The sequence below is a fragment of the Euleptes europaea genome, chromosome 12 (assembly GCF_029931775.1).
Source record: "Euleptes europaea isolate rEulEur1 chromosome 12, rEulEur1.hap1, whole genome shotgun sequence".
Lineage (NCBI taxonomy): Eukaryota > Metazoa > Chordata > Lepidosauria > Squamata > Sphaerodactylidae > Euleptes > Euleptes europaea.
Window position 1 is genome coordinate 27,249,625 of NC_079323.1, and position 60,948 is coordinate 27,310,572.

At 45.4% G+C, this 60,948-nt stretch overlaps 2 protein-coding genes across 2 annotated transcripts; both read left to right on the forward strand.

The window, feature by feature from the left end:
* Nucleotides 1-26,442: 26,442 nt before the first annotated feature.
* On the forward strand, nucleotides 26,443-26,903 carry SERTM1 (serine rich and transmembrane domain containing 1). The gene has a single exon (XM_056858667.1). The coding sequence runs from the start codon at nucleotides 26,532-26,534 to the stop codon at nucleotides 26,853-26,855; it is 324 nt and encodes a 107-aa protein (XP_056714645.1). The 5' UTR covers nucleotides 26,443-26,531; the 3' UTR covers nucleotides 26,856-26,903.
* Nucleotides 26,904-53,227: 26,324 nt separating this feature from the next.
* RFXAP (regulatory factor X associated protein) lies at nucleotides 53,228-58,779 on the forward strand. The gene is made up of 3 exons (XM_056858748.1): nucleotides 53,228-53,722; nucleotides 57,730-57,837; nucleotides 58,596-58,779. The coding sequence occupies exons 1-3, from the start codon at nucleotides 53,228-53,230 to the stop codon at nucleotides 58,704-58,706; spliced, it is 714 nt and encodes a 237-aa protein (XP_056714726.1). The 3' UTR covers nucleotides 58,707-58,779.
* The last annotated feature ends 2,169 nt before the right edge of the window (nucleotides 58,780-60,948 follow it).

Genomic DNA, 60,948 nt, shown 5'->3' on the forward strand with positions numbered 1-60,948 from the left:
AGGAGCTGGCTCAAGGTTGACTCATCCTTCTGAGGTCGGTAAAATGAGTACCCAGCTTGCTGTGGGTAAAGTGTAGATGGCTGGGGAAGGCAATGGCAAACCACTCCATAGTCTGCCTAGTAAACGTCATGGTGCGATGTCATCCTGTGGGTCAGTAACGACCCGATGCTTGCACAAAGGATTACCTTTACCTTTTAACCTTTCTCCAAATCTATGCACTTATTTAAAATATCTATATCCTACCATTCCTCCCATACATGTCTCAAATTAATATTAAAAAGTTCTCTCTCTCTCACTGGAGACTCCTCCAGACACTGCTACCAGTTTTCATCTGGCATCCTCTAAAATATAATTACAACAAATTACAATTCGTTATCCTGATTCATTTTCCTACGATCAGCAGCAAGCTTCTTTTCTGGCAAATGTATTATGGGCAATACTTTCAGATGCTCATGGCTCCCCTGAGAGATGTTACATTTGACAAAGATATATAGATTGGCTGCAGAGATGTTGCAACAGTCACTGAAATTGTGCACAAAACAGAATATTGAGGTCTTATTTTCGTTTCTCTCCCACCTCTGTTATTTTACAGGACTCACACCATGAACTAGCGTGCATTCGAATTCATCTTCCTGGAAACAAGTGCCACTTCACACTGTGCATCACAACTATGTTTGATATAGCTATAGTAGTGCTGAGAGGGAAGGTGGTGTGGTATACCCCGGTGTCATCAGATCTTGGCCGCTAAGCAGGGTTGGTACATGGAAGGGAGACCACTAAGAAAGACTGCAGAAGAAGGCAAGGGTAAACCGCCTCTGCTTCTCACTTGCCTTGAAAGCCCCATGCTGAGGTCACCATAAGTCGGGTGCAACTTGACGGCACTTTATACGCGCACACAGCGGTGTTACAGGGTGTTCTCTGCAGCAAAGAGGTAAAGTGTGAACACCAGCAGGACTATGCAAAGGATCCATCTGAACTCCCTCACTGATGCCCCCACACAGAGAAACTAGCAGAAAATAGCATCATTCATTTATTGTTACTGAGCAGAATTAGGGTGTGAGGTCTAATGCCCACAGTGTTCATCAAATGCTACCACTAGAAGTTTAATGTCAGGGTCCAGGGATGCTGGGGTTGGCAGCAGAACTTGGGAAAGAAGATTCTGGGAGCCTAGGTCTCAATGTGGGCCCTTGGATCTAGGCAAGGTGCTGTTGCAGAATAGTAGCAGCATGTATGTATTCTAATCATGTATGTATTCTAATCAAACATCCTGTCTGTGTTCTTCTTGGGGTGGGGGGATGATGTTAAGAGAGTCTCAGCAGGAAACCTTGTCTAGGGGCCCTTCATGGATCTCAGCAGCCCCAGCATGGATTGGATCAGTGCATAATTGCCCCTTTTCCTTCTGCTGAAGCATGTAGAAGTAGTACTAAAAAAAAGACAGTGATATAGCAGTTAGTGCATTATTCTCATGGCAAGCTTAGAACTGTTTACAAAGGTAAACAGGTAAACAAAGTCAGGAATAATTCTAATTGAAATAAATGAAGGGAGGGGAGGCTTAAGTTTTATTTGTGTAGGCCAGTCAGTCAGTCAGTTTATTGAAACGGTCCATGACCAGTCAAAATATCCGTCACATGTATTTGTGTAGGAAATTTGTATGCTGCCTCTCCTGACCTGCTGGAGATGGCTCACAACAATAAAACAAAACCCTAATCAGTACAATAAAGCAATTCAGTAAAACAAGTCACCCAAGCCAGTAGTGTGTAGTGGTTAAGAGCAGTGGTTTGGAGCAGTGGAGTCTGATCTGGAGAACCGGATTTCATTCCCCACTCCAACACATGAGTGGCGGACTCTAATCTGGTAAACTGGATTTGTTTCCCCACTCCGACACATGAAGCCAGCTGGGTGACCTTGGGCTAGATACACTCTCTCAGCTCCACCTACCTCACAGGGTGTCTGTTGTGGGAAGGGGAAGGGAAGGTGATTGTAAGCTGGTTTGATTCTTCCTTAAGTGGTAGAGAAAGTCGTAGAGAAATATAAAAGAGAAATATAAAAACCAACTCTTCTTCTACAACAAAAGCAAGACAATATAACAGCCAACCCAGATGAATGAATGAATGAATGAATGAATGAATGAATGAATGAATGAATGAATGAATGAATACAGATAAATACAAATGTGCCCCCTCCAAAAAAGCTGGCTCTAGTCCTAATATGGAAGCCTGTAGGTACGGAGTAAATGTCATTTAGAATTTGCAAGTTGGGTTTGTGAGCAAACAATAACAAGACTGAAAGTCAGCCTCTAATCCCTTCACTCAGTGTTTCAAAGTAACTATGTAAAATTTACAATTTGTATGCACCTTGTTATACTAGGTATGTACATTGTATGTTGAGGGAAACCTTTTGTCTATCCACCTACAAAATAAGTAGCATCCACCCACTATATTCACTATGTTAATCCTATAGAATATAATGTTGAAAGGAGCTTTCCCTCATTGGAGGTCTTTGAGCAGAGGCAGGAGAGCCATCTGTGTTGGGGATACTCTAAGCTTAATATCTTGCATTAAGCAGTGGAGTTGGACTAGAAGGTCCATAAGACACCCTTTCAACTCTAAAAAATGCCACGTTGTCTTGTTGCTATAAGATTCACAGAGATCAGAATCTGCATGGCTAACAATCCAATAGGAATACAATTTTGTACTTCCCCAAGTAGTACAAAAATCCCCGAACAGCTGCTCCTGGGTTTGTTTCCTTGTGAAGAGAGAGGAGTGGAGACTTATGGTGTTTTTGTAACATCTGTTTATTTACAAATGTGCAGCTGGACATAAAGAAAAGGCACCCAGACCAGGCTCATCTGTCAGCATTAGTTCCCTCAAAGCAAAAAACCTTCCCCAGCCAGCTGCAAAAACTCAGACTTCTGTCTCCTTTGCTGGCTCTATTCCAATTTCAGAATGGTTTCTCCCCAGCCTGCAGCCAAGAAAAGGGGGCTTGATATAGATCGCAAGAACCATCCAATTAGAGATGATTAGACAGGCACCTTCCGCTAGCTCTACATACCTCATGATTGTCACTGCCCATTATCAGGCTATCCAAAAATACAAATGCTCTCTTCACTTGGCACAAAACGACGTTTCCTTTTTTTAAACCCTCTCTTGTTGCTTTGTGAGGCTTATATGACAAGGAAATCTGAGAGTTCAGGTACATACAAGCAAGTGCCACAAAAGCGGCGATTACCACTAGCTTAGTTTATTTTTTAATACGAGTTCAATAAATCATTGGAGCTTTCAAGAGTTATTCCTTAGCTCTGTAATTACTCCTCCCGGTAGCGACCTATTGAGTGCTCATTAGTAGATAGGGATGCCAGTGTCCAGGTGGGACCTGGGGATCCCCCAGAATTATAGCTCATCTCCAGACTACAGAGATCATTTTGGATGTTTTGGAGGGTGGCCTCTATGGCATTGTACCCCACTGAGTTCCTTGTCCTCCCCAGGCTCCACCCCCAAACCTCCAGGAGCTTCCCAACCTGGATCTGGCCACCCCTACCCCTCACCACCCCCAGAGGGGGTGAGCTCCCCCTCACTGGCAGTCTTTAAGCAGAGGCTGGACAAGCACTTGTCAGGGATGCTCTAGGCTGATCCTGCATCGAGCAGAGGGTTGGACTAGATAGCCTGTGTGGCCCCTTCCAACTTTATGACTCTATGATCCCCCACTGGTGGCCGGGGAGGACCTGGCAGCCCTATTACTAGGGCTGGGGCCACACAGACAAGACACTTCCATACACTCGAGAGTCCTCAGGTATACAGAAAATTCAATTACATTTAAATCATTTTTTTAAAGTAGAAACTATTCCCCTCATGACCTGATTCATATTGAGAAGTCATGACTCCCCCCAGAGGCACAGAATGATGAAACAAGTTGTGTATCATTTAAAAAGGAGGAATATAAAGGGTCAGGAAATTTGCTTCCTTGATCCCTAAAAAGTCAGCATGCTGGAGGTTGTGAGGTATGCATCCCTCCCATAAAAAGTTTCCCTTAGTGCTTAGGGAAAGAGTAATTGTTTCAGTCAGGTTCAGGGCTGGTTCATGCTCCCATAGACCCTAACATGAGGAGGAGGAGGAGGAAGAAGAGTTGGTTTTTATACCCTGCTTTTCTCTACCTTTAAGGAGTCTCAAAGCGGCTTACAATCACCTTCCCTTCCCCTCTTCGCAATAAACCACATGTGAGGTACATGGGGCTGAGAGAGTTCAGAGAGAACTGTGAATAGCCCAAGGTCACCCAGCAGGATTCATGTGGAAGAACAAACCCAGTTCACCAGATTAGAGTCCACCACTCATATGGAAGAGAAGGGAATCAAACCCGGTTCTCCAGATTAGAGTCCACCGCTCTTAGCCATTACACCACTCTGGCTCTCTTTATAGAACAAATGCCCCACAGCTCGGCAGTCACAGGCCATGGAATTGCCTAACTGTTGATTACTTCCCCCCTTCCCAGATCCTTGCAGGCCCCCTCTAACTTATTCCCTCCAATAACAAAGTTGATGGCTGAGTGACTATCAGAAAGGGATCAAACCAGGGCTGCTCATAGATAAGGGGAACATCTCAGGTATGTAGGAACAATAAAAAGACCCTTCTTCCCAAATATATGACCATGACTCCCCAGTGGGCATACAGCACATTCAGCCTCATCTGGGAGGCACTGAATATCAAGGGCAATTGAGCACCATTTAAAAGAAAAACATAAGCAAAAGGGGGGAATCGGTCTGACAGAGCCCATAACATCTGAAAGTATCCTTAAGGGTGAGATTAGGGACAGGTGATGTGAAGTGTGCATTTCCTAGCTCTATTTTAGTACCACCCCCAGTCTAAGCTCTAATAAACTTTTAGGTTGTTTTTTTTTTAAATAAGATGACAACTATAAAGAGTTGTGATGGGATGAATAATTATGATAGGAGGAAAAGGAGTCTTCTCGTCCTAAATAATTGGACCCTACAAGGATTCTTGAATCTGCAAAGGGGTAGAACCCCAATCAATTTATAGTGCCCTGGCATAGGAGTAAAAGTAGGTCTGGGGGTGTATGCACAATGCCTGACCCTGATTCTCACCCTTCCCCAATTGTCCCAGGCAACATGAGAAAAAAGGTAAAGGTAGTCCCCCTGTGCAAGCACCGGGTCATTACTGACCCAGGGGGTGACATCACATCATGGCATTTACTAGGCAGATGTTTATGTGGTGGTCTGCCATTGCCTTCCCCAGTCATCTACACCAGTGGTTCTCAACCTTTGGCCCCCTTCCAACCTTGTTTCCTTCCTGTGGCCCCCTGTCCTACTGGTAGAAAGGTAGCTATTTAAATGTTTTGTTTGTAAATAGCCAAGGAACAAAGAAGCATAAACAGCCACACAAAGTGCACACAGCAATTTTCGCCTGTGGCCCCCTTGGAATATCCTGCCCCCCCCCCGGGGGGCCATATGGCCCCAAGTTGAGAACCACTGGTCTACACTTTACTCCCAGCGAGCTGGGTACTCCTTTTACCAACCTCGAAAGGATGGAAGGCTGAGTCAACCTTGAGCCAACTACCTACAACCGACTTCTGTCAAGATCAAACTCAGGTTGTGAGCAGCGCTTTGACTGCAGTACTGTAGCTTTCCACTCTGTGCCACAGGTGAAAGAGAAGCAAAAATATTCCCATTCTACTGCTCAGTAGCCAAGCCAACTGTGCTAGATTTCTGAGGCTCAGGCCAGGGCTTGGCAAGTAGGAAGCTTCTCATCTAGCCCTAGAGCTCAGCAAAAACCAGGCTTTTGTGACATTGACTGCTTAGCCCATCCTTGGTTGCTCCTAGACCCCAACTTGCTATCTTTTATAGCTAAATGGAAGCAATATATCTGAGTCCCAAATGGAGAAGAAACCTTATGAACTGTTCATGAATTTCCAGGGGCATTTGGTATTAGAAACAGAGCAGTGGACTACAACAGCAGTCTTCAGCCCATGTGTTAGGACGTTGCGTTGAGTCATGGTGTCCCTCCTGTTGGGGTACACACTCCTATAGAGCTGTCATTTTTCCAGTGTCTTTGGAAGGACCTGCTTGTAGAGGGAAAACCAGGCTTCCTGCCTCTCTTTGTACGTATGATGAGAAAAGCAGCAGGACAAGATGTGGTGGCTTAGTGGCGAGGGGAGTCCATGGATGTGACCTTTGGCTTATTCCTCAGTACAAGACACCTCCTGGTGCCTGGTTTGTATTTCCTGTCCCCAGATTCAATCCCTGACATTTCCAGCTAAAAGGATCAGGTATTAGGTGATGTGAGAGAGGTCGCCACCTGAGACCCTGGACAACAACTGCCAGTCTGAGTAGATAATATTGACTTTGATGGACCAATGGCCTGATTCAGTAGAAGCCAGCTTCATGTGTTCATATTCAAGTCAAGCATCTTCTGGTATGTGTTTGTAGCTCAGTGGATCCCATCACTGGGTTAGACGGACCCTGGTCTGAGCAAGCAAGGAAGTCCTCAGTCACACCAATTAAAACTGGCCCTCATCCAATAATCAAGTACAGCTTTAGTTGTTCAGTCTACCCACTAAAACGTGCAGCTCTACTGGCATTGAGTTACTGAACAGTTTCCAGCCTCACTAGGGGAAGGGGGATGAAATCTGCACAAAGGAGAATCCTGAAATGTCCTTGCATGATGTGTGGTGTGTGATTATACTCTGCAGAGTACTCAAAAGACACATAAAAGGGGGGAGGGGGAATAACAGAAGGGAAAATAACAGAAGGAACATACCCAGAGCCATTTTCTGCAGGGTTCTGGTGCATTCATCTATTACAAGCTCTGTATGAGGAACTGACATGTTGACCAGGCTTGACAGAGAGAGGCATTCTCTTCCTAACAGCTCTTCCTCCACCGTGATGGTTTGTATCACTGAGGATTTCAGAGCCAATAAGCAGCTTATACAAAATCAGCCGCATGGCAACAGTGATGCACTCCAGTGTGTGTGTGTGGGGGGGGAGTGGGGTGATGATTTCAGGGGATAATTATCTCATAAACAGTGGCATCTTTTAGGGCGCAGCCTTGGAATGTGTTTTCAGTGCTGAGGCTCAGTCTCAGAGCACATCAAGTAACAACGAAGAACACCCCCTCTGAGAATGTGCAGAGTATCTTTCACTCACCTGTGAGTTTTCACATGTCTGGGATAAGGTGGAGGTGACAGGTGTGGGATTCTGGCTGGTTAAGCATGGTTACTTTTAGAAACTAGCCATTACTTTAGTAAGATCTTCGGACGCCTTTTTCTTTGAGTAAAAAAGGGTACATTTCAGATTTACAGTAAGATGTCCTTTCAGAGGGATGTGTTATATATTCTCCTGGCACAACCCTAACTCTTTCACTAAATAAAATCATTTCAGCCTTAGAGACACTAGAAAACAGTTCCAAGTAAAGTTGTTCCATATGGCATACTTAATAACAGCTGTGCTGGATCAGACCAAAAGTCCATTATCCTATTTCTTGCACTAGATAGTCAGACGTCTCTACAAAGCCCTCAAATAGGACATGAAGAGAACAATCTTCCCCTTTGCCCCAGTGTCCAGAACATACTGTCTACCCCAGAGCCATTAACTTCCATTTCACTGTCAGGGCTAGTAATCGTGATAGACCTTTCCATAAATGTGTTTAAGGCCCACTGAAAGCCATCTAAGCCAGGAAGCCTCACTACATCTTGTGGCCGCGAGTTCCACAAACAAATTACACACTGTATGGAGTACTTTTGACAATTTAACCTGAATCAAGTTCTGTATAAGTGTACAATTTAAAATATGAAAAATTCTTCCCACGTGCTCCAAACTCAATTGTGAATAATTGGCTTCAGAGAAATGTCATCACTCTCAGTAGATCATGATGGGCAGTTGTGTTAGTCTATCTGTAGCAGTAGAAAAGAGCAAGAGTCCAGTAGCACCTTAAAGACTAACAAAATTACTGGCAGGGTATGAGCTTTGTGAGGCACAGCTCACTTCTTCAGATACAATACTTCAGATACTATCTGAAGAAGTGAACTCTGACTCACGAAAGCTCATACCCTGCCAGAAATTTTGTTAGTCTTTGAGGTGCTACTGGACTCGTGCTCTTTTCAATCACTCTCAGTAGGGATTACTTCTCTAGGAAGTGATCTGAGGAATTCAATAAGAGAATGGTAACATTTGTACGCCAGACCAGAGATTTTTAATATGAAAAACAGAGCTTCTCTGACCATACACTCCGAACTGGTTTTTTATATTTTCACCTGGAATTCTGTTCTTCCTTCCAGAAGGCCCAAAGGTACAACCTGGTTCCAGCGCCACCCTGTACCATTCAAACCAGCCTGGCATTCTACATGGAATGCAGACCAGAGGCCTTAAGATCACAGCTGTAAACATAGTTTTCCCCCATTCTCCCACCCTCCTTTCAACATCCAGGCTGATGAAGTGTTTTGGAGACTGAAAAATTTGCACATTGTGTTATGCTATTTTGGTTGGTCATAGTAAAAGGTATTACGTGACTTTTGTTTTTGAATTTTGCTTAGAACTAATGTGGCTATCAGAAACCTCTTTCCTTCATCACTGGCCTAGAGATGCAGCACAATGAGATGGTAATGATAGAGCCAGTGTGGTGTAGTGGTTAAAAGCGGTGGTTTGGAGCAGTGGACTCTGATCTGGAGAACTGGGTTTGATCCCCCACTCCTCCACATGAGTGGCGGAGGCTAATCTGGTGAACTGGATTTGTTTCCCTACTCCTACAAACAAAGCCAGCTGGGTGACCTTGGGCAAGTTATAGTCAAACTGCCCTGTAGAATCCCCCTTTGCTGCCGTGCTTTATCAGCAGCCACACCAGGGAAATCATGTAAGCATGTGCCCATGTCCATCCTACAATTACAATTAAATGGCATGGCACAACTAACTTATGGCAGCCTGCCATGGGGTTTTCAAGGCCAGAGATGAGCAGAGGTGGTTTGCCATTGACTTTCTCTGCATAGCAACTGCAGTCTCCATTGGTAGTCTCCCAGTCCCATCCAAATGCTGACCATGGCCTACCCTGCCTGCGCTCCTGTGATTTCAGAACCATAGCGCCTAGGACCAAGTCCTGGCAACTCTTTCTTTCTGAAATCAACCCAAACTCCTGTTGCCCTTTACAAACCAACCTTTCCTGCCCCCACATAAGACAATGGAGCCACAAGTTGCCTAGAATCTACTTGTTGTCAGATGCATGAAGAGTTAGTCGGGACAGGGTAAAAGCCGGATCGATCTGGAATGGTCCGGAACGGGCATTAAACAAATAATCATTCTGCAAAAAACAGTGGAATGCCTTAAAGACACTCCAAAACAGTTTTTTAGAAACCATAACGCAGAAAGCGTGAGCATTTATTAACCCTTTCTGGGCCAAAATGCCTCCAGAACACCATGGAAAGGCCCGGAATGGGCATTACACAAATAATAGTTCCACAAAAAATAGTGGTATGCCTTAAAGACACTCTAGAACAGTATTTTAGAAATCAAAATGCGGAAAGAGCATGTATTTATCAACTCTTTCCAGGCCAAATTGCTGTTCCGGCTTTTACCCTGTCCCAGGTTAGGCTTAGTAGGCGAGTACCATCCAGAAAGTAGATTTATTTGAAATGTGGTGTTGGAGGAGAGTGTTATGGATACCGTGGACTGCCAAAAAACAATAACAATCCACAAATCAGTGGGTTATAGATCAAATCAAGCCTGAACTGACCCTAGAAGCTAAAATGACTAAACTGAAGCTATTGTATTTTGGTCACATTGTGAGAAGACAACAGTCACTGGAAAAGAGTCATGCTAGGAAAAGTTGAGGGCAGCAGGAAAAGAGGAAGACCCAACAAGAGATGGACTGACTCTATAAAGGAAGCCACAGCCCTCAATTTGCAAGATCCGAGCAAGGCAGTATAAGCTAAAAAAGCTATAGTTTAGGGCACCACTCTCTTGGGGGCCCCAAAAAAATTTAAAGAAAAAAAATACATATTTTGTTATGTCCATAAATTACCATGTAGCATAGATGCACACAAAAAACAGCGACAAGGACAGCTGAACATATAAAGGGCCCCATTACCTTCAATAGCTTAGGGCCTCATCAAACCTGAATCTGTTGAAGTTCTGGAACTGACTTCTTCATCTGCTACCATTCAGAGGGATAGGATCGTTGGTTATGGCTTATTGAAAGTAAGGACGAGCCACGCGCACACACAAAAGAGACAAAGTCGATTGCCTTCGTAAAAACCAATCTTTACTGACTATAATCAAGGGATGGGTTCACCGGGAGGTAAAACAAATAATCCTTTCTACTCGGCTAAGTTTCCTAACCTTGCCAGAAGCTGGCAGGGACTAAGTTTACACACGTGGAAAGGACAAAATCCGGCCCTGAGGCTGCCGAAGACAGGACATTTCGGAGGCCTTTGATGCATAGGGTCGCCCCGAGTCGGAAGCGCCTGGAGGGCCCTCGAAGCAGCACGCACCCCGTCCTCCAGCCACGAGGAAACGGGATGCTCGCAAGCAGCGGGTCCAAACAAGGGCGCAACAGCAGCGGGGCCACCGACGGCGCGCGAGACTCCAGCGGAGGGACCCCGGGGCCTGGGGGGGGGCGGCGGGGGGGGTCTCTTTCCAATTAGGGCTGGAGGCGCTCGGTGATTGGGCGGCGGCGGCCTCGCCCATCCCCGGGCAGGGAGGGCGGCCCGGCCACGCCCTGCAGGCTATTGGCAGCTGCCGGCCGAGGCGCGCGGTGCAGCTCCGGCGGCGCTCGGGGAAGAGCTGGGAGCCGGCTTTCCCCGCCTCGTCCCTTCCGAGGTCGCTTTTCCCGGAGGAAGCGGGACCTCCGATCAGGTCAGTGAGCTCGCCGCCGCCTCCCTCGGCTGGATCCCCCTTCCCTCTCGCTCCGGAGCCTCCTGGCTTGCTCGCTGCTGCCCGAGGCGGGTTGGAAGTCTCCCCAGAAGGAGAGATACTTCGATCAAATTCAGGCTTGTTGAAGTAGATCTGGGTGATTTATTCTAAAGGATTAGACAATAAAGGCAAAGAGAGTCGCAATGGCAATAAAGAGACAGAGGAGGGGAGAGGGGAAGTTAAAGGGACATAGATTAGGTAGGATAAGAAAACGTTGTTAGATTATATAATTGGTTAATGGACAAATGTAATTAAATATGGATGGATTTGAAAAAAATTAAATTTTTATTTATTTATTTATTTATTTAAAGGAAGGCTCCCTAGAAAGCCCCGGGAACGGCTCTCGGCTCGGCGGCATCCTCGCCCCGACCGCTAAAGCTGAACCCCAGTCCAAAAGGACTCTGTGCCAGCCTCGGTCCCAAAGCCCGTTTGTGCAGAAGGAAGCGCCCTTCCAACTTGCCCTGCGCGGCTTCGGGTTTGTAGCCGCGTGTGTTTTCCTCGGAAGGGGCTCGACGGGGTTGGCTCCCGAGTAACGTGGCCGGAAGGTCTGCGCCATCGGCCCCTGGGTTTGTTTCCAAAAAGTGACTGCCGTGGCTCCCTGCGTGTAACGAGGCAGGGTCTTCATGCCACGGGAAGGCTTCGGCGCTGCATGTTTGAGGCAGGTTGCAAATGCTGTCGCCGTCTGCCTTCGAAAACCACCAACCTCGGCCGCTTGTGCGTGAGAGGTTTTGCCTTGGATCTGCCCCTCTCTAGATGCCCAGTTTCCCCATCCGAATTCTCAACGCTCAAAGATAAGCCCCAGCGCAGAGTTTTGAGAAGTCAGATGGGGAAATATGTGCATCTAGAGAGCAGCGAATCCAATGCAAAACCTCCCGTGCATAAGTCGCCCTCCTCACTGTTATTGACCCGGGTTGTAATGGAATCATGTGTCGTTCTGGAACCCAAGGGCATCCTCCTGTTGAAGAGCAAAGCTCTTCACAGTCATATAGTTTGCCCTCTGGCTGGTGTCTAGAGGGCGAAGGGTTCTGGGCGGCTGGTAGGTGCTTGCACCAGCCATATCAGGCACAGGTTAGCAAGTTGTGCAGATCTGTCTGTCTCTCCCCTTCTCCTGCACCAACACAGAATGAACCAGATCCTGACACATGCAAACGGGAACATAAGGGGGTGGGGGAGATCTTGTTAGTCTAGCATGTATACTCTCCCTCAGCATGAATTAGCCATTATAATGAATTAGATTGGGCAGCAGAGCTGTTAATAGTATGATAGAAGCATGCATTTCAAAACATTGTCTGGAATGCTAGAAGATTAGTGCAGGTTGGTTTTCCTGAAGTTCTCATTTTATGCAGGGGTGATGTGAGATGAAAGGCTACATGGATATGTTGCTGGTAGAGTCCCTCCTAATTTCCTAAAGCAAGTTTAAAGGCTGGCTCACACATGCAACCTGCACTGACTACACATATGCCTATGTGTCTCTCTGGGTAGTGTGTAGCCATCTTTGTGTGCAAATTGCATCCAGGTAAAAAAAAGTATTGTATTTGAGGGTAGGAAAACAATCTGCTCTGCTTAATCTGTGAGAGTGTTTCCCACAGCCAAATGATCCTTTCTGCTGCAGATACCAGGTGCTGAACACATATGTGTGAACGCAGCCCAAGTGTGGCTTCCCTTCAACTATTGTAAGTGGTAGAGAAGTTCCCTTTGTAGAAACAAAATGCAACAGAGAAGATTGTTCTTAATGTGAAAAATATCTTACTAGTTTTTATTTGCAGTTGTCTCCTCTCATCAAAAGAATTTGACTTAGAGAGGGCCTCTGAAGTAGAACATTTGGCAGCTCCTGATGGTTATTTTGTTCCTTCCTTGATTTATTTTGGAAAATGCTTCCTATCTGTATTTGCGTATACAAAATTTTACTTAAAATGAAAAACAAAACTCTCTTTGAGCATTTGAACCCAGATCTGCTTTAACTTTATATATTTAACTTTATATAATGGCAGGGGCTGTGGCTCAGTGGTAGAGCATCTGCTTGGCATGCAGAAGGTCCCAGGTTCAGTCCCCGGCATCTCCTGTTAAAGGGACTAGGCAAGTAGGTGATTTGAAAGACCTCTACCTGAGACCTGGAGAGCTCTGCCAGTCTGATCAGACAATACAGACTTTGATGGACCAAGGGTCTGATTCAGTAGAAGGCAGCTTCATGTGATAGTGAAGATTGGTGTTCAGAAGAACAGGACTGGGTAATATTTACAGTGGAATATGTTTACTCAAAATAATGCAAGGTTTTCTACCCTGTTCCATGAAAACAGTCCTTGGGGTTTCATTGATGACCTCAATTGTCTACATTCTGTTAAGGTCAGATCGCTGCTGGCAATTATCTACATTCTTTCACTTGTTGCCAGTGTATCACTGGGGCATAAGGCCAGTTTTTGAACAAATTGTATTTGCAGTTGCAACATACTTTCGTAAAGCTTGACATCGACAAAGGGAATTCACCAGATATATTCTGATCTAGTGTAGTAAAAGAGCAAGACTAATGATGCATACCAAAGATGACTATTTCCTTTTTTGTTGATACTGAGGATAAGAATGCAACTTTTGTGTTCAGAATTGGCTTATTCTTAAATAATCAAGAGCTGTGAAAGAACATATCTCTTTTTTTATTATTGTTTAGAAGAAACAGATTTTTCCCCTTTAAGCAGAAAAGAGATTTCTTAAAAAAAAAAAAAAAACCAGGAAAAGAAGCATTCATGCATTTATTTTTTAAAGATGACACACATACAATGTATCTAGCCGTATACATTTCTGCTTGTTAAGTTCCCTGCTGGATCAGACCACTGGTCCATCTATTCCATCATCCTATTTCACACAACAGCCAACCAATGGCCTTGGGGGGTCAAACAAACAGACCATAAAGATCAAAGTCCTTCCTTAATCTTGCCTCCTAGCATTGGTATTGCAGGTTTGCTGTGTCTGTAGATGAAGACTCCCTTCAGTCTCCATGGGTAGTAGCCATTAGTAGACCTCTTTTCCATTAACCGCTTTCAAAGGCTATTATGGGGAAGGGCCATAGCTCAGTGGTAGAGCATCTGCTTAGCATGCAGAATGTCCCAGGTTCAATCCCCCAGCATCTCCAGTTAAAGGGACTAGGCAAGTAGGTGATGTGAAAGACCTCAACCTGAGACCCTGGAGAGCCGCTGCCGGTCTGAGTAGACGATACTGACTTTGATGGACCAAGGGTCTGATTCAGTATAAGGCAGCTTCATGTGTTCATGTGTATGCTCATGGCCATCACCACTTCTACTTGCAGTGAATTCCCTCTGCTTAATTATTCATTGAGTAAAGAACTATTTCCTTTTGTCTGTCCTGAACCTATTTCCCTACAATGTAATGAAGTTCTGGTATTGTAAAAAAAGGTAAAGGTCCCCTGTCAAGCACCGGGTCATTCCATGGGGTGATGTCACATCCCAATGTTTACTAGGCAGACTTTGTTTACAGGGTGATTTGCCTCCCCAAGTCATCTCCCCTTTACCCTCAGCAAGCTGGGTACTCATTTTACCGACCTCGGAAGGATGGAAGGCTGAGTCAACCTTGAGCCGGCTACCTGAAACTGACTCCCGTCAGGATCAAACTCGGGTCATGAGCAGAGCTTGGACTGCAGTACTGCAGCTTACCACTCTGCGCCACGGGGCTCTGGTATTGTAGGAGAGGGAGAAAAAGCACCCTCTATCTACTATCTCTACCCCATACATAATTTTCTAAACCTCTATCATGTCTCCCCTTAGCCATCTTTTTTCCTAGACTGAAGAATTCTAGACTCTCCAGCGTTTCCTCACCGGAAAGATGCTCCAGCCCTCTTGGTTTGCCCTTCTTTGTGTTTGTTAGTGTTGTTTGGAGTAACTCAGCAGCATTCTGTTGTAGGATACTCTAGTAGATATTTTGAAAGTACAATGACAGTATAATAAGGTGGCCTCAGAATTTCTATCCCCCTATTATTACTTTTGTGGAAAAAAAACCAAGATTTGGTCAGTTTTATTTGAAATGAATGGTCAGCTTTCAGAAGCTGTAGCTTAGCGGCAGGACACGTGATGCTTTGCATGCAGAAAGTTCCAAATTCAATTCCTAGCATCATTGGTTTGAAAGGATCTTAGGCGACAGACCTGGGAAAGACTTTTGCATGTGTCTTTGGAGAGACCCTAGCAATCAGAGAAGACAAGAAAGCTTGATACAGCAATGGTCTGTTTTCGGCACCTTGATATGTTTATGGCTACGTGTATTGGGTGCAATGCAGTGGTGAAAAATCCCACTTTTCTCAGTAGTTGCAGACAGTTTTTATTACATTTCCCCCCACCTTCCTTGAAAGAGTTTAGAGTGGCATACATGACTTCCCCTTGCAACCACCCTGTGAGGTTAGTTAGAGGGATTGTGATTGACCCAGGGTCATCTGTGAACTTTGTGGTTGAATGAGGATTTAAAGCTCTGTCTCCCCAGTCTAGGGCCAGAATCATGACTACTACACCTCTCTCTCCCTCTCTCTCCCTCCTCCTCCCTCTCTCTCCAGATAGCACATGCTGTGACATCCATGACACAATACATTTAAACTCACTCCTCAAATTAGAAGGCTGTAAAATAAGTTGCCCACTAACCCTGATTTCTGAAACAGTATGCAATTTGCCAGTGGAAACTAACAACTTGCATTAAAAATTAACTCATCTATGTTCTGTTATATTAGAGCATTCATCTGTGGTGCCAGCATGGTGCAGTGGTTAGCATGACCGACTAGATGCATTTACCAAAATCATTCCCTGCTACCTCTGCTAACTTCGCAGTAAAAAGTAGTTACAAAAGGAAGTCTCCCACTTAAGAAGATAGCCAAAATATAATTGGTAGCTTTCCTGAGTTCTTATCCAAGAAGACAACTGTTGTTTTTTTTAGATAGCCACTCACAAGGGCATGATCTAACATTATGATTTGTTTGGCAGTATACTGGACAACCAGTATAGTGTAACAGTCAGGGTGCTGCATAGGACCTGGAAGGCCCATGATCAAATCCATACTCAGCAGGGCAGTTTACTGCATGATCCTACATAAGGTTGCCAACTGCCTGGAGGAAAAAAAAGGTCCTGTCCCTTAAAAGGGGCTTAATGGGACATCAGAGGTTGTTATTTATTTACCTCCATGTCACGAAAAGTTTCAGCTTCCTATCTCCCCAGATTAAGCCACTATCAAAGGGACAGGCCATTTTTTTCCCCCAGGCCTTCTGGCAACCCTATAATCTCTCTTTTGGCCTGATTTACCTCCCAGGGTTGTTTTGGAGATAAATGGGAGGGAATCCATGCATACCACTCTTGGAGGTAGGGTGGGAAAAAATGGGTAAATTGGTACATAATTTGTAAGTATACTGAAGAAAGCAACTTCATTTATTTAAAGGAAGATATCAGGCTATCCTAGACCCAGAATATTATATGGTGGGAAATCTGACCTGGATGGCCCAGACTAGCCCGATCTCATCACATCTTGGCTGCTAAGCAGGGTCTGCCCTGGTTAGTACTTGGATGGGAGACCACCAACGAAGCCCAGGATTGCTATGCAGAGGCAGGCAATGGCAACCTATCTCTGTTTGACTTTTGCCTTGAAAACCCTACAAGGTTGCCATAAATCAGCTGCAACTTGATAGCACTTTCTACCACCATCAGGAAATCTTTGAACACAGGATTTTTAACAATTATCAGTCAGTCTAATCTTATCCAAAACTTTGGCTGGGGCAATTTCCAGCTGTTCTAACCTGTGGGTAGGATCCTCTATCACAGATCTCCAGAGTTTATGTTTGAGAAAAAATGGTCACTTGCTTAGAAGGAAAGGTAGAATCCTCCATTCTGATGGGATTATTAATAAATGTAAGCATTTGTCCAGATTCAGTAACCCCAGTAGCAGCTAAACTAAGTTATATTTTGCTTTATAAGGTCAAGAGCGTTTGATAGAACCATAAATGCAGCATACGAACACTGACACTTGGATCTTCAGATATTTATGCAGAAGGTGGTTAAAGATATAACAAAAGGCAAGTGAAACAGTTTGTGTGAAAGCCAACTTGTTTGTCTACCAAATATATCATTCAGGAACAACCCATGAGTCTAATGTACCTAGTGAATGTAAACCTTTTCAGTGGCAGGAGTCCATAAAACTCATCTTCTATGGTCATTTATGTATGGGTACTTTCACTCACTTTTGCCCCCAGTCTGACACGGTTGTTCCTTGGAGTTATGCATGAGTTTTCCGTCCATTAGAGATAACCTTGCGACCAGCCCTCGCAAAACCTGGGTCTTCCCATTGCTGTTTTAACCCGATTCTTCAATCTTCCCTGAGATCAGCCTGGGTGAATCCATGCATAAGCCAAAGTATGGGACATGGAAGCTTGTGGGGGGGGGGGACATTTTTCTCCCAGTAAGCACCACAGTCAATTACAATGCTGTATGTCAAGGGATGGGGACTCAAATGCTTCCAGCTTCCTGTTTTCTCAGAGTTCTTTCTGACCAGAAGAAAGGATTTTAAAAATGAGGGCTGAGTTTCTCCCTCCCCTCCTGTTCCTTTTAGAGAGCTCTGTTTTGTTTTTAAAATGCTTTTTAACACGGCACTTGGGTTTCTGGGGGGGGGGCTGGACGTTTCTCTCACAGTAAGCACTACAGTCAATTACAAAGCAACATTTAATGGGGCGGGGAGACTCTTCCAGATTTGATCTTAGGGAATTCACAAGGGGAAAGTGTGGGTCAAGCGAGCATGGAACCCCAGGTAAAACTCCCATGCATAAACGACCTATGAGTTCATTAAAAAAAAAAGTTATCACAAGATCTTCTGCCCTTTTCCTGAGGCTGTGGTGCTGGGGCTCAGAAGGTGGCAACCTTTCAGATCTCATGCAGAACTTTTAAAAGGCTCTTGAAGCTGTGAGATTTTCCTCTGCCTTCTGAATGGTTCCAAGGCTCCCTCAGATAGAGTTGAGCCCACAGCCAGAGCCAATTCAAGGTATTTTGATGCCCCAAACAAGATATACCCACCCTCTCCTGGGTCTGTATCACTGCCAGCCAGGTTCAAACCAAGGTTTGGACCTGGCCTGGTGGGGGGAGCCCAGGAGGGTCTACCAGCCACCTCCTCTGCTGCTGGTGGCTGGGAGCAAGCTGAGCCTCTGTGGAGCTTTGTCACCTTCCTTTTTGTGCTACCCCACCCTGTCACTTGGGGGCACGTAGTAAGCTGAGTGACACTCTTTGACGTCAGCATATCCCCAAAGGGGTTTCTTCATTGTAACAAACAAGATGCCATAAATCTCCAGTAATCCCTGCAAGTAGGGTTTCCATGTCCCTCTTCAGCACCGGTGGGAGGTTTTTGGGGCGGTGCCTGAGGAGGGCAGGGTTTGGGGAGGGGAGGGACTTCAATGCCATAGAGTCCAAATGCCAAAGCGGCCATTTTCTCCAGGTGAACTGATCTCTATTGGTTGGAGATCAGTTGTAATAGCAGGAGATCTTCATCTAGTACCTGGAGGTTGGCAACCCTATCTGCAGTGAAGGGTAGTAGAAGAAGAAGAGTTGGTTTCTATATGCCGACATTCTCTACCACTTATGGAAGAATCAAACCAGCTTACAATCACCTTCCCCTCCCCACAACAGACACCCTGTGAGGTAGGCTGAGAGAGTGTGACTAGCCCAAGGTCATCCAGCTGGCTTCATGTGTAAGAGTGGGGAAACAAATCCAGTTCACCAGATTAGCATCCGCTGCTCATGCAGAGGAGTGGGAAATCAAACCCAGTTCTCCAGACTTCACTACCCCAAACCACCACTCTTAACCACTACACCACTCTGGCTGTCCTTCCTCCTTCTTGTACACACCGGAATCAGACCATCTCCAGGATCTCAGGTCTTTCACATCACCCCCTGCCTGGTCCTTTTAACTGGAGATACTGGGGATTGAACCTGGGACTTTCTGCATGTCAAACAGATGTTCTTCCACAGAGCCATAGCCCCTCCCTCTTAGAGAAGAGAAAGTGCTGAACAATGATATGGCCATTTATGCATGGGAGGTTTTGTCTTGGATTTGCTGCTCTCTAGATGAACAGTTTACCCATCCGAATTCTCAAAACTCAAAAATAAGCCCCCATGCAGAGCTTTGAGAATTCAGATGGGGAAAATGGGCATCTAGAGAGCAGCAAATCAAAGGCAAAACCTCCCCTGCATAAATGGCAACAGAGTTTCCCTGCCCATTTTACTGCATTTAAGTTTCCACTGCTGCGAATTCTTACAGAAAAGGATAGTTGCATGCCAATGAAGTCTGTTTCCATAGAGTTCTCTGTTATGCTTCCTACGAGAAATAAGAGTTGATTTAGAGGTCCATAGAAATAACAGGAGACAAACGGAATGTGTGTCCTTTATGAATAACCCATACTTATTAAAACTGCAGGACTGGGGCTGGAACTGAGTGGAGCGCAGATCCACAAGAGAGTCAGTCTGGAGGCAAAGACAGTTGCAAACAGAGACCTGAACTAAGATGTATATTGTGATGGGGTGCGAGTGGAGGTCAGCAGATAGACAAACCTGTGAACAAAAAGTTAAAATATATAGCTGTTAACACAAATAATAAAAAGGAGTCCTGTGGCGCAGAGTGGTAAGCTGACTCAACCTTCCATCCTTCCGAGGTCAGTAAAATGAGTACCCAGCTTACTGGGGGTAAAGTGTAGATGACTGGGGAAGGCAATGACAAACCACCCTGTAAACATAGTCTGCCTAGTAAGTGTCGGGATGCGACGTCGCCCCTTGGGTCAGGAATGACCTGGTGCTTGCATCTTTACCTTTTTTTTAGACACGAATAATGTCTTTAAAATATCTTTACAATCAGTATTGTAAAGATTGGTGCTTCACATGTGTGTAGGATTGCCAACCTCCAGGTGGCACCTACAGATCTCCTGCTATTACAGTTGATCTCCAGACGACCAAGATCAGTTCACCTGGAGAAAATGACTGCTCTGTAGGGCATTTACATTTACATTTATGTAAAATGTGAGTGTGATAGCCATGTTTGCAAGCATGTGTATGGATGCACTCATCAGGGAGCTGTGATTGGCTGCAGCCCCTCCCTCAATGGCAGCTCCCTGTTGATTGTGTTCTTTAGTGTAGTGTGTGAGATAGCCCTTAGTGGGTTACTTCCCAGAGCCCTATTCTCAACGCGTGCTACGGTCAGCGCATTCAGACAAGAAGTTCTATGCCAGGAGAAGTCTTTACATTTTCACCTTACAGATGCAGTGTTTAGTTGCTTTAGGATTCTGTAGGAATTCTCACCTCAGCTGTGATTGAGAACAGTCTGGGGAAGAAATAATCAAATGCAGTGTAGTGTGTGAAAAGAATTCGCTAAAGGATCTCCTAGGGCAATGAGGAAGGATCAGAGCAGACGTGAAATTGTTGATATTTGTCTCCTCTGAAGAAACGGCACACACCCGTATTCATCCTTTACAGAGATGTTTTCCAGATAATAGTAGGATCGATAGAAAATCAGCTGGGACATTGCCCTGTTGTGTATGGGGAGCAGGCTGTGTATTGAGAAGCTTGCTCTACTTCTTATAACTTTCATATTAATTTGGTTTCTGGAATGATATTCCTGTGTGTAATCAACTCAGTTCCTCAAGAGAGGGTGTGGTTCATTTCCATTATCCCCATTCTTTTTTTTTTGGCACTGAAAGCTAGAGTAATGAATGTAATCACAATACTTGGATGTTAACACTGTACTTGAGAGCAGTGTTAGTTGCATTACATAATTTTCTGTATTGCATTTAGATAGATTTCAAGGATGAGTGATTCTGTGATAGAAGGGATGAAAGCAACACAACAAGGGATTCACACCCAATGCGGCAGAACTATTTAACTAATATAGTTCAATCTAAGTAAACTCAAAAGTGGAGAAATTAAGTATATAGAGGCTGTATCATGTCTGTCTTTTGAGAAGAGACATTTTGTAAGCAGATTTTGTTCTTTAACAAGCATTGTCTGGAACTCCTGTCTATCTTCAGCCATTCCACCCGTGCAAGAGATCAAAGTATGGTTGCCAACCTCCAGGTGGCGGCTGGAGATCTCCCACTATTACAATGTATCTCCAGACGATAGAGATCAATTCACCTGGAGGAAGTGGCTGCTTTGGCAATTGGACTCTGTGACATTGAAGTCCCTCCCCTCTCCAACCCCTGCCCTCCTCAGGCTCTGCCCTCAAAATCACCAGGTATTTCCCAACCCAGAGTGGGCAACCCTAGTTCAAAGCCACTCCACACTTTACATAATAACGAAGTTGGATTTGCAATTAAGGTCTCACCCTAACTAGAGTTACAGCTTTCTAAGTCTACTGAAGGCAATGGGCTTAGAAGGATGTTACTGCTTAAGTATACGGTAAGTATTCTACATATTTTGTTCACCTTCTTACTCCTTATAACCCAACTATGATAACTCAAAGGTGCACTTCCAATGATTGTGTACCTTCAAAACAATCAGCCAAAGTTAGTCTAATTCTCTCTGGAAAAACATCTGTTGGGTTCCTCAACACAGAGGTCCAGCAATTCTGGTGGATATTGGTATATCTGAAAGGTCTTCCTAAAGTTAACAGCTATGCTGTTGGGTAGGTAGAACTATAAACCACCAATTGATTCTATTTATTACTAGAATGGGCTGGCATATTGAAGTGAATCCCAGGATGATGGAGTTAACTGAGATGTTGATGAAGACTAGCAGAGAAAGAAATGGTGGCTCCCTGCAGTTGGACCTATCACTGAAGCATGCTCTGGAGGTTCAGGGATGAGAGACTTTGCAAAGAGACATTACAGTTATACTCAGCCCTCAAGGTCACAGGAATGATTGTCATCCATAGACCCTGTCTATGGACTATAGGGTTCATGTACAGCAAAGTGCTGAGGCCGTAAACCTCTGTATAGTGTTGCTAGGGGGCAACATCAGCAAAGGCCTTGTTCTCTGTATCTTGTTTGTTGGCCCTCCAGGGCAAATGGTTGGCCACCATGTAAAACACACTGCTGGACTAGATGGATCACTGGTCTGATCCAGCAGGGCTCTTCTTAGATTATGTTATAATCTGTCTCATGCAGAATTTACATTATCTAAGAGATGCCTTATGAATATGTTGCTCTTCCTTTCTCAGCTGAAGGAACAGGAATTGTTGCTATAGATATTGTGCCTAGTTTTAAATGACTTGCATTTAATTTAGACATTTTATTTATGCCTGAGCAAGTTAAAGGTGACTAAGAGAAATGTCTGTTCGGAAGCTGTTTTGAATTTATTTCTATCTGTTTTATTTAAAGCCTTTCTATTCTCCCTTTCTATCCGAACAGGCTCCGCAAAGCGGCGAACATCAAAACATTGAAACATTTCAGCATTAAAAGATTTAAGACATTAAAACAGGGTTTAAAAGAGAGTATATATAAAATATTTAAACAATTCAATAAAAACATATAAACACATAACACACTTAGCACAATCAGGGAGGAGGGCCAGTAACAATTATTGGGGGTGTGCCAAAGGAAACACAAAAAGTCTTCACCCACTGAGAGGAGACAACACTAGAGGGAGACAGACTAATCTCCCTGGGAAGGAGTTCCAAAGTTTCAGCACCATGACCAAGAAAGCCCTTTCTCAGGTTGCCACCCATCTAGCTTCATCCAGTGGAGCACCCAAAGCAGAACCTCTGAAGATGACCTGAGTGGGCAGGTAAGTTCATATGGGAGAAGGAGGTTAGCTTGTGTTGCTGCTTGGTATCCAGCTTAGAACACCAAAGGCAAAACCACACTTTAAAATGCCTTGCTGAGCCAGTCTTGTGTTTGCTTTTTTACAAATGGCTTTGTTCATTGTTTTCCTCCAACGGGCTCAGGAATGGATACATGGTTTTCCACTTCCCCTCTATCCTTATAACATCCTAGTGCAGTAGGATATAGTGTGTGTGACTAGCACCACATGAGCATTCTGGCAGAGCTGTGAAATTAGCGGTGCAATCCTAAACAGAATTATACTTTCCTAAATTTGTTGAGCCCTGACCTGAATAGCCCAGGCTGATCTGATCTCATCACATCTCAGAAGCTGTGCAGGGTTGGCCCAGGTGAGTATTTGGATGGGAGACCACCAAGGAAGTCCAGGGTTGCAATGCAGAGGCAGGCAATGGCAAACCACCTCTGAACATTTCTTGACTTGAAGACCCCACAGGGTCACCATAAGTCGGTTGTGAAATGACAGCAAAAGAAGAATTGTTGACTTCTGCAGACTTAGGCAGTGTAACTTTTTAGGATTGCGCTGATACAGTGATTTGCCTAGTGGTTAAACTGATTCGGATTTTGAGGTGTTTCAGGTTCTCATTCCATTCCATTTATATCTTATATTCTGCTAGTGAACTCAGGGTTGATTACATTGTTTTCTCATCCACCAAATCATGGTGAAATCTGATTTGGTTTGGAGGGAATCTTCGCAGGGTTACTTTACCATAGCTCATTCCACAATGACTTCTTCCTGTAAAACATGGCTATGTTAACTTCCAGTTTGATTTTTTTTAATGAAGATATAGCTGATGCTGGAATTTGGTCCAGAAGGATTAATTTTGTGCATTTTGACTGTGGATGTTAGATGAATGTGGCACACTGCCTTTATATATGCAAATAAACTCTGGCTCTATTTATTTCACAGAAACAGTAAATGTTACAAAGACTCTGCATAGTGGTAGTAGATTTATTATCCAGCTCCTTGCAAATGAGCCTTGCTTATGGCTTACAGGCTTATCACTTGAAAGGGAATTTTTCATTTCTTCCTTAGATTTTGTCTAAAATCAAAGGGCATGTTAAGTTCTACCCTAACGGGTATATTAATCATTGTTCCCCAAAACCTGCATTTTGAAGGAATTCCTGAATTGGAAGGGGCTTTGCTGGATGCTCAGTACCAAGGTTGAACAAGACCCAGCCAGGAAGAGCGACGGAGTCAAACTAAACATGATGAAGTTCTGAAACTAGAGCTCTCAATGTGTTTTTGGATCCTCAAAAGTATCTGTCCAGGAAAGGGTTTGATATGGAGTGGGACCACAACACCAACGATGGTGGGGGGGTGACCTCCCTTGTGCCATTTCACCAACTGAACTCTCCCCAAAAGGCACTGGGCTGCTTTTTACCTCATTAAGGGAAAAGACAAGCACAAAATAGACACCTGCTTTCCCCCCATGTATTTGTGTGCAAAGTGCCATCAAGTCACAGCCAATTTATGGCGACCCCAAGGCGAGTGAGAAGCAGACATGGTTTGCTATTGCTTTCCTCTGCAGAGTCTTTTTGGGCACTCTTCCAACTACCGATCCTGCTTAGCTTCCAAGATCTGAAGAGATAGGGCTATACCATGCCACCTTCCCTCCCTTTTTTTCCATACGGGGCCAAAAAGCTGTGGGGGCAATTTTGATTGGGAAACAGCACAGTGGAAAGTTAACCCCCTTACCCATATTGGGGCCAACTAATGCTACATTTTGGTGCAACAAATATAATTTAGGAGTTCCAGTCACAGAACTCCAGAACCTAGGCTTACCAACCTCAAGATGGGGTCTACAGTTCTCCTGGAATTACAATTGATGTCCAAACTACCGAGATCAGTTCCCCTGGAGGACATGGCGGCTTCGAAGGTGTGACTCTATAGCTTACCATGGAAACTAGGAGAAATAGAAGTCCTAGAGTGACATCACATCTCCATATTGCTCCCTCTCCACCCCAAACTCTGCCTTTCCCAGGTACTGCCCACAAATCTCCAGAAATTTCTCAAGCTGGAGTTGGCAAGCCTACCAGCGCCACATGTGAGAACAGAAGCAGGCAGGTGAAAATCTGACAGGCACTGAACAAGCCAAATGGCTTCCCACAGTGAAATATTGCTTAGACCAAAGAGTGACTGCAGGCCAATATTTTGTAGCTTGAGGCAGCAAGGTGATGGCACAAGGCAGGATTCTTAACACAAGATTTTATTCTTCTCTCCCTGTTCTGTTGGAAGTGGAAGACTGTGCAATGTCCTTTGTAGAGAGTGAAGCACACTGGTGCTTCAGCGGGGGCAGCATAGCTAGCAATGCTAGATGGGTCACTTCCTGTATTCTTCCCTTAGTTGGCTCTGCTGCTGTCCCTTTTTTGCTGCTCTCTTCCTTCTCCTCTCTCTAACCATTAACCAGGGTGGCCAGCTTCCAGGCTGGTCTCGGAGATCTGGAATTATAACTGACCTCTAGACTACAGAGATCAGTTTGGCTGGAAAAATGGCTGCTTGGTGGGTGGACTCAATGGCATCACATCCTTCTCTGAGCTCCCTCCCCTCCCCAAGCTCTGCCCTCTCCAGGCTCAACCCCTGAATCTCCAGGAATTTACCCACCCAGAGCTGGCAACCCTAGATCTAACAATTATCCCATATTGTCCAGCCCCTCAGTTAAGATTCTCTTTTTATGACCCTAGAATTACCAGGCAGGAGGCAACTGGTGGGAGGCTTGGAGGCAGGGACGTAAAGGAGGGGTAACATAGATAAGGTTGCCAACTCTGGGTTGGGAAATTCCTGGAGATTTGGGGGTGGAACCTGGGACTTGAGGAGGGGAGGGTATAAAGTCCGCCTTCCAAAGCAGCTATTTTCTCTAGGGGAACTGATCTCTAGTCTGTAGTCTAGAGTTCACTTGTAATTCCAGGAGATCTCCAGGCCCCACCTGGAGGGTTTTTTGGTATTAGTACCTCACATTTGGAATGCCATTCCCCTTGAGGCTTGTCTGGTGCCTGCTTTAGGCACCAGACCAAAACATTTTTCTTTCCCCAGCCTTTTAAAGCAGTTTTACAGTCTGCTCCTTGCCTGAAGGTTGTTCCATGAATATCATTTTATACTGTTCTGTTTGTGTTCTGTGCTTTTATACCCTGGCTTGTTTTCCTTGGCTTGGCTTATTTTTTCATTAACTCTTTTATTTATTCATGTATTTATTATCAACTTGTTTATTTATTATCAACTTCATTCATTTTATTGTTTGTTTTATTAAGAAGAAGAATAGTTGGTTTTTATATGCCGACTTTCTCTGCCACTTAAGGGAGACTCAAACCAGCATACAATCACCTTCCCTTCCCCTCCCCACAACAGACACCCTGTGAGGCAGGTGGGACTGAGTGTGACTTGCCCAAGGTCACCCGGCTGGCTTTGGGTGCAGGAGTGGGGAAACAAATCCAGTTCACCAGATTAGCCTCCGCTGCTCATGTGGAGGAGTGGGGGATCAAACCCGGTTCTCCAGATCAGAGTCCACCGCTCTTAACCACTACACCACGCTGGCTCGCTTACTTTTATTGGTGGCTAGCTTACTTTTATTGGTGTGATTGTTTTATTGACTCGTTTTATTGCTTTGGTTGCTTTTGTGAGCTGCCTTGAGCAGGTCTGGACAGGCAGTGTACAATAAATAAAATCTTTCCCTGTTTTTTTTCCTTACAGCACCAAAAGAAATTCCACCTGAGGTTAATCCTGACTGAAGAACAGAAGGATAACAGTCACCACAAGGTGACTCAGTATGCCAACAGCTTTATGGAAACTCACCTTTGCGCACTAGGTCTCTTTCATTGATTTATACACGCACGAAGTCAACAAACATGTCAGAACTCAACCCTACCTCTGGACTATTAGCAGATATGGAAAATGGGACTTTTCTGGAATTGTATCCCACATCATTCTCGACATCTATGGATTCATCTTCGGGACGTATGTCTAATGTCTATGTCTATGTCTCAATATTCCTCAGCCTCTTGGCCTTTCTCCTGTTGCTATTAATCATTGCTCTTCAGAGGCTGAAGAACATCATCTCTTCCAGCTCTTCCTTTCCAGAATATAACAGCGATGCTGGAAGTTCCTTCACTAACTTAGAAGTTTGTAGCATTTCTTCCCAGCGGTCTGCTTTTTCAAATCTGTCTTCATGAAAATGCAAAGGGATACGTTGGAGGATGGAATAGCTTCCTCCGACTTTGGGGTGGAAGTATATGCATGCAGTGCTCGCCTCGAAAGACTTAGTCATAAAAGAGGTGACTTTTCACGCTCGCTTTTATTTCCCTTTCTGTTTTTAGTCTCCTTTCGCACTCTCTGTTTATGAATGATGCTTTTCAGCTCTGAGCACAGAAACTGACTTCCAGTCATAGTTTCCTGTCTGTAATAATGTTGCAGCTTTGCAGAGGTTTTCCAGCCCACTCGTGAAGATGAGGCAGGTATTTAAGACTAATCCATGGAAATATCCCGCTTACCTGGATTTGTCACTTGCATTACAGTGTTGGCTTGTGGACTCAGACAGCATAAGGATTTTTAATCCAACCTCCCCCCCGCCCCAATACCGCCAAATATATGTAATATGGAAGAGACTCCTTGGCTAATTGAAAGCTATTTGCCCGGACATTAACATTCTTACTGTGCCATAGTTACAGAATTTTAAGAAGACAAAGCTAACATAAACTTTAGTTTAAATTATGTTGATGAGCGTCTCTTGTATATTTTCCTGTGTACTCTTTAACTGACTCATATTGTTTGACGTGTTTATTTTGACCGAACAACTGCAATAAATGTGCACGCTAGTTCATTTCAAACTGATTATGCTTGGCAAACTTGGTTTCCCTTCCCGAAATAGGTAGTTCTACATGATGTTCTAAATAGTGGTGTTTGTCTCTGAATTAGAAGTACTTTTCTAAGGCAGCTGAAAATTAAAATTAAATTATGAACAACATTCTTAAAAAAAAAAAACCCAAGCCATTAAACTAGCAATTTGACATAAGCAACATAAAAGACCTCAGACCAGACCTCTAAAAAAGGAACAATAAAAAACCCTAATTAAAAGCTTGTGTAAACCTGGCACCCAAAAGAGAGTAAAATAGACTCCAGGCCAGCCTCAAGGGGAAAGGTATTCCAAAGCTGGGATGCCAGCACAAATCATGCCCTGTCTCTAGTTCCCACCCGCTTAGGGGTCCAGTGAGGAAAGGACATCCCCCACCCCTGTTGCCCACTGCCACTCAGAGAAGAAGAAAAGTTGGTTTTTATATGCCAACTGTCTCTACCACTTAAGGAAGAAACGAACCAGCTAACAATCACCTTCCCCTCCCCACAACAGACACTTTGTCAGGTAGATGGGACTGAGAGAGTGTGACTAGCCCAAGGTCACCCAGCTGGCTTCATATGTAGGGGTGGGGAAACCAACCCAGTTCAACAGGTTAGCCTCCCCTCCACCGCTCATGTGGAGGAGTGGGGAATCAAACCCGGTTCTCCAGATCAGAGTCTACCACTCCAAACAATCGCTCTTAACCACTACACCATTCTGGCTCTCAGTGGGAGGGGGGAAAACTGTGATGCCAGCTGCAGTGTCACATCACTTCTAGTAAAAACAATGTATTTGGCATAGGAATTGTTGGAAACTCTATAGTAAACTCGGGGTTTTTAAATTGGAAGTGACATGATGCAACTCTGCAGCCAGTTTCATGGACCCTCCCCCACCATGTGCTTGCCCACAGCCCTCCAGATGCGTGTCAGGCACTACCTGACAAACCTATACCCACATCACCCTGAAGGAAGAGGCACAGAGATCAGGGCTTGAGAAGCAAGTCTTAACTGGTAGGCTAGATAGTTCAGGAGGAAGTGGTCCTTCAGGTACCCTTTGGAAGTAGCTTGATCAGATTTTTATAGTGATGATGAGACACAATTTCATCTCTGCACTATAGAGCTATGCAAGGCAGTTTTTAAATCAAATCCAATTGTAAAACCTGTTTAGCCTACCTCTACAGGTCTGAGTTTTAAGGAGATAAAGTTTCCTCCTGCTGCTTTTAATAGTGCTAATAAAGGGTTAGATCCCTCTGAAAGTTATTGCTGATGGAAGGCTTTTCATTAGAATGAGATCTTACCTACTCCTTCCTCTACAGCCCCAAATGCCCCCTGCAGTGCTCTTGTGGAACAGGGGATCCCAGGAATATCTTGAGGAAGGAATCAGTGAAAAAACACCTTCCTTCTATCAGCAGAAATCCTATGCAGGACCCAACCCAAACAGCATTCCAGCTAGAAATATGTTGTGTAGTATTATTTCTGTTAAGTGTTTTTAATACACACATTTTTAAATATATCCAGAAGAAATGCTCATAAATGGACCATGTGGAAAGATTATCGAGAATTTAGAATCAGAGGTGGACCCAAAGCATTTATCCAGTTCAAATCACCATACGCCCCCCCCCAAATACCAAGTGACATCATTCAGATTACGCTTTAGTTTGCCTAAAGCAGAGAAACCCCTCTCCAGGATGGCCTAGCCTGATCTCATTGATCTTGGAAGCTAAGTAGGGTTGGCCTTTGCTAGTATGTGAATGGGAGACTACTATTCAGGCAGTGGAAAACCACCTCTGTTCATCTCTTGCTTTGAAAACCCTAAGGGGTTGCTGCGACTTGATGGCACTTTTCACCACCAAAGCAGACAACAGGCTGTCCCAGAGGTTTCTGCAGAGCAGATAGCTTCAGAGGAATTGCAAGGGCAAATTTATCATCACTTTGGACCAAGCCAAAGATGTTCCACATCTCCCCGCCATGCAATAGCTAAAGGTAATAGCAAAATTCCTTTCTTGATCAAGAACAGGCAATAGGGTTACTGGCCACCAGTGGAGGGTGGGGCAGTAGTGTTGCCAGAGCCAGGTTGGAAACTTCTGAAGATTTGGGGATGGAGCCTGGGGAGGACAGGGACCTCAGTGGGTTACAATCCCATAGAGTCCACCCTCCAAAGCATCCATTTTCTCCCGGGGAAGTGATCTCTGTAGTCTGGAGATGAGCTGTAATCCTGGGGGATCCCAGCTCCCACCTGGAGGCTGGCATCACTTTGCTTTTACAACTGTGCACGGAGGGTCATTGGTGCTTCTGTAAGTATCAAATACACAATCTTACTCATTTAGGAAGAGAGAAGGGTACTGCAGATCTGTTTCTACAGAATGCCACTAAAAGGGCCTCCCTCTTTTCCGCCAATCTTGAAATATGTTGTTAGCCATGCTATTGTTTTTAAACAGATTGGTGGAGTAGTTGCTGAGGCTGTCCTGAAAATTATATTGCTAGAAATCCCTGTTTTCACTGTGCTATAACCATAGTGGATGGGTTTACTGACTCCACCTTGGGAAATTTCTGGAGTTTGGGGGACGGAGCCTGGTGATGGCCGTGTTTGAGGAGGGGAGGTAACGCATCAGGAATGTGAAGCCCTAGAATAATCAAGGAGCTGGGTAAAGATAAAACACTGGATGGAAATAATTTTTTAAAAAGTAACTGTCAGGGTCTGAGCAGAAGGTTCAGATACATAAACTCCATCTGCTATTTGGGGAAAGAGAAAATGTTGGACAACGGTTGCAGTTTAAGGCATTTATAAGAGACAGCATACAAACAATTACAGCCATCTGGACACGAGGCAACAGGAAAGGCCTGCATATGGTTTTATATATCTACTAACACTAGAAGGATTCAGCTTTCAGTGTGAACTAGGAAGTGCTGTTTTCCCATCCCTTACCAATAAGGGAAGAAAGCCCAATCCTGAATGTTGTTGCAGATGTACAAAGGTGACTTGGTACAGACTGAGGCCACCATTACAGGCTTCTGAAGCACTTTTTGTGTGAACTGGCCCAGCTTAGATGCTCATTTATACAATACTATGGAAGGCAATGTAAACAGAACCTGTAGGATGCCGTTCAACAACCGTGTTATTGGTAAGGTAACTGCAGCTGTCACAATAGCGTTTGTCACATTGTCTTATGATGAGATATGGTTTTTTTCCATCTCCTAAGAGCTAAAGGTGTCAAAAGAAAAGATATTCCGCCTTCTCTCCAACCTGGATCTGGCAATTCTACCACCCATCCCCTGCTGGTGGCCAAGGAGGACTTGGCAACCCTAAAATCCATGTATCAGTGCCACACCAAAACTAAACAGGTGAACTGATCTCTATCAGCTGGAGATCAGTGGTAATAGCGGGAGATCTCCAGCTAGTACCTGGAGGATGGCAATCCTATTGTTAGTATTGGATGGAAGATCCAACATGGAAGGCAGAGGAGGCACAAAGCAACCCCCATTTGCTTATCTCTTGCCTTGAAAACCACACGAGGGGTTGCCATTAGTCAGCTGCAATTTGATGGCACTTAATTATTATTTAAAGGGACATGATATTTTATTCCGTGCCAGTTCTTCCAAACCTAATGGTTGGGGTGGGGGGGGAGACGACCCTACTGCAAATTGCTTCAGTTCACCCACACCATTCTGTGGAAAAAAGCAAATGAAACCATGTCAGTGGTTTCTATAAAATATCTGCATCCATAATCCGATGGCAAAATTCTGCATAATGTCTACCTTGGGGCTGAAGTGGTGACAGAATCATTAAGTAATCACTTCAAATGCATTTTTGCTTAGTGCAGGTGAAAGTCCATGAATAAAGACAGGATATCAGCATAAGTATGCAGAGAGGATTCCCCACCTTTCTGCCCTCTCAGTGCTATTCTCTTTTCCTGAAATGATGTTGTCCTGATGCCCATAAGTGGCAAATGAACCAGATTAAAACATATGGCTTAAACCAAAGTCCCCAGAGCCTATTAATCTGCGTAAATTTCATAGTATTGTGATCCTTTGCCTTAAAACCTTAGGGACCAAAGAATCCTTGTAATAGACAAGATCATGGAATAATAGAGTTGGAAGGGACCACCAGGGTCATCTAGTCCAACCCCCTGCCCAATGTAGGAAATTCACAACTACCTCCCCCACACACACCCAGTGACCCCTACTCCATGCCCAGAAGATGGCCAAGATGCCCTCCCTCTCATGAACTGCCTGTTAATAGAATCAGCATTGCTGACAGATGGCCACCTAGTCTCTACCTCCAGGGGAAGAGCAAAAGCCAGTTGTAAAACTTCTAGTTTTCCTAACTATGCCTAATGTTCTCTTCCAAGTAAATCCTATGGGGATGGAGGTATAGTAGGATTGCCAATTCCAGGTTGGGAAATTCCTGGGTATTTAGGGGTGGAACTTGAGGAGGACAGCCTTTGGATAGGGGAGGGACCTCGGTGGTTTATAATGCCATAAAGTCCACTCTCCAAAGCAGTCATTTTCTCCAGGGATACTGATCTCTAAAAAATCTGCACATGTTGTAATTCCAGGAGATCTCCAGGCCCCACCTAGACGATGGCAACCCTAAGGGAGCAAATGCAACCCCTCGCTCACACTGGTGGACAGGAAAGGTTAGGACAAATTACCTTGTTCAAAATTCTACTTGTACTCAAATATTGGACTCATGAAGCCCGACTCTGTTGTGGGGTTGAGGAGTGGGGTTCGCTAAAAGGTTTTTGGGTTGCTCCAGAAGCTCTTCTGCAGACAATTGGGTGTTGGTAGAAAGTGCCGTCAAGTCACAGCTGACTTATGGCAAACCCATAGGGCTTTCAATGCAAGAGAGGTTTGGAGGTGGTTTGCAATTGCTGGCCTCTGAGTGGGCTGAGAGAGTTCTGAGAGAACTGTGACTGGCCCAAGGTCACCCAGCAGGCTTCACGTGGAGGAGTGGGGAATAGAACCTGGTTCTCCCGATTAGAGACAATTGTACAGACCTGCACATCAAAAGCAGCAAACTTTATCGAATTTATTTCCCAGCCCAATGCATGCACAACTTAACTTTTTAATGAAGTCACATCTCTTTTGTTCTTTTCTCTCTGGGGATAGCTTTTCTGCTGAGTAATTTAGCCATTGAGCCCACAGAGCTATAAACCTCTTCAGTTTTATTCTGTAATACTGACCTCCATGCATTCTATTCACAACACCTACTTCACTAAGATGAAATTGCTTTGAAGCCTTATTTTCTTCTTCCCATTAGAAGTTCTGCTGTTCCATATTCTGTTGAGGCCTTTGATATGGTAATGATGTTGGGATGAGGGATCTCCTGCTATGTTTTAGATGTGGTAAAATTCATAACTTTTTTTTTTTTGCTTTCTGTTGTACACTAAAGGCACCTGGACGTGTTTCAGAACAATGTCTCAGGAAAATGAGCATTTACAGCTGTAACCTCATGACATTTAACTAATGAATTGCACAATGAATTGAGTCCAACAATATGGCCATTTCAGTACACACAGACATTCTTCTTGGATGGATTTGTTCCAGGAGACAAGACTTCTTTCGGCAGATTCTAAGGCTTGGCTCACACACACCTAAGCAGTTCCTCATACGTTAATCCCCTTCTTAAGATTCCCGCCTCCTAAAGCTGCTTTTAATTTATTTATTTTTAAGTTAGGTCTCAGTTATATGCAACTGTGTATGTTGGTCCTCAGCCAAATGTGTGAACTGTGTCAGGTGAAATGTTTTGTCTCTGCGATGTTACTGGGTGATATGAAAACGGTTAGATCAGCAGTGACTCATTCACACATGTGAGAGTGAGCAAGAAAGGAAGATTTGTGAACCAACCCAAAGAGGTCTTTGGCAGAGCTGTGGGTGCTGCTGGGCCTGGGACCAACTTATTCAGAAGCAGTATTCTTTAGAGCTGATTGGGCTAGTACCCCTTTGGAAATCCTCTATCCTTGAACAAATATTGAAAGTTCAATGTTATTGCCCGCATACATTCCGCTATGTGGAATTTCCCCAGTAAAATGTCAGGCTGAACTCTTCTTTTATTCATAGAGAGATATTTGCATAAACGTTTAATTCAAAAAGGAACCCCCCGCCAAAGTTGGTCCCCTGGTATCGGAGAATTATATCCCCCCAGTGTTCACAAAGGCAGAAGCAAGCTGGGCTAAGATGCCTCTTTCTTTTACTTGAAAAACTGAGAGAGAGAGCATTGAAATTTGGGATATTGGGGTTTGCCTGGTCTTTTTTCAGAAGAGGTGCCTTGAAAAACAAACAACCAAGGTTTTGAGGATAATGCCCAAGGGTGAGTCATGTTAATCTATAGTAACAAAATAAATTAGGAGCCCAGTGGCACTTTAAAGACTAACAAAATTTATTCCAGCATAAGCTTTTCAGAGTCATAGCTAACTCCATAAGAAGCATGAAGGGCTCTGTCATTAGGCAGATATATTCATACTCAAATCCGCAGGCAACACCAACATGACAGTGGGGAGACGTGACAAAGAGGGGCTAGTGGAAAACAGTGTCAAGGGCACCTTAAATACTAACAAAGTTCATTTTAGCATACGTGTTTGTGAGTCAGCTCGCTTCTTCAGATGCATATGAATGTTTGTCCATCCACACTGTGGGTTAGATTCCTTATGTATGGGGGTTAGGGAAAAGTCTGGGCCAAATTTACACAGCCTCCATCATTCTGAATTCCACAAGCCATATCTGAAGGCCTAGGGAGACTGCTTCCACTTCCATTTCTTTGACAGAACCCAGGCCTTCCAACCTGCCAGGGATCCTCTCAAGAATTTAGAAAGTGACTTCAGGCAACGTCAGTGTAGATAGGATATAGCACTTGTCTTACTGCACAGGGTCTCTTTTACTCAGTTCTGCTAGGGTTGCCAGCTCCAGCTCGAGAAACTCCTGGAGATTTGGAGAGGGGGGTACCTATGGAGAGCAGAGTCTGGGAAGGAGCAGGGAGCTCAGTGGGGATGTAATGCCATAGGGTGCTCCCTCTAAAGCAGCTATTTTCTCCAGGGGAGCTGATCTCTGTTGTCTGGAGATCAGTTGTAAGTAGGGCTGCCAACTTCAGGTGGCATCTGGAGATCTGCTATTACAATTGAACTCCAATCAACCAAGTTCAGTTCCCCTGGATAAAATGGCTGCTTTGGCAGGTGGACTCTATGGCATCATACCCTACTGAGGTCTCTCCCCTTCCCAAACCCCACCCTCTTGAGGTTCCACCCCCTCAAATCCTTACATAGTTCCCAACCCAGAGCTGGCAACCCTAGTTGTAATTGCAGGAGATCCTCAGGTACATATATGCACGTAAGTGTGCTTAGGACTATAGCTTTGAGAAACACAAATAAGTTCTGGTGTTTTGGGCCTCTTGCCCCTAAAAATTGAGCTTTCTGTGAATTTAAGCTTTTAAAGCATCCAGTCCAGCCTGATGTTGATAACAGCTTAGGGTCCTGCTTAGGGCCAGGTCCCTCTTTGCCACCGGCCGGAGGTTTTGGGGCAGAGCCTGAGGAGGGCGGGGTTTGAGGAGGGGGGGACTTTAATGCCAGAGAGTCCAATGGCCAAAGCGGCCACTTTCTCCAGGTGAACTGATCTCTATTGGCTGGAGATCAGTTGTAATAGCAGGAGATCTCTAGCTACTACCTGGAGGTTGGCAACCCTATAACTGCTGCATCAGAGGCCCAGACTTTGTTGGGATGGGTTGATTGTCGAGGCAAACTAGGCAGCCACTCAAGGGTGCAACAATTCAAAGAGTGCTGGAAGAGCTGAGAATTTTTCAAGTACAGCCACTCCTGCTGTAACTCCCTTGATTGGTAGGGTTGCCAGAACCTCCAGGTGGTGGCTGGAGATCTCCGATTATTACAACTGACCTCCAGGTGACAGAGATCAGTCCCCCTGGAGAATATGGTCGCTGTGGCAATTAAACTCTATGGCAGTGATGGCGAACCTTTTAGAGACCGAGTGCCCAAACTGCAACCCAAAACCCACTTATTTATCGCCGAGTGCCAATGCGGCAATTTAACCTGAATACCACCCCCAGAGGGGGCCCAGAGGGGGAGGCTAGGGTTGCCAAGTTCCTCTTTGCCATGAGTGGGAGGTTTTTGGGGTGGCGCCTGAGGAGGGCGGGGTTTGGGGAAGGACTTCAGTGCCATAGAGTCCAATTGCCAAAGTGGCAATTTTTTCCAGGGGAACTGATCTCTATTGGTTGGAGATCACTTGTAATAGCAGGAGATCTCCAGCTAGTACCTGGAGATTGGCAACTAGTTCCTTAGTGTTTTCTCTCTACATACCAAGACAAATGGAAAGGTGTTTGGAGGATGGCTTGTGGGCCCTTCAAAGGTGGAACAGGACTGCATGCCCCTCTGCCTGCACAGACCCAGAGGGCGCCGGAGAAGCCACTGGAGGGAAAGAAGGAAGGAAGGAAGGAAGGAAAGAAGGGAAGAGAGGGAGAAAGGGAAGGGAGGGAAGGGAGGGAAAGAAAGGGAAGGGAGGGAAAGAAAGGGAAGGGAGGGAAAGAAAGAAAGAAAGAAAGAAAAGAAAGAAAGAAAGAAAGAAAGAAAGAAAGAAAGAAAGAAAGAAAGAAAGAAAGAAAGAAAGAAAGAAAGAAAGAAAGAAAGAAAGAAAGAAAGAAAGAAATGGAGCTAGGGAGAGAAAGAAAAGTAGGGAAAGAAAAGGACGGAGGGAGACAGAGAAAGAAAGAGGCCATTTATGCATGGGAGGTTTTGCCTTGGATTTGCCACTTTCCAGATGCACATTTTCCCCATCCGGATTCTCAAAACTCTGCATGGGGACTTACTGATGAGTTTTGAGAATTTGGATGGGGAAAATGTGCATCTACAGAGCAGCAAATCCAAGGCAAAACCACCCATGCTTGAGTGGCCAGAGACAGAAAAGCCTTCCTGCTTTCTCTCTCTCTCTCTCTCTCTCTCACACACACACACACACGGCCCCCGCCTCCTCCCTCAGCAGAGAAGTGGGGGGTGCTCACACAGAACAGCCCGCTGCGTACGGGGCGCCGGGAGACCCTTCCCTACCCGCGGAGGCTCGGTGTCCTGCCCCGCTCCTACACACCCATGGAGGGTTGAGGCAGGTCCTGGGTGAGGGAGAAGGAGCTGGGAGAGGAAGGGTGAAGGGGCAGGAGAGGCAGAGCAGCCCAAGGAAGGCCAACAATGCGGCGGTGTGGTTCAGGCCCACCAGCCAGCTGGGCGGAGCGCAGGAAGGCATGCAAGGGGAGAAGGGGGGAAAGGGGGGAATGGGCAAGGGCCCAGAAGCCTTCCCCAATCAGGCACCAGCTGCGAAGGGGGACAAGAAGGGAAAAAGAAAAAAAATCCTGCCCCGCTGACAGCTGCCCCCACCCAGCCGGGCCGGCCGCCAGCGAGGGAGGGAGGGGAGGGAGGCGCCCCAGAGCCTCCGCCTGACTTGCCGCCCTGTGGCTCACCAGCCCTGCCGCTGCGCCCTTTGCCTATGGACGGGGCTGGGTCCCGCCGCCTCCCACGTGCCAGGGGCGAGCAGCAGGAGGAGGAGGATCCCCCGCCCGGCTGGGCCTCGCCGCCACCGCCTCCACCCACCCCTTTCAGAGTGGAGCTCCGGCGGAAAAGAGGCCCGTCTGGCAAGGAGGGAGGGAGCCCAGCCTAGCTCAGCGCCCCTCTCTGCCTGCCTGGCTTGCCCAGGCCCCTAAGCCCCCCACCTGGAGGGGTTCTCCCACCCGGCCTGCCTGCCTGCCCCAAGGGGGGGATGTGGCGGTGGGGCGCGGCGGCAGCGGCAGGCTTGTGAGAGGCGAGCGGGGTGGGGCAGAGGGCGCCTCCTTCGCACTCACCGGCCAGCCATGCCCCTCCGCCCACTCAGGCCCAGAGGGCGCCGGAGAAGCTGCCGGCCATGCCGAGTGCAGGCGCTTGCCTTCTGTTCCCCGTTCTCCCACCCTCCTGGCTGGCCACGCACGCTCCAGCGGCGGCTTCTGTGGGAGAGTCTGGGGGCCACCGCCAATGATGTCGGAGGTTCCCCACCCCTGGGCTACAGCCTCCCCCATCCGGGGCGGGGCAGAGCCGAAAAGGCTAGCGGCTTGGAGGAACTGCGCTTGCCGGCAGAGAGGGCTATGCGTGCCGGAAGTGGCACGCGTGCCATAGGTTCGCCAACACGGCTCTATGGCATTGAAGTCCCTCCTCTCTCCAAACCCTGTCCTCCTCAGGCTCCACCCCCAAAATCTCCAGGTATTTCCCAACCCAGAGCTGGCAACCCTATTGACTGGCCATACAGGAGGTACACAGAGCAAAATGACTCGAAGGGGCAGTAGGAGAGAATGCAGGACACTCCCATTGCTGGCCTTTTCCCAGTCGGGAAGCAAGCAAGCCCAGTCAGGACACTCCCATTGCAGGCCTTTTCCCAGTCAGGAAGCAAGCAAGCTGTGATTCTCAGCCTTGCTTAGAGACCAAGCAGGGTCCAAGGATGCTTCACTTGAGCAGGAGCTTACTATTTCTTTATTTAGATATTTATACCCTGCTTTTCTCCCCTTCAGGGACACAAAACAATTTACAACCTTGTTCTTCCTGTCACCTTCATGTTTATCCTCACAACAACCACCCTGTGAGGCCGAGAGAGTGTGACTGGTCCATAGTCAAACAGCAAGCTTCTGTGGCAGAGTGGGGATTCGAACCTGGGTTTCCTAGTCCAACACTCCGCCGTCCACTCCATCATGCTGATTTTTTGTTCCCTCCCAAATCTAGTGGGATGCTAGCGTCAGCAGCAGCTGGTGCCTCCGACTAAGTAACGAAAGCATTAAACCAAAGTTTTCCTAGCTGTACTTCACCAGCCAAAATGGGCTCCGGTCCTATTTGTAATCTATCACTCCTTCTTAATCAGTGTTGATTCTGCCTCAACTGTGACATTTGCGGAGAATTCCAGATCAAATCCTGGAGGGATAAAGGCAGTTGAACGTAACACTTTTGCTAATGAAGTACTTTACTCACTGATGGTGTCTGGAAAAAAGAATCCTCCAGGGACGGGTATTTCATTGGCTCCGAAGCACTTTCCCGCCTGATGAAAGTATGAGAAGCCATCGTAGGCGAGTGAGCAGAATGTGAAAGTGGATGATTTTAATTTGCTGTGGCATTACGCAAAATCTCTGCAGAATCACATTCAAAGTACTTGTGCCCAAAGGGGGAAAAAAAATCAGTAGATAGCATATCATTGCCTGATGTAATATTCATAGGATCAGCCTCATTTGATGGCAGTTACATTTTAAGGGGCAAGGTTTGGGTTCACTTATGCGGTCTTTGTGAAGTACCATTTGACTGACACACAGAGATGCCTAATTAAATAATACCTGTCTCGAATGTAGTACAAAGAATGGTCAGTGGCAGCTTGCAGGCCAAATCTGATTCTGGAAGCAATTTTTTTCAGCTCCCAGAGACCCGACAGAATTTTAATCAAGGTATGGAAAAAAGTTTGCTCACAGTTTTCCTCATAAGAAAAATTAAAAAAAATGTTTCTCAAACTGTAAGAAAAAAGATAATCCATTATTTAATGTTATATCTCTCTTTTTGATTTTGTATGACACAAATGACACAGAGCCAGCGTGGTGTGGTGGTTAAGAGCGATGGACGCTAATCGGGAGAACCAGGTTTGATTCCCTACTCCTCCACATCAGGCCTGCTGGGTGACCTTGGGCCAGTCACAGTTCTCTCAGAACTCTCTCAGCTCACGTGGAGGCAGGCAATGGCAAACCACCTCTGACCGTCCCTTGTCTTGAAAACCCTACAGGGTTGCCATAAGCCGGCTGTAACTTGACAGTACTTTACACACACACATGACACATATGAGAATATGCATATTGCTTGCCAACCATTCTGGTGAAGTGACGCAGGTAGTAGTGGAAATTTATTCATTTATTTAAAGCATATATTAGCCACCTTTCTACCTTACAGGAACGCATAGCAGCGTACAATGGAAACAGCAACAAAACACAAGTGTCCATGCCATCATTTGAACCCCGAGGTACCTGAAAAGGAAGCAGAAGGCTCTCCCAGCTAGGGTTACCAACTTCCAGGTGCAGTCTGGAGTTCTCCTGGAATTACAACTGCTCTCCAGACTACAGAGATCAGTTCCCCTGGAGGAAATGCCAGCTTCAGAGGGTGTATGGCATCACATCCCTGCTGGGCTCCCTCCCCTCCCCAATTTTTGCCTTCCCCAGGCTCTTCCCTAAAACCTGCCTCTATTTTTGTAAATTGTATGCTTTGATAAGTCAGAGGCAGCATGAGGTATGTACTGCGTTCATCCAGGATCCTACCTCCATCTTATAGGAAATATATCATCACGCAATATACAATTAACTTGTCAAATGAGCTGCTGACCACAAATGTTGATGATACTTAAAAAGGTCTCATCTATGGTTGCCAACCTGCAGGTACTAGCTGGAGATCTCCTGCTATTACAACTGATCTCCAGCTGATAGAGATCAGTTCACCTGGAGAAAATGGCAGCTTTGGCAATTGGACTCTACGGCATTGAAGAATTGGGGAGCCATTTTGGTGGAGTAGTTAGAGTGTTGTACTAAGATCTTCCTCTGTCATGGAAGCTTGCTAGGTGACCTTGGATTAATCACATGCTCTCAGCCTAACCTGAAGAAGCCCTGTGGCGCAGAGTGGTAAGCTGCAGTACGGCAGTCCAAGCTCTGCTCATGACCTGAGTTTGATCCCAACAGAAGTTGGTTTCAGGTAGCCGGCTCAAGATTGACTCAGCCTTCCATCCTTCCGAGGTTGGTAAAATGAGTACCCAGCTTGCTGGGGGTAAAGAGAAGATGACTGGGGAAGGCACTGGCAAACCACCCCGCAAACAAAGTCTGCCTAGAAAACGTCGGGATGTGACGTCACCCCATGGGTCAGGAATGACCCGGTGCTTGCACAGGGGACCTTTACCTTTACCTCAGCCTAACCTACCTCACAGGATTGTTGTGTGAGGATAAAATGGAGGAGAGAAGAATGATCCCCATTGGGGAGAAAGGCAAGGAATAAATGAAGCAAATTACAACAATCTTGAGAGATAGGTTGAGAAATAGTGACAGGCCCAGGTTCACCCTGTGATCTTCATGTCTCAATAAAGACTCAAACGCAGATCTCCAGGGTGAATACTCAAAATTCTGTCTCTTTGGCCCTGATGCTACTGCTATTGTATTCAATTACTGGTCTGTACCAAATCACACATGAACCAAAGAACACATGTCAGATCTCGGAAGCTAAGCAGGGTTGGCCACATTAGTATTTGGATGGGAGACCACCAAGGAATTCCAGGGTTGCTAAGCAGTGGAAGGCACCTCTGTTACTTTCTTGCCTTGAAAACCCTACAGGGTTGCCATAAGTTAGCTCCAACTTGACAGCATTTTACACCCCCTTCAAATAAAGTCAGCCTAACCTGGATGGTCCAAGCCAGCCTGATCTCATCAGATCTTGGAAGCAAAGCGGGGTTGGCCCTGGTTAGCACCTGAATGGGAGACCACCAAGGAAGACTAGCGAGAGGCAACAGCAAACCACCTCGGTTTATCTCTTGCCTCAAAAACCCTATGTGGTTGCCATAAGTGGGCTGTGACTTGACAGCACCTTACATGCACATCTAATATCCATACCTTGGCAAAGAATATTTCTCCTTGCTGGCTGCAATACAGAGCAATAAAAGTGTAACTGCTGAACAGAGAAGATGAAAAGCACAGCACCTTTGTGTCTTTAGAGCCGAAAGGCATTTCCTTTACTTTCAGAGATGAAATTCAAAGTGCATCTGACAATTCATCACATCAAACCTACTGTGGAATATTATGTGAAGTGTATAAAGTCAGAGGAATGTCAGACATCACTATTGAAACCTGCTATTGACTCCTTAATTATAAAATGACAGCTATTATCCATGGCAGCATCAACCAATCAATTCCTTCCAGGGCACGTTTGTCAAGAAACAGCACTAAAAATAGCAGAACATTGGCAATTTCTTCAGCTTGCCAGTTAACTCGACATGAATTAATGAGGCAAAATGTAATGAATGAGTAGAATTAATCTGTGCGGTGAATTGTCAGATACTGGTTCAAACTAATACTTCTTCAGCAAGACTTAATATCACTCCTGAGTATTTCTCATGAATGAATTTCTTTGTTCTTTACAACAAACTTTTTAATGAAAATAGACATTGACGGTATTTCATTCTAATTTTGCCTCTTGCAGCTTAATGCCTTCACTTCTGGCCCTAGTCATATTCTCTGTTTTTCCTATGGCCGCCTTTAAGGTGTCAGAGCATAGCTCACTGATTGACAAAGCTATTGATAATACCAGAATTGGGAACATGTCTTGTCTAGCAATTTCACAACACTCTGAAAACTGAGATTTTTGTTATCTCTTTTTCAAAATGGGAAGTTCAAGGGGATCCCAAAATGCTTCTCCCAAAGCAGCTAGGAATCTGTGCAGATGCTGAAGGGGTTGGGTTTGAGCTGAATCATTGTCCTGCAAAAAGTATCAAAGGTAATGTGCTAATCATTGTCCTGTAAGTATCAAGACAATGTGCTAATGAGGGTGTGGTATGTTAATATGGAACCATTGTATCCTGAAGTGATCTGTAAATGTGTGAAATCCAAAGCTAATCTGCATGGCTATTGTGGACTGTAGTCTTTGTTAGTCTGGAGGTTTTCAGGACAGGAAGCCAAGCCTTATTCATTCTTAAACTCTCTTCTTTTCTGTTAAAGTTGTGCTGATGTTTATGGATTTCAATGGTTTCTCTGTGCAATCTGACAAAATAGTTGGTAGAATTGTCCAGTCTTTCAGTGTCTTGGAATAAGACCCTGTGTCCATGTTCAGCACATTGATACTTTTTGCAGGACAATGATTCAGCTCAAACCCTACCCCTTTCTGACTATATATTACTCTTCCTACACACTTGACACTGAGAGACACTGTCCTTCAGTGTTACTCCTCTGAAGATGCCTGCCACAGCTGCTGGCGAAACGTAAGGAAAGAAAAAACCAAGACCACGGTCACACAGCCCGGATAACCTACAAGAACCAAAATAACAATAATATAGTCTACTCTTTATTGCTCTTTTCATAAACAATTTCCCCCTTTCTGACTTAAGTTATGTTGCTATGATGGTTCTCTCAAGCTGCAATCCCATGGACATTTTACTGAGAGTGAGCTCCATTCAATAATATAGGACTTGCTTCTGAATAAACCTGCTTAGGACTGATCCCTCACTTACTTTAAAGCAAAGGGAAAGTCCCATGGACAAAAAGCAAACGCTTACAGTTTTCATTTCCAGTTAGGGTTGCCAACCTCCAGGTACTGAAGTGCCTATAAACTTCATTTATAGGAAAATATATATTCTTTTCTATGTATGTACACTCACACGCTTATAAGGTGCTAGGCTCAGCTATAAGGGCTAGCATCAGACACAGATATATGCTTATGTACACATATGTAAAGGCAAATGCCCCATGTATAAGGGGTAAAGTATTAATGTTTAGTTCAGATTCACCAGTGTGTGATCACTTAGTTAGCATAAACTGGCAGCCATTTCTATAAGGTGCCAGTGAGCTCATCTTCACTAGCCTGGTATGGCTAACCGCCCTAACGAGGCCTAAGCAAGTGATTTAAGACACCAGCCGTGTCAGATAAGAATGTTAAGTTTCATTTCTTCATTAGCAGATCATGTAGCCATCCATGTAAATGCCTCAAGACCACGCTAATAGGGTATGCTAATCATCCTGTATACTATTCTAGTGTGTATTGGTCCTTATGTTATACGTAACCCTAATACCTGCCCTCTATTCTAAGTCTATAAAAGATGTTGGCTTTCTTTGTTCTCTATGTGAATTGTCCTGCGCCTCATTAAGGGCAATTTGCATCCGCTTCTGTTTATTGGTCCAATAAAAGAATCGTTTATTCTGCTAACCTCTCCTGAATTGCTTTATTGGGACAATTGAAGGTAATCCAGGCATATCAGTACTAGCTGGTGATCTCCTGCTGTTACAACTGATCTCCAGCCAATAGAGATAAGTTCACCTGGAGAGAATGGCCACTTTGGCAATTGGACTCTATGGCATTGAAGTCCCTCCCCCTCTCCCGCCCTTCTCAGGCTCTGCCCCAAAAACCTCCACCGATGGTGAAGAAGGACCTGGCAACCCTATTTCCAGCAGAGTGTAGAATATCCAAAAACATGGAGTAAAATGAACTGTAACAACCTATCAGAGAACATGATGTAGCTATTTGTTATTATAGATTGCAGTCGTCTGGTAGGGACTATGATTGGGAAAGTTCATTGATTCTAACGGGCTTTTGCTTAGCCTGTGAGACAGATGGGGTGGGAGGAATCATATTCTCGGTTTTAGTGAAATTGTTCCAGCAAAGGGGGGGGGGAGAGACTCTGAAATGTATTATTGTGTTGAAATACCAGTTTTCCATTTGGAGCCAAAATGAACAGATGGAAGCAATTTTAGTAACTATTGTATATTTGTAACGTGTGCTTCAACAAACCCAGAATGCTACAAATGAGTTTATTCCTCCTTTCCTCCCTCCCGCACTTTTAATTGTATAGAGTATTTATGATCTTCAAAAGGACAGGTGCCCTTGGTTGGGACTGGGCCATCTAATTCTGAATTCACATGAAACTCCGAACTGCAATAGCACTGGAGTGCTAGTTCCAGGGCAGAAGGGCATTGACTATGTCACAGCTGTTCATTAGCTGAAATGCAGATTATAAGTGGGAACCAGATCTATACAAGGAAAAGTTACTTACTGGAATTGTTTTCTGTGGATTCAGTCAAGTGATGCAAGGGCATATGTGTTAATAGCAGCTGTTATCAAGTGGGGGTTGTCACTGCTAGGGTTGCCAGGCCACTCTTTGCCACCGGTGGGAGGTTTTTGGGGCGGAGCCTGAGGAGGGCGGGATTAGGGGAGAGGAGGGACTTCAATGCCATAGAGTCCAATTGTCTAAGCAGCCATTTTCTCAGCTGAAGATCAGTTGTAATAGCAGGAGATCTCCAGCCGCCACCTGGAAGTTGGCAACCCTAGTCACTGCCATTTTCACTTTTAAACATACAAAGCTGGCCCATACCAAGTCATGTGACCTTTGGTCCATTTAGTTTAGTTTCCTCTAATCAGACTGACAGATGTTTTCGAGGGTCTCAGGCAGGCAGTTCCATCATTTGCTGCATAAGAACATAAGAGAAGCCATGCTGGATCAGACCGAGGCCCATCAAGTCCAGCAGTCTGTTCACACATGGTCCAACCAGGTGCCTCTAGGAAGCCCCCAAACATGACAACTGCAGCAGCACTATCTTGTCTGTGTTTCAAAGCACCTAATATATTTGCCATGCTTCTCTGATCCTGGAGATACTGAGATACTTTAAATTATCGATGCTAAGGAATGACTCTCTTATATGTCATGTTTCCCCCAATGGGGACCTAAAACAATGGACGACATCATTCTCCCCTCCTCCTCCATTTTATTCTCACATCAGTGCTGTGAGGCAGTTTAGGATGAGATAATATGACTGGTCCTGGTTAACAGAAGGCTTCTATGGCAGAGTGTGGATTTCAACCTGAGTCTCCCACATACTAGCCTGACAATCTATCCTCTAGTGTTGCCAGCCTCCAGGTTGGGCCTGGAGATCTCCTGAAATTATGATTTCCAGGCTACAGAGATCAGTTCCCCTGGAGAAAATGGTTGCTTTGGAGGTGAACTGAATGGCATTATACTTCACTGAGGGTATTTCTCAATCTGGACTTGACAACCATATTTCTACACTGCACTGGCTCTCATTCACTGTACCTCTGAACCATGGCCACCCATGGTGGCTGGAGATCTCCCTCTATTACAACTGATCTCCAGGTGATAGAGATCACTTAACCTGGAGAAAATGGCCACATTGGCAATTGGACTCTATGGTATTGAAATCCCTCCCTTCTCCAAACCCCACTCTCCCTAGGCTCCACCCCCAAAATCTCCAGGAATTTCCCATACTTGAGCTCACAACCCTACTTTATGTACAAATAGGCCATTTATGCATGGGAGGTTTTGCCTTGGGTTTACCACTCTCTAGATGCACATTTTCCCCATCTGAATTCTCAAAACTCTGCATGGGATTTATTTTTTAGTTTTGAGAATTTGGATGGGGGAAATGTGCATCTAGAGAGCAGCAAATCCAAGGCAAAACCTCCCATGCATACACGGCCATATATTTTTCTCATAAATATGTATTTGTGTTAAGGCTGCTGTTATCTAGGTTGGGAACTTCCCAGAGATTTAGGGGTAGAACCAGAGGAGGGCAGAGTTTGGGGTGGAGGCAGAGTTCAGCAGGGATGTGATGCTGCAGAGTCCATTTCCTCCAGGGGAATTGACCTCTATGGCCTGGAGATTAGTTAGAATTCCAGGAGCGCTCCAGGGCCCACCAGACGTTTGGTGACCCTAATTTACATTGAACACATTGTGCAGAATTTTTTTTTTTTGCAGCACTCTGATTGCAGAAAACAAATGGAAAGTGAGTGCTGTCAAATTAATCCAAGCACGCTTTAATAGAGGTATGGAGAATATTTGAAGGTGCCGTCTGACATTTCAAAGGCTATGGTTTGAGGGGGCTCTTCTTAATTTACTGAGCCAGAAGGATATCTACTGCCAGTCTTTATGGTTCTCAGCTGGAGACAGTTTGCCAAGAAGCTTTAATTACCTGGCACAGCAGCCGAGACACGGGCCTGGATCACTTCTACAATTGTTGGCTTCTGGGCTGGAAGAATCTTTCTCCTGCAGTTGCTATTTCTCATTTGGGAGAATTTTTTTTCTCTTGCATGAGACAGCCAAGTGGTAGCTTAATTAGAGAGACCAAGCATGATCTCTCTAGTATTCATGAAGGGCTTCCAAATACTGAAATTATTCTGATCAGTTGTTGTTTTCCATACAGATTTAAGATTCTATTAAACACAGGCATCACTGGGATGGATTATGATCAAGGGTAGATATGTTTTTTTCCAAAATAGGAGACTACATTGTGTTGATGTGTAATCCGGCTGAATGTTTATTTTTATGCATGTTATGGTGAATTTTAAGCAGGAAAGAGCAGACAAAACCCAGGTGCCTGGGGCGAAAGAACAGAGATCTATATGAATATCAAATAAACCAAAATGAGGTTCTTCTTGCACTATATTGGGATTGGAGACATGAAATGCCAAAATGAAAAGCATTGCCCGATATTGTGCTGTTACAAGAGACCAGCTAAGCAGACAATAAAGGAAGGCATTTTGAAATGGATGCATTCTGCAAAAGGCAGTAGAAAATTGCGAGCCAGGGGTGTGGAACTTGGGCACAGTGGGAAGTTTTTCATGAAAACAAAGGAAACGGTAGCAGTGCACAGAAATTGTGCACCGCACTTTCATTCCCACTGACCTTGGTTAAGGCAAAAGTCTGCTCCTGTTCTGCCCCCCCAAAATTAGATCTGTCCTGGACCTCCTGCTGCATGGCTGTGGGTTTAATATCTAAATATGCCAGCTTGGAGGGCTTTAAGAGGGGAGTGGACATATTCATGGAGGAGAGGGTATTCATGGCTATTAGTTAGAATGGATACTAGTCATGCTGCATACCTATTCTCTCTAGTATCAGAGGAGCATGCCTATTATTTTGGGTGTGGTGGAACACAGGCAGGATGGTGCTGCTGCACTTGTCTTGTTTGTGGCTTCCTAGAGGCACCTGGTTGGCCACTGTGTGAGCAGACTGCTGGACTCGATGGGCCTTGGTCTGATCCAGCAGGGCTGTTCTTATGTTCTTAAGAGGCACTCCTCTGAGGCAGAGAGCAGCAGGTGGCAGGTTTTTGGCACCATCTGAAGGGCAGCAAATTATCACAAATGCTTATTTTTTACCTCGGCCTTTTATGCATGGTCTGGTTCCGCTAGATCTGCTACTCTCTAACTGCATAGTATTTGCAGTCAAATTCTCAAAATACTTTGCCCCGAAGAAATTCCAGGAGTACCTTGTGGTCAATTATGTATTCCCGGCGAAAATATGGAGCTTCTGAACCATGCATGAGTTCCTCCCTCCTGAAAATGCTGTCTACCACTAGGCAGGGCAGGGAGCAGTAATGTAGCTGGAAGTGCAGAGAGGCTGTGGCATCAGTGACTAGCAGCTGGGCATGCTGATGAACTGTGCCATTAAGAAGCAAAGCATGGCAGCATGGCTATGGTCTAGGGTTGCCAACCTCCAGGTAGTAGCTGGTGATCTCCTGCTATTACAACTGATCTCCAGCTGATAGAGATCAGTTCACCTGGAGAAAATGGCCGCTTTGGTAATTGGACTCTATGGCTATGAAGTCCCTCCTCTCCCCAAACCCCGTCCTCCTCAGGCTCCGCCCCAAAAATCTCCAGGTATTTCCCAACCTGCAGCTGGCAACCCTTTGGTCTCCTGCGGACTAGGGATGCATTGGACTAAGTGGGGTGTAAAGCAGAGGCAGAAGTCCCTGCAGGGCTGGAGCCTTGGCCCTGGAGCCACTTGGCCTGGTCCTGGCCAGGGTTTTAGCAGAGGTTCCTCCATGCAGGTTGGTGTAAAGGAGGGAACTGGCCCTCATCAGAGACCCTTGGTGTCATGGCTGCAGGAGGAAGGTCAGGGAGCAGGAAGATGGCTAGATGGTTGGATGGAGTCCACAGCCAATAACCTCACCCCCAGGGCAGAGGCTTGCTTTTCTCCCCAGAGAGGCTGTGGCATCAGTGACTGGCAGCTGGGCATGCTGATGAGTTGTGCCATTAAGGGGCAAAAGAACCCCAGATATTCAAAGCAGAAAGGCAGCATTTGAAGGCTTCTGCTTGCCCAAGAGAGTGGGATTCAGCAAGACCATTGTAATCAATTCTGCTTAGAACTGGGCTGTAGTGACATTCCGGTATTATGTTGCATTTCCTCACATCTTCCACCTATCTTTCAAAGCAGTGTTGTAAAAACCTAAATAACGTTCTTGATGTGTGCCTGCATTTTTTAATGGCGCAAAAAAACTTATAAAGTAATTTGCATTTAGATGGCTTTCTGTTTAAAAAAAGAACCCTGAGGATATATATATATTGTAACCTTGTTTTACACTGAAAACCTTTATGCTACACCTAGCGGACAAAAGCACAGAAAAGCCCTTTGTGTAATTAAAAAAAAAATACTGTACTAAGAGGGAAAGATAATGTTTCTTTGGTAGCTACATTTTAAAAGCAAATCCCAGAGAGTTCATTTTGTTAAGTCTATTGCAGCAAAAACAAACATAAGTCTTGTAACACCTTAAAGATTAATGCACTTCTATTCCTGTATAAAGTTTCGCAGAGTAGATCCCCAAGGAAGTGAGCACTAGTCCACAAAAGTTTATGCTGAAATTCAAATATGTTAGTCTGTAAGGTAGGTACCATAAGACTACTGTTTGTTTTAAAAGCAAATGTCATGGGCAAGGAATGTGCTCCTCATGTGCCTGTGAAGCTGCCTTTTACCCAGTCAGACGACTCGCCGACAGCTTAGGACTGTCTTACTTCTCCTCGGGCTGGCAGTGCCTCTCTGTGATCTCTGGAGATCTTTCCCAGCACTTGTTAACCTGTGACCCTTTGAAATTGCCTACATGCGCTCTGCTATGAACTATAGCCCCTCCCTACTCAAAATGCTCAAACTATATGTTGTTAGAAAAAAGACAACACATTTCACTTACCTTTGGACTAATGATACCTATTTGCTAACAATAATCTTTTGGTCTATTTTGCACGTTTTGTGAGTACTGGGTTAATTGCAGACAAGTATTGTTAGAAGTTTAACTCAATATATTCAACCCACACTTTGCAACCTGTCTCTTTTTTCTTTTGGCTCCATATTTCCCCCTTCCTTCTCTACAAAACTCAGAAGATGTTCTCTTCTCTCTCCCCATTCCACTATTGGTCCTTTTTTCTGCCCCCCTCTCCACAACTCTCTCCACCCCATAGTTCATGCAGTCTTCTCACTTTCTTGTGGGAAGCAAGTGTTGGAAGTGAAGGACTTGGTGCTGTCTCTTACCTCAGACTTCAGTGGGGGACTAGACTAGAGTCAGAGAGATAGAGGGGTTAAGGTACTGGGGCATCCTTTCTCTAGTGCTCTGACACTATCCCTTTGATGTGCAGTTTGCCAATCTCAGGGAAACGTCCTTCTTTCCAGCTTTCCCACCTCCTCCACATGCACGCACATTCTTCTCCATCTTGCCACCATGAGGGAAGGACACAGGTCCTGTATCTCCCTTCATCCTGGTTAGACTAGATTAGGAAACCATACTTATCCTATCCAGAAATGGAGTTGCTGCAATAAATGAAGTATATTAGTTTGAATAGATAAAAGAGGCTCGGTGTACTTTTGTTCTTAGCACACACAGAGATCAGATGGACTTTGCTGTGCACAACAGCCCTTGTGCACTCTGCTAACTTCAGAATTGCACACAAAACTTAACAGTGAGGACGTCCATGTAATCAGCATGGACTCGGCTTTTACTTTTTGCCTTCCTGAGACATATATATTCAAGTATTGTTTTCTGGAGCCAGGGCTAACACTTCTAGTTCTGTGCTTGCTTATTTCCATATAGATGTGTGGCCTCTAGGGTTACCAGGTCCCTCCTAGGCTCCAGTGGGAGGTTTTTGGGGCGGAGCTGAGGCAGAGATCGCATACATCCAGCCGCGCCAACACAATCACATCTGGTTTACACCCGGAAGCGCCGCATCACAGTGGACCTTTTACCACTCAAACTGGGATGCGGCGCTTCTGGGTGTAAACCAGAAGTGATGCAATCACTTTGGTGCAGCCGAGCACGCACGGGATCCCTGCTTCTAAGCAACTTGGCAACCCTAGTGGCATCATGACCTATGTTATGGGATGTTGCAGGAGACCAGGTAGGGGTCAGTGTTCCATGGCTCCTCAAGAAGACACAGAAGACAGGGATGGGGTGTAAAAAAATCCCAGTAGCCGTCCTCTGTGCAGGTCTGCCTACTCGAGTCTTGCCCCAACCTAAGGGTACTACTTGTTTCAGCATCCAACCCAGGACTGGAGCCTCTCCAGGATGTCTTTCCCTCAAATCCTTCCTTTGGCTGAGCATATGGTCCTCCTACCCTAGGAGTGCACCCAGGCTAGCCACCCCTGCTTGTGTTTGTCTACTCCTTCTCACAGGGATAGGATGCAGAGCATGGCTGAGGCCCCAGTCACTTTGTCTGCCCAGACTGGCCTCCTGCCTCTCAGGCTGGGAGGGGTGGACACAGGGCTGGCCTCTTGGGCCCTGCAGCAATGGCCTGTCCCAATCCCCAAAAGGCGGTCTTTTGTTTTCTAGCATCTAGGGAGCAACTTGAACCCAACACTGCCAGTTCTCCCATTTTTATTGCCTTTGCCCATTGAACTAATGGCTGAGCGTCTGTCACTGGCCGAAGGTCACCCGGCAAGGTTCTATGTCAGTGGAGATTTGAACCTGGGTCTTCCAGATCCTAGTATGACACACTAATCATTATACCACGCTGGCTCTCACCTGATGATTATCACCATGCTGGCCAGTTCTTCACTTTTGCAGTACAACTCAAGTAATCTTCCTGAAGCTGGTGGCCAATTCTGAAATGCCTAGTTTTATTTTCTGATGGGTTATACCTGCCACAGACAAGCACATTCTTTTATTATTATAGATTAAGGTCTCTTTTGCTCCTTCCATAGGATGAGAAGGAATGTCTGGTTGCTTAGAAAGACTAGCATATGGCGGTAGTGTATTTTTTATCAAGTGCAAAGTCAAGGAGTACCAGCTGGACTAAGTAGGGTTGCCAATCACATGGGGAAAATTTCCAGTCCATTAAATAGAGACCCAAATGGATGTTATTTACCTTCATTGCATGAAAATGTCCCCATGTCACTGTTAAAGGAACAGGACATTTCCCCCCTCCAGGACTGTTGGCATCCGAAGCTGGGAGTATGGGGATTTGGGCTGGAAATTATTCTGTACACTCTTAGGGGCTGGAACCCTTTCCAATGTAGATAATTCACAGTGGGTAGCCGTGTTAGTCTGTCTGCAGTAGTAGAAAAGAGCAAGAGTCCAGTAGCACCTTAAAGACTAATAAAAATATTTTCTGGCAGGGTACGAAACCAAAATATTCAAAAACCAGTGGGAGAACATTTCAACCTTCCAGGACATTCTGTTGCAGATTTAAGAGTAGCAGTTCTCTTACAAAGGAATTTCAAAGGGAGATTGGAAAGAGAAACTGCTGAATCACAGTTGATATTCAAACTAAAGTCAATGCATTTACCTGGGCTGAATAAAGACCTTGCATTCATGGCTCATGACCAATGCTGATTTCTCCACACCCATCTCTCCCCTGGACATCACAGACTCTTCTGCATACCACCCCTAATCCCATCACGCCTGCTATTTACATTTACATACTGTTAACATTTACAGACTAATGCTTGTCTGAATTCACTCTCCTCTACTTAAAGACAGATGGATTCTCATTCTAGCTGTGTCTGAAGAAGTGAGTTGTGGCTCACGATAGCTCATACCCTGCCAGAAAATATTTTTGTTAGTCTTTAAGGTGCTACTGGACTCTTGCCCTTTTCTACTAAAAATATTTTTGTTAGTCTTTAAGGTGCTACTGGACTCTTGCCCTTTTCTACCTTTCCAATGTATTAACTATTGGACCAAATGAACTGCATTATTGCGAGTCCTGTCCTTTGCTGCCAACAGGAACAGCTCCCTGCCCTCCTCTAAGTGACAGCCCTTCAAATACTTAAAGAAAGTGTGACAGCAGGTAGACTCCCCCTGACTATGGAAGATCCACTGATTTAGCAATTTGTAATAACCTCTTTTCCTTTCTCTAAATGTATTAGGACAGCAAGGGAATAGCTTGTTGCTGGGCAGGATATCTCTGTGTGTGTATGCCTGTGTGCTAAGGAATTGGGGCAAGAGTCATGGAGGGTTACAGTAAACCATAACAAGAACTGGGTGAAACTATTACTCCACTGCCGCCTCGATGTCTGGAGTGTTATCAGCTTACCCTGAATGTTGATGGGTTGTCATATCTTGAATTTGGATAAATATCCCTTCCTCAGTATGATCGGGGCTCAGAGATTTCTGCCCATTAGGGCCTCTGAGTCAGCAGCTACAAATAAACTGTTTTCTTGAAATAACAATTCAGGTCTCTCTCTCCCCCCACGAACCCTTGTTTACCATATCAAAAGTAATCACGTCCCCCCTCAACCCCCTCTTCTCCACTCCTAAGTTCCTCGGCCTTTCCTCGTAGGGCTTTTGCATCGTTAGGTGTTTTTTGCTGCCCGGTAGATTTAAAAAAATAATAATAATCCGCCTTGAGCCTCACCGAGAAAGCCAGGCTACAAATGAAATAAACAGACATAAAAACGTGCGCTTCACATCTGCGCCGCAAAGCAAACGCTTCCTGCCCCCTCTGTCGCGCCTGCGCGTTGCGGGCGCGACCTTTCGGCGAGCGTGCGCAGTCTGCGGGAAGAGGAAGGCGCGTGCGCAGGAGCCCGCGCCTGCGCAGTGGGCGGCAAACTGTCACTCGCGGCGCCGTTTGTCCGTCCGCGCGCCGTTGCCGTGGCAGCCGTTGCCCTCCGCGGCCTGGCTGGGAGCCCTTCGAGCGGGACGGAGGCCCCCGGCGGCACCAGCGGCAGCCCCGCCGCGGCCTCCTCCCCGTCCCCGTCCCCGCCGCAGCCCCTCGCGCTGCTGGTGATGCAGCCCTGCGGCGGGGGCGGAGAAGGGGAGGCCTCGGCGGGCGCCGCGCTCCGGCCCCGGGGCCCCGCCGCCGAGGCGCCCCCTCCCCCGGGCGGCCTCGTGCTCTTCTACGAGCTGGGCACCGCGGCCGAGCCCGAGGCGGACGGCGAGGCGGCGGGCGGCGAGAGCGCGGGCAGCCCCGGCGGTGGCGGCGGCGGCCTGGACGACCTGGACGACGAGGAGGAGGGCGGCGGCGGCGGCAAGAGCTGCACCTACCAGGGCTGCAGCGAGACCACCACGCAAGTGGCCAAGCAGCGCAAGCCCTGGATGTGCAAGAGGCACCGCAACAAGATGTACAAGGACAAGTACAAGCGCAAGAAGAGCGACCAGGCGCTGGGAGGAGGAGGAGGGGGCGCCGGAGGCCCCGCCGCCACGGCGGTTGCAGCAACAGCGCCTGGAGCGGGAACCGCCGCCGCCGCCGCCACCACCCCGGGAGGCAGCGGGCGGGTTGAGGTGAGGGGGCAGAAGGAGAGCTGTCAGGCTTCAGTGCCTCGTTGCATTTCAGCAATAGTACACTTCACTCCAGAGAAGTTTTATTAAGAAAGCAAACGGGTTCGGTAGGTCTGCTTAAGTTTGTACAGACCTACCGAACCCGTTTGCTTTCTTAATAAAACCTTAAACTCTCTGGAGTGAAGTTTACTATTGCTGAAATGCAATAGTAAGAATACAGGTGGGGGAAATACAGGCCATCTTTATAGGGGACCCACACTGGAACTGATTACACGTAATGGCTTTGAAATGCAAAACGTCAGGGTTCTTTCAAGCTTCTAGAGAGGCCAGGGTTCTGGCGGAATTGACACCTTGAGGACAGATAGCCGATTTACAAAAGGAAGGCTTGCTTTGAAGTGGAAGTATTAGTGCCTCCGGCTTTCACACCTTCCTCCCAAACGGAAGAGACTTTCCCACGAGACCGGGGGGGGGGGGGGGAAGAACACGGAGCTTGCTTATCCGGGGCCCAACTGGGTGCCCTCGCTGACACTCCGCCTCCCCAAAGACCCCTCCCCGGGTTTTCTCGGTTTGGCGGGGTAGTGCCGATGGAATTCCGCTACCAGGGTGGGGGCCTTTACGTGCACAGCGGACACCCACTCATCGTGGCTGGAGTTCAGGTGTCTCCAATGCACGAGATACTCCAGCTGGCCCCTCCGTACCCGAGAATCTAACACCCTGGAGATCTCAAGGTGCCCTCGCTGACAAGATCCCACCAAGAACAGGGGAGGGGGCCGTGGCTCATAAGGTCCCAGGTTCAGTCCCCGGCATCTCCACTTAAAGGGACTGGGCAAGCAGGTTATGTGAGACAATGGAGAGCCATGGAGAGGGGCTTTGGCTCAGCGGTAGAGCCTCTGCTTGGCATGCAGAAGGTCCCAGGTTCAGTCTCCGGCATCTCCAGTTAAAGGGACTGTGCAAGTAGGTTACGTGAAAGACTTCAGCCTGAGACCCTGGAGAGCCACGGAGAGGGGCTGTGGCTCAGTGGTAGAGCCTCTGCTTGGCATGCAGAAGGTCCCAGGTTCAGTCCCCGGCATCTCCAGTTACAGGGACTAGGCAAGCAGGTGGTGTGAATAGACCCCTGCCTGAGACCCTGGAGAACTGCTGCCGGTTTGAGTAGACAAGACTGATTTTGATGGTCCAAGGGTCTGATTCAGTATCAGGCAGCTTCATGTGTTTGGGGAGGGGCCGTGGCTCAGTGGTAGAGCCTCTGCTTGGCATGCAGAAGGTCCCAGGTTCAGTCCCCGGCATCTCCAGTTAAAGGGACTAGGCAAGCAGGTGATATGAAAGACCTCCGCCTGAGACCCTGGAGAGCTGCTGCCAGTCTGAGTAGACAATACTGACTTTGATGGACCAAGGGTCTGATTCAGTATCAGGCAGCTTCATGTGTTTCGGGAGGGGCTGTGGCCTCTGCTTCGCAAGCAGGTGATGTGAAAGACCTCAACCTGAGACCCTGGATAGCCGCTGCCGGTCTGAGTAGACAACACTGACTTTGATGGACCAAAGGCTTGATTCAGTATCAGGCAGCTTCATATGTTCAACAGGGGCCCGACTACAGGCGGTGTTAATGGGTGTGACTTCCCCGGGCCTGGCCAGGGCCAGGCTCCAGAATATGGTCTGTTGTCATCTTCCTAGTAATAAAGTAGGAACATTTCTTTTGCGACTCCAGAGATGATGGAATGCTGTTCATCTGTTAGGGGCCTGGACAACAAGAGTCCCAGTGCTGAAGTTGCCTCTCTATGAAAGTGGCAGGCTCATGTGATCCCATATAAAAAATAAACGGATTGCTTTGTAAGTCAGTTCTCGAGCCATGTTTTACCCCAGAGAGTACACTTTCCAAGTTTGGGGGAAAGTACGGCCTTTTATGCTGGGATGTTTCCCATGGTAACCCCCGCTGAGTGCTTCAGGGCTTCCTTTTGATTATGAGTGCTTTTCCCATTCGTCAGCGGTCACCTCGCTCTCCCCTTGTGCTTTGCCTGCATTTTCCAGATTCTGGTTAAAACTGCATCTGGAAAACACAAGCAAAACACTTGGGGAGAGCAAGGTGACTTCTGACAGGTGGAAAAGGTATGCATAATCAAAAGGAAGCCCCGAAGCTGTCAGCGGGGGTGATCATGGGGAAACGTCCCTGTGTAAAAGGCCTGTAAGGAGTTGTAATGAAAGTGATCCATAGATTTCTGTTCTTACTACTTTGGAGCTTTGGAGGAGATTTGCTATCCTTTCTCCGGCCTCCCACCTATCTGCCTCCTACAAATACACTCTTTGTCTCATATCATGGTTTTGGTATGTCTGGCCCTCCATTATATATTTGAAGGACAGCTCCGTTGCATTCACAACAATGTGCATAATTATGTTGAAGGTTAATGATGTAGGGATTGCATTTAATTGTGTGAAAGTTTACATTTTTTTAAGATGCTGCTATTGTTGGATGCATTGTTACACAGCCACTCTGAGGAAATTTGTATTATGCAATGGGCAGCAGGAGCGTTTGCTATTAACAGAATAACAATGCTGTTCCTCTTTGCTGCACTATTGCTATGCTCTAGATCATCTTGAAGAAACCACAGGTCGTGGCATGCCTCCATTCTAGAGCTGTTTCACCTTTTTATAATGAATTGCTGTGCATTAACATTGGTACTTACAATGCTAGGCACACAAATTATGAAAAGGACATGACACCTCCAGATACATGTGATGAACATAGCAAAGGGACAGCTGTTGTTCTTACTGTATTGTCCCATACTGTGGGACTATTCTTGATCCTTTTTCATGAAGGGCAATATTGGCTTTATGGGGTCCCACAGGGCTCAGTCCTACCCCCCACCCCCATGCTCTTCATCTTTATGTAAAGCCCTTAGGCCAAATCATGTGTAGTTTTGAGGTTGGCTGTCATCAATATAGAGATGATACACGACTATATATATCCTTATCCAAATCTCCTAGTGAGCCGATAGAGGCTCTAAACCCCTGCCTGGCTGCTGTGGTTAAATGGCTAAGAGTGAACGATTTAAAGACTGAAGTAATGCTGGCTGGGAAGGCAGACGCCTTGAAGGATATTATGCTCCCAACATTCAGTGGGGTTCATCTGATCCTTACTAACTCAGTTAAGTGCCTTGGGTCATACTGGACCCAACATTGTTGCTGGAGAAGCAAGTTAATGCAGTTGCAAAAAAGTCATTCTTCCAACTCAGCCTAGCTCGAAAAATGGCCCCTTACCTCAGTATGGCTGATCTGGCCACCTGGATCCATGTCATGGTGACATCAAAACTAGACTGCTGTGATGCACTGTACCCATCAAAATCAATTCAGAAACTCCAGCTGGTGCAGAATGCTGCAGCTCGGTTATTATCAGGAGCTAGATGGAGCATGCATACTACTCTCATTTTGCAATCATTCCACTGACTACCCATCAGTTACCATGCTCAATTTAAGATATTCACTATCACATACAAAGCCCTTCATGGCCTTGGAGCCTCATATCTGCAACACCACCTCTCCCCCTATGTTCCAGCACGACAACTTCACTCATCAGAGTTGGGTCTTCTGCAGGTGCCAGCCGGCAAATGGGCAAAATCAGCAACTACCCATACACATGCCTTCTCTGTTGTGGCCCCCACCTTGTGGAATGGTCTGCCTGAGGAAGTCAGGAAGGCTCCCACTCTCCTGGCTTTCCACAAACTGCAAAAGTTAATTATTCTAGAGGGCTTTTCTGCACGGGCAATGGGATAGCCCTGATAGCCCTGTACGAAATGATTCACAAAGTTACTTGGACCAATTATTAGGGTCTATACTACTGTGTATAGTTTGCTCTAAATTGAAGTCAATGGGCTTAGAAGGGTGAAACTCTGTTTAGGATCACACTGTTAATTTGCTAGAATTTTTCAGGAAGAGACTGATGTCTTGCAGTAGGGATTTCTTCTTAAAGTACCTTTTAATGACAGGAGTTAATTTTTATTTTTTCTTTATTTTGTACTCAGGATTGCACTGAAAATTCAGGTTCTGCATCAAAGCAAAGAACAGGTTCTATTGGCGATCGGCCAGCAAAACCCACGCTTTTGGAGCAAGTGTTGAACCACAAAAGACTGGTGAATACTCTAAATTTAGCAAGAAAAACTCAAGCTTCAAAAAGGGTCCTTCTCATTCTCACTTTTTAAAAGTAATTTCTTAGGTATTATACATCAAAATTAGAATATGCTGTTTCTTTACATGCTTTAAACATGAGGAGATTAATGGGCCTAACTAGAAGGTTGGTTTTTAGACCCTGCTTTTTCTCTACCTTTAAGGAGTCTCAAAGCGGCTTATAATAACTTTACCTGCCCCCCCACAAATACACACACAACAGACACCTTGTGAGGTAGGTGAGGCTGAGAGAGTTCTGAGAGAACTGTGACTGGCCCAAGCTCACCCAGCAGGCTGCATGTGGAGGAAAGGGGAAAGAAATCCAGTTCTCCAGATTAGAGTCCACCGCTCTTAACCACTACACCACACTGGCTGTCAGTGTTAATTTGCTTTATGGTGCATTTTTTTCCCCATTCAAGCTTCCAAAATTTAAAGTTTTAAAATTAAGAAAAAAAATACATGTTTTAAATATCTAACATCTAATTTTATTACCTTCTAAAACAAAAGCCGTGCATATACCATAAAATATTTCTATCCAGTGGTATAGCTACATTACCAAAGTTCAAAATTAAATGAGTGAGTATATTCCTTAGTCCACTTCCAGAATTCCAGAAATTTTGAAGCCTTGTGTAGGAGAACCCCTTTTTTTTTTTGAAAGAAATGGAAATTTGGGGGAAAGTGGAAATATGTGATGTCTAACTTAAAGCTATTTGTCTCTTTCTAGTCACTTCTTAGAAGTCCAGAAGTTGTCCATTTTCTACAAAAACGACAGCAGCTGTTAAGTCAGCAAGCTTTGGAACAAAGGCAGCAACAGTTCTCTGGAGCACCAGTGTGATAGCTTGAGGATCTTCAAACTCATTTTCTTATTGGACAATAACTTCACCATTTTAACTGTTGTAAGAGAACATTAACAGAATGCTGAACTGCTGTCATTGTGGAGTGTGGTTTGACTTGCTACTTAGATTGTTCCAGGTTTGCTGACTTGTGTTTGGATGGTATTTATTTTAAAATTTATATTACCTTTTATGGATTCTTCCTTCACATAAATCTTCCATTAATTTTTGGAAGCTGTTCTGAGAATGAGGCATATAAATTAATAGACCAAACTTTAAGGGGAAAAAAAGATTGCTGAAAAATAGTTTGCTGTGTGAAAAGCTTAATATCTTGCATAACGTGATTCTTTAATGACAATCATTGAAGAAAGCAACACTTACTTTCTGTGGAAGTTGTAAAATGTAAACTTGGAGCCAATCCAGTAGCATATATATAGCTCAGGGATGTATCTTGGGGGCAGAGCTGGGCTTACAGGTTTGTGGGGAAAGCTCTGCAAGTTCTGGCCTCCTTCTCCAGTGCTGGTGGTAGATTTGTCCCTCTGGCCAAACTAGTTGATCATCATCTTATTACATTATTTTACAATGTATCCCATGTTGGAATTAATTTTGTATGCATTTTGTAAACATGGTTTTCAAGAATTGGTATGATTATTTCAGTATATTACTGGCATAAATCATTAAAAGGCATTCATTCGAGCCTATTTATATTAATTTTATATTTTAATAAGACTGATTTGTATCACTGAACAAAAAATGTTCAAGGATGTATAAAAGTATTGTTTTTGTATTTTTGTAATTTTCAGGTTGTTTCTGGACATATTTCAAATTTTTTTAGTCTTTTTGGACATAGGTATGCCATCTAAGAATTTTTGTAATCAGATTTTTAAGAAAAACATTTCTGTTGAATATATTGGGCTAGATCCTACCAGGTATTATATTCAACAATATATTCAACAAGAGGAGTGAAAGCAATCTTGCCTAGCTCCACTCCTCACTGCAGCCTTGGCCACATGGTCTTTTGTCCACTAGGGTCACATAATGCCCAGAATAGTTTTTTTAAGGAGACCAAAGGGGGCCCCTCCCCCTTCTTGCACCAGTAGAATGCCTAATAGGATCCAACCCATTGTATGTACATTAGTGACTTGTTCTGCCATAGTAATAATCTGACCAGTTGCGGATACCGGACACAATCCCTGCTGTATTTCTAGCGTGCTTTTTCTAGAGAAAGGAACGGTATGCTGTGTTGAGATTCAAATAGTATACACATTTAAAGTGTCCGTGGTGCTTACCAGTTCTTGCTGTTTGATTGGATAACAACCTGGATAACATTTTTCCAATTCTACACAAAGGGTATAGTTGATTCAAATTATGTTAGCAGCAACCTTCTGTTTTTTTTTTCCTGCTTGCTGTATTTTAGTGGGGCACCCCATTGTCTGTGGCCTACTGTGCAGTAAGGAATCAGTGAAAGATTCCAGCATTTTGCTGCAACTAATTGGGTCCAGTTCCTTTCCAATAGTGCTTAAGAGCGGCTACTGATCAAAAATAGTTCTCGTTCTTTAATAATTTCATGAAATATTTTATAGCATTTCCTGTATTGAGAGTAGTTAGCTGGTCCCACATCTCCCATGGTCTGCTGTCTGTGAAAAGTGTAATGTTATAGTTAACTGAGCCCAAATAAAGATGAAAGAGAATTTTGCGAAGGCGGAACCTGGGAACACATACAAAATTTAGAGAGCTGCTTCATCTGGACAAATAAGAAAATCATGAGAATACCTTTCAGAGTTTACTTGGAAACAGGAAATATGTCAGGGTAACTTGAAGATCTATTTTAAATTATGAGTACAGAGTAAAATTAACATAGGTACCTTTTACAAATGCAACTGAGCATCCGTAAACTATAGCGATGTGCACTCCAGTGTGTTCCTCTTTTGCACAGACACATTTCCAGAAATTTCAAAGATAGAAGTAGACCCAGGTGCCAAGTAATGGGAATCCTTTATATGTGTAGGGAAGTTCCATGAGCCCATCTGTGCCTTTAAAATTATGCTGGAACAAGACCATGGTTGCCACCGCTACTGAAGTTGAAATGAGAATGAGGAACATTTTACAAATAAAAGTTGCAAATTTTTGTTTTGAAGGGCTGTTTCTCATGATATGGCTGCTGTGAGGACTTGTTGAGGATGGTAAGGAGGATTTACACAATCTTACACATGGATGTGGCATAAGGATAGCTCTAAAGTGTGT

What these genes read in the sequence shown, in the direction of transcription:
- SERTM1 (XM_056858667.1), top strand. Translation starts at nt 26,532, where the DNA reads ATGTCAGAACTCAACCCTACCTCTGGACTATTAGCAGATATGGAAAAT.
- RFXAP (XM_056858748.1), top strand. Translation starts at nt 53,228, where the DNA reads ATGCAGCCCTGCGGCGGGGGCGGAGAAGGGGAGGCCTCGGCGGGCGCC. An exon ending in GAGGCAGCGGGCGGGTTGAG is followed by an intron (nt 53,723 to 57,729) that starts GTGAGGGGGCAG and finishes TTTTGTACTCAG; the next exon opens with GATTGCACTGAAAATTCAGG. An exon ending in TGTTGAACCACAAAAGACTG is followed by an intron (nt 57,838 to 58,595) that starts GTGAATACTCTA and finishes GTCTCTTTCTAG; the next exon opens with TCACTTCTTAGAAGTCCAGA.